Source organism: Myotis myotis, unplaced genomic scaffold (assembly GCF_014108235.1).
Source record: "Myotis myotis isolate mMyoMyo1 unplaced genomic scaffold, mMyoMyo1.p scaffold_m19_p_4, whole genome shotgun sequence".
NCBI lineage: Eukaryota > Metazoa > Chordata > Mammalia > Chiroptera > Vespertilionidae > Myotis > Myotis myotis.
This window is the reverse complement of record NW_023416346.1, coordinates 48269544-48341632: the sequence shown is the minus strand read 5'-3', so window position 1 is coordinate 48341632 and position 72089 is coordinate 48269544. Positions and strand designations below refer to the sequence as shown.

Below are 72089 nucleotides of genomic sequence, written 5' to 3'. Positions count from 1 at the left end.
TATCATGAAACATTACTAAATTATTTGATTAGATCTGACAGTTTTTAGGTGGAGTCTTTAAAATTTTCTACATATAAAATCATGTAATCTGCAAACAGACAGTTTTACTTCTTCCTTTCTGATTCAGATAAGTTTTATGTATTTTTCTTGTTTAATTGTTCTGGGTAGGAATACCACCAGTACTATGCTGTATAGGTTTTGTGAGAGTGGCCACCTTTTTTAATTCCTGATCTTAGAGGAAAAGCTAAAAACACCATTAATTATGATGTTTGCTGTCATATATGGCCTTTATGATGCTTAGATTTTTCATTCTATATCCAATTTATAGAGTGGTTTTATCATGAATAGATGCTAAATTTTGTCAAATGTTTTTTCTACATTTATTGAGATGATCATATGTTTTGGTTTTTTTTAATCCTTGCCTGAGGATATGTTTTTATTGATTTTTAGAGAGAGGGGAAAGTAGAGAGAGTGAAAGAGAGAAACATCGATGTGAGACACATCAATTGGTCCGCACCCCAACAGGGAATCAAACCTGCATCCTAGGTATGGACCCTGACCAGGAATAGAAACTGCCCTTTTTGGTGTATGGGACAATGCTCCAACAAACTGAGCCACCTGTTCAGAGTGATCATATGATTTTTGTCTTCCATTCTATTAATGTGTTGTGTTACATTTATTGATTTGCATATATTGTCTCATCTTTGCATCCCAGGGTGAATCCCACTTAATTATGATGTTTGAGCTTTGTAATGTGCTGTTGAATTCAGTTAGCTAGTGTTTTGTTGAGAAATGTTGCCTCTATATTCATCAGTGATATTAGCCTGCAGTTTTCTTTTCTTTTAGTATCTATATCTGGCTTTGGTATCAGATTAATGCTAGAGTTGGAGAGTGTTTTCTCCTCTTGAAATTTATGAAATAGTCTGAGTGAAATTTCCATGAACTCTTCTTTAAATGTTTGGTAAAATTCATCAGTAAAATTATCTTGTCCTGGACTTGAGAGATTTTTGATTATTGATCCAATCTTTTTACTCATTGTTGGTTTGTACATATTTACTATTTTTTACTGGTTCAGTTTTGGTAGGTGGTATGTTTCTAGGATTTCATACATCTTTCTAGATTGTCCAATTTGTTGATGTATTGTATTTCATAGTAGTCTCTTATGATCCTTTGTATTTCTGTGGTATGAGTTGTAATGTCTCATCTTTCATTTATAATGTTATTTATTTAGGTTTTCCCTTTTTTTCTTGGTTAGTCTAACTAAAAGGCTTTCATTTTTAAAATCCTTTCAAAGAACCAGTTTTTAGTTTTATTAATCTTTTTATTGTTTTTCTGCATTTCATTTATTTTTGTTCTAATCTTTATTATTTCATCCTTCTTCTAACTTTGGCCTTAGTTTCTTCTTTTTCTTCTAGTTCTCTAAGGTATAAAGTTAGGTTGATCATACGAAATCTTTCTTTGTTCTTAATGTATGCATTTATTGCTATAAAATTTCTTCTTAGAAGTGCTTTCCCATAAGTTTTGGTATACTATGTTCTCATTTCTATTTCTCTCAAAGTATTTTCTTAAATTTTCCTTTTGTTTTCTTTCTCTCTCTCTTTTTTTTTTTTTTTGATCAATTGGTTGTTAAAAAGTATGTCCTTAAACTTTAATGTATTTGTAAATTATCCTTCTATTATTGATTTCTAGTTTCATACTATTGTGGTCAGAAACAATAATCTATATGATTTCAGTATTCTCTAACGTGCTAAGACTGGTTTTGTGGGCTAACATATTCTATCATAGAAAATGTTCCATTTGTGTTTTAAAAGAATATGTATTCTGTTTCTGATGGAAAGAATATTTTATATATGTTTGTTAGGTTCATTTGATATATACTGTCATTCAAATCCACTGTTTCTTTGCTGATTCTCTGTCTGGACGATGTTTCCATTGTTGAGATTAGAGTATTAAAATTCCCAACTATAATTGTATTGCTATTTATTTCTCTTTTTAGTTCTGTTAGTATTTGCATTCCTTTTCTTCTTAGTTAGCCTTACTACAAGCTTATCAATTTTATTGATCTTATCAACAAAACAACTTTTGGTTGTGTTGCTTTTTAAATTGATTTTCTATTTTCAGTTTCATTGATTTCTGCTCTAGTTCTTATTATGTGTTCTCTTCTGCTTACTTCGATTTAATTTACTCCTCTATTTCTCTAAGATACAAACTTAGATAATTGATTTTAGATTTTACTATTCTCATGTATGCTTTGATGGTTTAAGTTTTTATGTAAGCACTGCTTTTGCTGCATCCTGCAAATTTTGATAAGTTGTGTTTTTATTTTCCTTCAGCTAAAATTATTTTAAAAGTTCTCTTAAGATTTCTTATTTAATCTGTGTCATTTGGTAGTGTTTTGTTTAATATCCAATAATTTTGGGAATATCTAGCTATCTTTTTGTTATTGACTTCTACTTTAATGTCATTGTAGTCTGAGAGTAGACATTGTTTGAGTCTTATTCTTTTAAATTTGTTAAAATGTGTTTTATGCCCTCAAATCTGCTCTATCTTGTGGAATGTTCATGTACTCTTAAGAATGTGTATTCTGCTATTGTTGGATGAAGTAACCTGAATATGTCCATTATATACACTTGATTAATGGTTTGGTTGAGTTCACCTATGTCCTTTTGATTTTCTGCCAGATCTGTCCATTTGTTATAGATGGGAATTGAAGTCTCCAACCATTCTAGTGGAGATGTCATCTATTTCTCCTTACAGTTCTATTCATTTTTGCCCTACATATTTTGATACTCTGTTTTTATGTCCATATACATCAAGGATTGTTATGTCTTCCTAGAGAATTGACCACTTTATCATTATACTAGAGGCCCAGTGCACAAAATCATGAGCGGTTAGGGTCCGTAGGCCTAGCCTGCAATCAGGGCCATTTTCCGCCTGCTTGCCAGTCCCTGGCTACCTCTGCCACTGCCAGCCAGCCAGTTCCCCTCCCAGGCCCTTGTCCTACCCTGCCACCACCTCCATTAGCAAGCCACCCAGTTCCCCTTGCAGGTCCTCATTCCACCCTGCCGCCATTGCCAGCCACCTGGTTCCCTTCACAGGGCCTCGTGCCACCCCGCCACTACCACCACAAGCCAGCTGGTTTCCCTCACCAGCCTTGGGTCTTGCCCTGCTGCCACCGCCAACCACCCGGTTCCCCTCACAGGCCTTCATCCCATCCCAATGCTGCCACTGCCTGCAACCCGGTTCCCCTCGCCAGCACCAACCTCATAGTGACTGATTGAGTGGCCATTCCAGTTATTACGCTTATGGTCTAGCCTTTTATTATATAGGATAATGCAACTCTTTATTTCCTTGCTTTAAATTCTGCTCTGTGAAATTAATATTGCTACAGCGGATTTCTTTTCATTAGTGTTAGCATGCATATCTTTCTTTAGCCATTTGCTTTTAATTTATATGAGTATATTAAATTTGGTTTCTTGTGTAGTTGGGTTTTGTTTTTTGATCCACTGTAATAATTTCTGCCTTTGATTGGTACATTTTAGTCCATTGAAGTTTAAAGTGATTATTGATATAGTTGGAATAATTGCTACCATATCTACTACTGTTTTCTATTTTTTCCATTGTTCTTCATTCCTACTTTCATTTTCCCCAATTTTGTTGCATTTTGTGGTTTAAATTGAGTATTATATATGATTCCATTTTCTCTTCTTTCTTAGTATATCAAGTATATAATTTCTTTAACTTTATTTAGTGGTTTCTCTAGAGTTAGCAATATACATTTACAATTAATCTAAGTCCACTTTCAAATAAGACTATAGTGTTTGATAGGTAATACAAGGACCTTATAATAACAAAATATTACAAATTCCTTCCTCCTGTCCCTTGCATCATTGCTATCATTCTTTTCACTTATACATGTGTCCACATAAACAAATATCTACATAATAAAGAGCCAGGGTCATAACGACCATTATGACTGAAGGCTCAACCAGACTGAAAGTCAGTGCTGGGTTGCCGTGGTGCCCCGACCCAGCATTGACTGCCTAGGGAGCTGCAGATCAGGCCCAGAGAGAGGCCTGCAGAGAGAGAGGCAGGGTCTGATCCGTAGCCTCTATGGCAGCTGTTGATTAGAACTTGCCTCTCTTTCTCTCCCAGCCTGGCCAACAGCCGAGCCTCCATTTCTCTCCAGGCCTCCTCCAGGGCTGCTGATCAGCCCTGCCTTTCTGATCAGGCCCCGTTGATAGGCCCAGAGATGCTGACTGGTAGAGAAACTGACCAATCAGAACCAAATTGGATGGCAGAGGGCAGTTGGGGGTGAGATCAGGCCAACAGGGGAGGGCAGTTAGGGGTGATCAGGCAGGCAGAGTCAGTTAGGGATAATCAGGCCAGCAGGGGAAAGCAGTTAGGGGTGAGATCAGGCCAGCAGAGGAGGGTCATTGGGGGCAAGATCAGGCTGGCAGGGGAGGGCAGTTGGGGGCAAGATAAGGCTGGAAAGGGAGAGCAGTTAGGGGCAATCAGGCAGGCAGAGGCAGTTACGGGCAATCAGGCACGCAGTCAGAGAGGTTAGGGGCAATTAGGCAGGCAGGCAGGTGAGTGGTTAGAAGCCAGCAGTCCCAGATTGTGAGAGGGGTGTCCGACCGCCGGTTTAGGCCCTGTGGGATTGGGCCTAAACTGGTGGTCGGACATCCCCCGAGGGGTCCCTGATTGGAGTGGGTGCAGGCTGGGCTGAGGGAACCCACCTATGTGCACAAATTTTGTGCACCGGGCCTCTAGTATGTACATCAGCATGCATAATTGAATACATGGTGCCTATTATTATGTTGAGCAAATTATTATTTGTTAGAATAATTAATAATAAGAAAATTTAAAATTATTTTTACCCTTGCTTATTACTTCACTTATATTCTCTCTCTTTTTCTAGGTAGATCTGAGTTTCTGAACTATATCATTTTCTTTTTCTCTAAAGAAATTTTTCAAAACATATCTTGCAAGTCAGATCTACTGTCAATAAATTCCCTCCATTTTTGTTTGTCTGAAAAAGTCCATATTTCTTTTTCACTTTTGAAAGATAATTTCACAGGGTATAGAACTCCAGGTTAGTGGGGGTTTTCTCTTAGCATTTTAAATATTTCATTCTATTATTTCTGTTTGCATTGTTTTTATGGAAATGTAATTCTCATCATTGTTCCTCAATAAATAAGGATTTTTCTTTTCTTCTGGTTTCTTTGAACATTTTTTATTTTATTTTCTGAACTTTGAAAATAGTATGTCTAGGTACAAGGGTTATTTTTCTTCTTTCATTTGTCCTGCATAGTGATATCTGAGCTTTCTGGACCTTTAGTGTCTGACACTAATTTGAGGGAAATTCTGTTATTATTGCTGAAAAAGTGTCTTTATTTTACATTCTCTTTTTTCCTCATATTCCCATTATACCCACTATATATATATATATATATATATATATATATATATATATATATATATGTGTGTGTGTGTGTGTGTGTGTGTGTGTGTGTGTGTGTTTTACACATTTTTTAGTTTTTTCACAGTGTTTGGCCATTCTTTTCTATTTTGTTAAATTCAGTTTTTTCTCTTCACTTGTCATTTTTGGAAGTTTGGATCTTTCTACTGTCAATTATCAACCTCAGAGAGTCTTTTCTCAGCCATGCTCAGTCTACTAATGAATCCATCAAAGACATTCTTCATTTCTGTTAGAGTGCTTTTGATCTTTAACATTTCTATTTGCTTCTTTCCTAGAATTTCAATCTCTGTGCTTATATTACCCACCTCTTCTTGGTTCTTATCTACATTTTTATTAAAACTTTTAACATATTAATCATAGTTTTAAATATTCTTCTTCTGATAATTCCAACATTCCTGCCATCTTTGATTGTGTTCTGATGCTTGCTCATTATCTTCAAACTATGTTTGTTTGTTTTTTGCCTTTTAGTATGCTTTATAATTTTTTGTTGAAAGGTACACATGATGTATTGGGTAAAAGGAACTGTAGTGAATAGGCTTTCAGTAACGCAATAGTAAACTCTGTGAAGAGGAACAGCATTCTATACTTCCATGATTAGGCTTCAGTATTTTGAAAATTGTGCCTTTGGACTGTGAAATTCGCCAGTGCTTCTCATTTTTGTTTTTCTCCCCTTATTGAGACAGGATGCCTATATGGGTATAGAGTTGTGCATTTTCCATCCCCCATGTGAAGACTAGATGGGGACAACATTGGTTATTGTATTTATTTATTTATTTATTTATTTATTTATTTATTTATTTAATAGTTATTTTGTTTTACTTTTTCCCTTTTATTGATTAAGATATTACAAATGTGTCCTTATCCCCCCAATGTCCTCTCATCCCACCAGTCCTGCCCTCACCCTCACCCCCTGTTGTCCACATCCATCACTTATGCTTATATTCATGCATACAAGTCCTTTGGTTGATCTCTCCCCCTCACCTCCACCCTCCCCTACCTTCCCTCTGAGTTTTGAGCATCTGATAGATGCTTCTCTGTCTCTACATCTGTTTTTGGTCATTGGTTTATGTTGTTCATTATAATCCACAAATGAGTGAGAGCATGTGATATTTAGTTTTCTCTGACTGACTTATTTCACTTAGCATAATGCTCTCCAGCTCCATCCATGCTGTTGCAAATGGTAGGAGTTCCTTCCTTTTTACAGCAGCATAGTATTCCATTGTATAGATGTGCCACAGTTTTTTAATCCATTAATCTGCTGATGGGCTCTTAGGCTGATTCCAAATCTTAGCTATTGTAAATTATACTGCTATGAACATAAGGATGCATATTTCCTTTCTGATTGGTGTTTCTGGTTTCTTGGGATATATTCCTAGAAGTGGGATCACTGGGTCAAATGGAAGTTCCACTTTTAGGCTTTTGAGGAAACTCCATACTGTTCTCCACAGATGCTGCACCAGTCTGTATTCCCACCAGCAGTGCACAAGGGTTCTTTTTTCTCCACATCCTCGCCAGCATTTGTCATTTGTAGATTTGTTAATGATAGCCATTCTGACAGGTGTGAGATGGTACCTCATTGTCGTTTTGATTTGCATCTCTCAGATGATTAGTGACTTTGAGCATGGTATTGAGATCCCACCTACTTTGTTTTTCTTTCTCAGGATTGCTGGAGCTATTCGGGGTCTTTATTTATTCCAGATGAATGTATGGAAAGTTCGTTCTAGATCTGTGAAATATGCCGTTGGTATTTTAATGGGGAGTGCATTGAATCTATAGATTGCTTTGGGTAGTATGGACATTTTGATGATGTTGATTCTACGAATCCATGAACATGGTATGTTCTTCCATCTGTTTATGTCTTCCTCTCTCTCTTTTTTCAATATCCTGTAGTTTTCTGGGTAGAGGTCTTTTACCTCCTTAGTTAAGTTTATTCCTAGGTATTTTAATTTTTCTTTTGGTGGAATGGTAAATGGAGTTGTTGTTTTTTTTTAATTTCTCTTTCTATAAGTTCACTATTGGCATATAAAAATGCCATAGATTTCTTGGTGTTAATTTTGTATCCTGCTACATTGCCAAATTCATTTATTAGGTCTAATAATTTTTGATGGAGTCTTTAGTGTTTTCTAAGTACAGTATCATGTTATCTGCGAATAATGCCATTTTTACTTCTTCTTTTCCAATTTGGATGCCTTGTATTTCTTCTTCTTGTCTGATCTCTTTGACTAGCACTTCCAGTACTATGTCGAACAGGAGTGGTGAAAGCAGGCTTCTCTGTCTTGTTCCTGTTCTTAAGGGAAATGGTGTTAGTTTTTGTCCATTGAGTATGATGTTGGCTGTGGGCCTGTCATATATGGCTTTTATTATGTTGAAGTATGATCCCTCTATTCCCACTTTGCTGAGAGTTTTTATCAAGAAAAGGTGTTGGACTTTGTCCAATGCCTTTTCTGCATCAATTGATATGATTATGTGATTTTTGTTTCTCAACTTGTTTTTGTGATGTATCATGTTTATTGATTTGTGGATATTGTACAAGCCTTGCATTCCTGGAATAAATCCCACTTGGTCATGGTGTATGATCTTTCTAATATAATGCTGGATCCGGTTTGCTAGAATTTTGTTGAGGATTTTAGCATCTATATTCATCAGGGATATTGGCCTGTAATTCTCTTTATTTGTGGTGTCTTTATCTGGTTTTGGGATTAGGGTAATGCTGGCTTCATAGAAAGAGCTTAGGAGTGTACCTTCCTCTTGAATTTTTTGGAATATTCTGAGAAGGATTGGCTTTAGTTCTTCTTTGAATGTTCGGTAAAACTCCCCTGTGAAGCCATCTGGTCCAAGGCTTTTATTTGCTGGAAGCTTTTTGATTACTGTTTCAATTTCATCAGTAGTTATTGGCCTATTCAGGTTTTTTTATTCTTTCTGATTGAGTTTTGGAAGCTTGTATTTTTCTAGGAATGTGTGCATTTCATCGAGGTTGTCCAGTTTGTTGGAGTAGAGTTGTTCGTAGTATTTTTTGACAATCCTGTGTATATCAGTAGGGTCTGTTGTTACTTTACCTCTTTCATTTCTGATTTTGTTTATTTGGGTCCTTTCTCTTTGTTTCTTGGTGAGCCTGGCGTGAGGTTCATCAATCTTGTTAATCCATTCAAAGAACCAGCTCTTGGTGTCATTGATCTTTTGTATTGTTTTTTTGGTCTCTATGTCATTTATTTCTGCTCTTATTTTTATTATTTCCTTCCTTCTGGATACTGTGGGCTTTTCTTGTTGCTTCCTTTATAACTCTTTGAGTTGTAGGGTTAGATCATTTATTACAAGTTTTTCTTGTTTTTTGAGGTAGGCCTGTAGAGCTATGAACTTCCCTCTCAGGACTGCTTTCATTGTGTCCCATAGATTTTGAATTGTTGTGTTTTCATTGTCATTTGTTTCCAGGATGCTTTTTATTTCTTCTTTGATCTCTCTGGTAACCTAGTCATTGCTTAATAGCATGTTATTTAGCCTCCAAGTGTTTGATATTTTTTCAATGTTTTTATTGTAGTTGTTTTCTAGTTTTATGCCATTGTGATCTGAGAAGATGCTTGTTATGATTTCTTTTCTCTTGAATTTGAAGAGACTTACCCTGTGTCCTAATATGTAGTCTATCTTTGAAAATGTCCAATGTGCACTGGGGAAGAATGTATATTCTGTAGCTTTGGGGTGAAATATTCTGAAGATGTAAATTAAGTCCATCTGATCTAGTGAGTCATTTAGGATTGCTGTTTCTTTGCTGATTTTTTGTTTATAGGATTTATCCAGTGGTGTCAGCGCGGTATTGAAGTCCCCTACTCTGACTGTATTGCTATCAATCTCTCCCTTGATAGCTTTCAGAAGTTGTTTTATGTATTTGGGTGCTCCTGTATTGGGTGCATATATGTTTGCCAGAGTGATATCTTCTTGTTGAATTGCTCCCTTTAGTATTATGTAGTGGCCTTCCATATCTCTTGTTATGGCCTTTACTTTGAGGTCTATTTTGTCAGATATAAGTATCACAATCCCAGCTTTTTTCTCATTTCCATTTGCCTGAAAATTTTTTTTCCATCCCTTCACTCTCAGTCTGTGAGAATCCTTTGTTCTGAGGTGGGTCTCTTGCAGACAGAAAATATATGAGTCATATTTTCTTATCCATTCAGCTACCCTGTGTCTTTTGATTGGAGCATTTACTCCACTTACATTTAATGTTATTATTGAAAGTAATTGTTTGTGGTCATTTTTATTCTTAATGTTTGTGTTTCTTCTTATCTTTCTGTTTCTTCTTTTTACAGCAGTCCCTTTAGCATTCTTTGCATTACTGGCTTGGTGGTAATAAACTCTCTTAGCCCTTTTTTCTCTGTGAAGCTCCTGATTCCACCTTCAATTTTGAATGATAGCCTTGCTGGGTATAGTATTCTTGGATTTATTCCCTTGCTTTGCATCACTTTGTATATTTCATTACATTCCCTTCTTGCCTGGTGTGTTTCTGTTGAGAAGTCAGCTGATATTCTAATAGGAGATCCCTTGTAGGTAACCTTGTAGGTAACTTTCTGTCTCTCTCTGGCAGCCTTTAAGATTCTTACTTTGTCGTTGGTGTTTGCCAATTTAATTATGATGTGTCTTGGTGTTGGTCTTTTGGGGTTCATCTTGTTTGGTACTCTATGTACTTCTTGGACTTGTGTAGTTTTTTCTTGCCAGTCTCAGGGAAGTTTTCTGTCATTATTTCTTCAAGCAGGTTTTCCATTCCTTGCTTCTCCTCCTCTCCTTCTGGCACCCCTATTAAGCGAATGTTGTTTCGTTTTGCATTGTTCCAAAGCTCCCTTAGGCTCTCCTCTGGCTTTTTTAAGTTTTTTTTTTTTCCAGTTGCTCCTGTGTTTATGTGTTTTTTCCTACCTTGTCTTCTAATTCGCTGATGCGGTCCTCAGCCTCTTCTAGTCTGCTGTTCAAGCCTTCCATTGTGTTCTTTATTGCATCAATGTCGTTCTTCATTTCCTCTTGGTTCCTTTTCATGTTGGTGACATTCTCATTCAGCTCCTTATAATTCTCATTGAGTTGTATGTATTTGTCATCCAGCCGTTTGAGCATCCTTATAACCATTACTCTGAATTCTTTCTCTAATAAGTTAGTAGCCTCAATTTCATTTAACTCCTTTTCTGGCGATCCTATTTTTATTTCCTTTGTAGATTGCTTTTTTGTCTTCCCATGTTTTGCTGTAATGTTTTAATTGTAGCTCTGATCGCTTTGCTGCCTAGTATGTTTTGGGTATGGTGCTACTGGTGTGACCTCTCATGTCTCCTGGGCTTGGTAGTCTAGTGTAGCTCCCTACTTGACCTATTTGGGTTCTCTTGATGCACGCCTGTGAGCTGGAAAGGCGCAACTGAAGTGTCTAGAAGTCAGCAGCCTTGGTGGGGGTGTCCCAATTTTTGCTGTCTTGTGCCCTTGGTTGAAATTACACGTGCCCAGCGGGGACTCACAGTGGCACCCAGGAACCATCTGTTGGGGTGGTGGGGCTCAGGAGTCCTGCGTTTTGGAAAGGCGTGACTGTGGTGTCCAGAGTTCTGTAGTTGTGGGGTGGGCAGACTCAGCTTTTGCTGCTGCCTCCGTGGTTGGATACACGCGATCCCAGCGGCAGTTCACAGGGGCACCTGTGGTGTGTTTGCCAGCAGGGTGTACTGACACACTCTGAAGGGCCCTGGCACTGAAGCCACTGGATTTCAGTGTCTGTGGGCAGGTATCCCAGAAGAGGGAATTCAGCATTTCTACAGCCCAGCAGTGCACCCCTGTTTAAGTGTGTGTCTAACGGGGCTCACAGTGGGGCCCCATGGCTGTGGAGTTGTGGCCTTGGGAGACCTGCATGCTGGAAAAGCATGCAACTGTAGTGTCCAGAGTTCTGCAGCTGTGGGGTGGGGAACCTCAGATTTTGCTGATGTACCTGTGGTGGATAGGCACACGTTCCTGGTGGTGGCACACAGGAGCATCTGCAGTGAGTTTGCTAGCACAGGAGCACTGAAGCACTCTGAAGGGCCCTGGCATGCTTAATCAAGGTGTCTTTGGGCAGGTATCCAGGGTGGGTGAATTCATAATTTCTACTGCCCAGGGGAGTGGGCCCCTATTAGTACAAGATCGGACCCAGCAGAAGCTCACTGAGGCTTCCCAAAGTGCCCTATGCATAGATGGGCTCAGGGGGAGTGAGCAACTGTGGCAGTGCCTTTGCGGGGCACTGAGCTCTGCCACACTCTGAGGGACCCTGGCACTTAAGTTGCGCAGCTGGGTGTGTGTGGGCAGTAATTCAGGCAGAGGGAATTCAGAATTTCTACTGGGGGGCAGTGCGTCTGTGTCTGTACAAAATCACACCCAGTTGGGGCTCACAGTGACTCCTAAGAGAAGTCTATTGAGTGGTGTGCCTTGGAGCCCTGCGCATTGGAGACAGGCGAATGCGATGTCGGAGGTCTGCCACTGGGAACGGAGAGGCTGCACTTACTGCTGCGGGCGCGGTGCTCCTTTGGAGGTGGAGATCCCAGGGTCTGTGAGTCTGTGCATGTGGCAGCAGGATTTTGGCTGGAGTGGCTGCTGGGTCGCGGGCAGTATCCCAGGCCTGTCTGGGTGGTGGTGCTGATGAGTTTCTAGAAGAGGCCACTCTCCCCTTCAAGATGGCGCGGGCTCTGTGCCCAAGTCCCGCAGTCAGGGGAGTGCCTGCAGTGGTGGTAGTCTCTCCCTGTCCCAGAGAGCCTGGTCTGCCAGCCTCTGCTGCTCCTGCTGGATTTAACTGTCCTTCACTCACTCACACACCACACATCCACACACTCTCTTTTCATTCCCTCACTCACTCACTTTCTATCCCTCACCTCCGTCCTGCCAGCCGCCATCTTTTCTCCTAGTTATTTCCACATTGGTTATTTTAATTCTTCCAGGTAGTTTAGGTTCTGATAAAACCCCAGCAGATTAGGTAGGCTCAGGTAAAATACTTTCTTCTGGGGTCAGTCCTTATTAAAAATGATAAAATGCTCTGACATATTTCATAATTGTTTCTTTTCCCCTCCTGCTAGAAACAGAAGGGGATTTTTCTTTAATATTGACTGTGAGGAGCAACTTTAAGCTCCCGGAGCTAAACTCACAAAAATGCGGGGCCCCTTCTGACTGGTCCCCACTGGAGTTGTAAACTCTTTGTTGTTCACACTTAGCCTCTGTTAAAATGTGACTCTATGCAACCCTCATGTATCTCTATAATTTGGGAGGCAGTGGTTTTCCCTATGACCACACTTCTTTGCCAGACCTAAGAAGAATCATTGATTTTTTCAATTTGTTCAGCTTTTAAAAAACAAACAAACATATTTTTATTGATTTCAGAGAGGAAAGGAGAGGGAGAGAGAGATAGAAACATCAATGATGAGTGAAAATCATTGATTGGCTGCCTCCTGCATGCCCCACATTAGGGATCAAGCCCGGAACCCCAGCATATGACCTGTCCAGGAGTCAAACTGTGACCTCCTGGTTCATAGACCGACACTCGACCACTGAGCCAAGCTGGGTGGGCTGTTCAGCTTTTCAATATGTTATTAGGATGGAATGGCAACTTCTAAGCTCCTCATGTGCCAGACTGAAAACCAAAAATAAAGTTGGGAATTTTAGGTACAAAATTATTGTCTTCTGGGCCTTCCAGATACCCATGGATCTCCTGCACTAGCTTAGTGAGTCCCTAGGTAAAGCCACACCAATACTCACCCACCACCAACACTACTGAGAATCCTACAATACTCACAATCCATTGCACATGTTTGAATTCTTCCTCATAACATACTCAGATTGAATATCATTATATATCCATTCAGTTTTTTCTCAAGGATATAGTTTCAGGTGCTTGGAGCCTCACTATGGTTCTTTATAATTTATGGTACAACTTTTGTGTAGTTATTATTCTTATCTCCTTGAAAGTGCTATGAAATAACATTACTGTCTTTTGGGAGAATATTTTTTTCATTTTAGGAAAATGTATTTTGTAAAGGAAAGAATTTTCAAGGAAGTGATTGATGACAAACCTCCATGCCCTCATGACACATCTCCAGTAATTGGCTTCCCTTAGATTCAAGCTCATTTTCAGTAGTAGAGATAGAAGTGGAAGAGAAAATGAAGGTTCAAAAGGTTCCAGAGAGGAGGATGAAGGAAAACTCAGTGTGAGGAGAGGCTGGACAAAATCTAAAATGAGCCAAGTAATGTTATCTTGAGAATTATAGACAAAACATAAACAAAGGCTTTTAAAATTTATTTGAGGCTTTTTTCTTAAAGATATGATAATTCATTAGGTTATTAAATTCAAACATACATGCCTTACTCTTTTACCCTTTGAAGGAGGATATTTATCAGATGTCATGTTCAAACTTTTCATATTATTTTATTACAGATACCATAGCAGAGATTTCTTCTAAATTAACTTTGATTCATTTCCTCTTTAACAGAGCTGACTTGCTAGAGATGTTTAATGAGAAAGTATGGAGGTAGGATAGAATGGGAAAAGTCATACATATTTGAAAAGAAAAATGTAACCTCCACCTCACAATGGAAAAAAAGAATTTCTTGATAATTGAAAGTGCCAGGTCCTCATCTCCTCAACTGTGAGCATGAGAGTTCAAGACTAAATAGTTATTTTAGGAAAAATCAGTAGGTCTCAGAAAACTACCAGTTTTCTCATAAACACAGTATAGTGTTTCTGAAAGAAAATATTATTTGTTGTTCTGTTCTAAATGTATATTTGTAGAAATCAATGGAAGATGTGGAATAACCAAAGAATTCCTTGGCAGGCCCTGATAAATCACTTTTCTACTAATTGAAAGAAGAGGAAGAATTTTTTTTCATTATGAGACTTCCAGAATAAATTTCTACTGGCTTCTATAGCACCCCAAATGTGAGAAGTACAACTCAAGCTCTGTTTTTCAGCATAACATTCAGTCTGTCCCTTTGGGCTGCTAGAAACAACACAGGACCCAATCGTTATTTCTGCTGTGTGGGACATTTCCTCACCACTAAGACAAAGGCAGCAGTCAACCAGGAGCCCCAGTAGAAGTCACAGATAGCCTATTAAATAAGAAATATTGGAATAGTGTTGAGGATGTTTGATACCCATAATGGGTACTCCTATCCTTTTGATTTGCCATCTATAGTAGGAACAATCAATGTCTTTCACATTAATTATAATGCATAGAGATGATGAACAATTCCACAGAAAATCCTCCAAATTTATATTGTCCATTGGCTTCTATTAACTTTCCTATTTTATCCATCCCAGATTTCTATATCTATCCCCGGGGGTGACAGCCTGGAAACAACGGAATGGCAGAAAATGGATGGAGGGATACAGAGGGAACAAGTTAGAAACTCAAGGGTTTCCACCAATAAAACAATTTATGCTTCCCTCAACTCCAGCATATTTGTTACCAGATCATCTCTACCAAGCAGTTCAGCATAATTAGTTAATAATATAAGGCCTCTGTGTCAGATAGACTTGAGTTTGAATCTTGGCTCTGCTCTTACTATGGGGTCTTGGGTAAGCCACGTAATCTTTTAGGTTCAATTTCTTCATCATTAAAATGAGATTAAGAATGCCTTCATTGGCTTATTTTCACAATTAAAAAAATTACTGATGTAAAAGGAGTGCAGTGTTTGGCCCCAAATAAGTATTCTGTAAATGATGATTATGGTGGTGGTTTATCTGTTGCCTTTCTTTGGAAAGCATATCCATCAGATGTTTTGTTTCTTTTAACCTCGTGCCTATTGTTAAGCTGGCACAAAAAGTCATGGATTTTTGGCAGTTGAATACCTATTTTTATCATTTTTCAAATATAATTTTTGTCATTTTTAAGCTCCTACTCACTGTTAGGGTCATCAGCAAGAGATCAAAAGTGGTAAGAGATTATAAATTTATTAGGTTATCTGGATACCAGATAGGCTGAGCCCCCAAATGGCGCCAGCACCTAAGGACAGTGAGTCAGAGGTTTTAAAGGACTCTAGGTGGGCTTTTTCTGAGCGAAGAATTCTCTGGGCAGGTCCAGATCCTGGGAGGGTCCCCAGGGGAAGGAAAATGGTCTTAGCAAGTGTAATGTGGTCTAAATAAAGGGGATTGTTGTTTGTGAAGTGGTCTAAAGGTGAGTTCCCAGGGAAGGGGGTATAGATTCAATTATTTGATCAGACTGAACACCTTTATGAACACAAGTTGATTTGGGGTCATGACCCTGAACCCTATAGATTTTCCAGGGATTCAATAAATAGATTTATTTTAAGTCATAATTAGCTGGTTCTCATAGTAACTACCTCAAGTTTTGAGCAAAAGTTATTTTCTAAATAATCTTCTGATGGGACCTGTGGAGCCATTCAATTACACTGAACTGAGAGGTTGTGTTTCATGCCTGCTGGGGTCCAGCCCCAGCAGGTCCAGGGGTTCCCAAAGGTGGGGACGGAGTTGGCGAAGAAGGAATGACACGGAGGCAGCGTTCAGGTGATCACCATAGCCAGGTTCTCTTGCCAGAATCTCCAGCCAAGTTTTGTTTAGGATTTCCAGCCAAGTTCTGTGTCCATGTTCTCTTGCTAGGTTCTCCAACCAGGTTCTAGCCCGGATCTCCAGTCAGGTTCTGTCACCAGGTTCTAGTCAGGTTCTCTTGCCAGGTTCTATCCAGGATCTTTTGCCAGGTTCTGTTCTGGATCTTTTGCCATGTTCTCTCGCTAGGTTCTGTCTCTAAGTTCTGTTTCTAGGTTCTTCAGTCAGGTTCTCCAGGTTCTCCAGCCAAGTTCTGTTCAGGTTCTCTTGCTAGGTTCTGTCTCTAGGTTCTGTGTCTTATTGTCTTGTTACATCTGTATTTATACCAGTTGATTTTAATCCTGTCAATTTCTATTGCAAAGGTTAGGGTGTTTCTTATCTCCATTCCAGGGAATAAAGATTATGTAGCTTAAGCATGATTGTTTGTAGTTAAAGTGATTAACTACCCGCCTGGCACTTAGTTAAGGGGTTTTATTCCCTCCCTAACTCAGGGAAAAATCCCTACCTGGGGAAACAATCTCAGAGAGGTGACCTTGGTTAAAACACATAGCACCAAGAAGGGTAGCAAACACATCAAGAACAGTATGCCATATACGCCAGGTCCCCCGAGACATATGCTGTGCAGATGTTTCTTCCCTGCAGCAATCGTGTCAACCAGCAAGGATGGACCGGCTTCTGGCACATGCCCCTTGCTCTTTGCTCAGTGGTAAGTCTTGTGAAAGGGATTGTTAAACTATGGGTACTGAACCCCTGAACCCAGCAAAGTTCAGTCTCTTGAAAAATCATGGAAGCTAATAAACTTTAAAATAATGAACTCTTGCCGAAACCGGTTTGGCTCAGTTGATAGAGCGTCGGCCTGCGGACTGAGGGGTCCCAGGTTCGATTCCGGTCAAGGGCATGTACCTGGGTTGCGGGCACATCCCCAGTGGGAGATGTGCAGGAGGCGGCTGATCGATGTTTCTCTCCCATCGATGTTTCTAACTCTCTATCTCTCTCCCTTCCTCTCTGTAAAAAAATCAATAAAATATATAAAAAAAAATTTTTTTTTAAAAATAAAATAATAAAATAATGAACTCTGGGGAAGCCAATGTTAATATAGAGCACAGAACCAAGGAAATAAACTTATTAGCTTTCTATAATTCCTCATAGCTCCATCTCCTTATAGGCCTCACTAGTATGCCTCAACTAACACTAGTTCTTTTTTGTCTTTATTGTTTAAAGTATTACATATAGTATTACTCACACCACTTCTTGAGCCAATATTGGTAGGTAGGATTGTCAGGGCTTTCATCAGATTAACCTCTCATATACACCACTAAATCAAAGGTAGGGCATATGGGGAGCTGGGATTCAGTCTTGCTTCCCAATACTCTATGTCCATGGGGAGGTTAATGGCCAATTTTCAGTATTCCTTTATCCAGACAATGATGGCAAAACTTGACGGGTTAATCAAAATCATTGCTTCCACCATTTTTTTTATATATATTTGGGCTCTCAGTTCTCTCTCTGGAACTTGGGGTTGGACATAATAAAGCGATAAGAGGGCCAATGCTTTCTCCTAGAATCACTGAGAGTCAATCACTTATCCTCTCTGGGTCTCAATTAACCTCCTGGAATGACCTAGACAGGGGGACTTCATGTTTTGAGATAACACTACCCATATGCTAGATACTTCTCTGATGATTTTGAAAAAAAAAAATCTGCCAGTACATTTATAAATGATATTTGCAAATGAGAATGATTAAAAGCCATCTGGGCAGAATAAAGGAAGGAAGGAAGAGGAACACAAACAAGTATGCTCGATACAGCTGCCACTATCTATGACAAATACACTTGAAGCCACTTAGCCCAGTGCATAGCCTTCACTGCAGGTTAACTCAAAGTCATTTCATGGCTGGTGCTACAGCATTTCTGAGTACACTGATTTCATTTTTTACTCACTCATGTATACAAGTTCATTTCCAAATCTAAATGAACATTTCCTGGATGCAATTTCATCCTACTTCTTTTGTAGTTTACTTTTTATGAAGAAAGAGATCATGTGGGACATTTTACCCTGGCACAGCTCTTTGGTGTCTCCTTGCAGAATAAATCCCTGAGGCCTGGTGGCAGGTCACAAACAGTTTCCTTTGCAGTGATACATCTTTAACAAAGAAAGGAGGACTTGGCAGTGTCCTCAGCCTCTATGACAGGCACTTAAAGTGTAAAGATGAATAAAAGATACATTACTCCTGATGAATGTATATTTAAAAAGCTGTCAGTCAATGGAAGCAGTATTCTAAAAACATACAGTGCCATATCAGTGGTAAAGGGTATTGGATACAAAAAGGATTTGGCAGATGGACAATATTTGATAGTCAGGCCTATTTGGATGTGAAATCCAAGCTGAGGAGTTTGTTAGTCCTCATGCATTGCCCTGCTTTGAAAATTATATATGGAAGCTTTGCTTTCTTTCCCTTGGACTTCCCTCAAGTCCTCCATTATTAGCCAGTAGGTAGACTGGATGGTAATCTAGAGACTATGTGTAATGTGAGTGTTGATAGGCAAGAAATCCTAGCCAAAACATCTTACTCCCCAGCTGTTGCTTTGCCTGAGATTCTACTAATAAAGTTTCTTAGTTGGGGTGTGTATTACAACTCAGACACTCTAGGAAAGAGAAATCGTTATACTCTAGTAAGGATTGATTTACAGCTATTTGTGGTACCAGGGCATTAAGGGTAGGGGGTCAGCCAAATGTCAAGTGACAGGGCAGAAAACAGAAAGGGCCAGAGACTCAAAATTTCAATATTGTCTAGTTTATATTCTCATAGAAATATTTGAGCACATTTGTGCAATGTTTATCTGGTATATAAACCTGCTTCAGAACATTTCCACAAAGTGTTCATCCAATTACTACTTGATAGGGAGCTCTTTCCCCCCCATTAAGTTTACTCTATTGTTAGGTAATTCTAAACTTTAGAAAGTTCTATGCTGTAGGAATCCCAAATCTGCATCCTTGAAGCTCCCATACTATTTATGTTTCTTCTTCATAGAATTAGATGATCTCTTTGTCCCCATGAAGGCTCTCTGGATATGTAAAGGCAGCTTTCCTAATACTCTACCACCAATGAAGCTTCTCCCCTTTTTTTCAGCCTTGTCAAAACAAGGCCACCCCTCCCCCAAAAAAAGTGGGAGAGAGAGAGAGAAAATCTCTCTCTCTGTCTCATTTTTTACAATATTTTTCAAAGGCTGTAGGAGTATGCATGATAGTGAGCAGCCAATAGAAGAAAAAGCAAATGACTCATGTCCCTTGAGGAGAGTCTCTAAACATTGATACAAATAAAATTTTAAAGATTGACAATGGCAAGTGTTGGCAAAGGGTATATAACTGGAACACTTATGCACTATTGTTATGAATGTAAAATGGTATAGTCACTTAGGGCAACTGTTTTCAGTCTAACCACATGACCTAATCCTAGGTATTTACATGAATATTCATAGCAGCTTTTTTATATAATGACTCCAAACTGGAAACAACCCAAATGTGCTTCAACAAGGTGAAAGAAGATATGGTGTATTCATACAATGGAATATTTTTGGCAATGAAAAGGAATGAAGTACTGATACATACCTCAACCTGGGTGAACCTAAAAAATATTATGCTAAGTAAAAGAGGCCAATCACAAAAGACCATATATTATGTGATTACATTTATATGAAATGTCCAGAAAATGCAAAAGAATATCAATAGAAAATAAATTAGTTGTTGCCTAGGGCCAAGGATAGGGAACTGACTACAAAGGAACATGACAGAATTTTGGAGATGATGGAAATATTCTATATCTCGAATGTGCTGGTGGTTACATAGATGTATATATGTGTTAAAACTCATTAACTGTAAGGTAACACAATATCTGATATAAAACTATACTACAAAGCCATTGTAATCAAAACAGCCTGACAGGCATATAGATCAATGGAACAGAACAGAGAACCCAGAAATACATCCACGCCTTTATGGTCAATTAATACTTGACAAAGGAGGCAAGAGCATACAGTGAAGTAAAGACAGTTTCTTCAATGAATGGTCCTGGGAAAATTGGACAGATACCTGCAAAAAAAAAAATGAAACTAGGCCACCTACTTACACCATACACAAGAATAAACTCAAAATGGATAAAAGACTTAAATGTAAGTTATAAAACCATAAAAATCCTAGAAGAAAACATAGGCATTCAAATCTTAGACATATCTCATAGCAATATATTTGCCAATACATCTCCTTGCGCAAGGGAAACAAAGGAAATTTTTTTTAAAAAAAAGCTTTTGCAGAGCAAAAGAAACCATCAACAGAATGAAAAGGGAATCCACTGAATGGGAGAGCATATTCACCAATGATACATCTGGTAAGGGGTTAATTTCCAAAATCTATAAGCAACTTATACAACTCAACAAAAGGAAGACTAACAATCCAATTAGAAAATGGACCAAGGACCTAAATAGACACTTCTCCATAGAGGTCAATAGACATATGAAAAAGGTGCTCAGCCTCACTAATCATCAGAGAGATGCAAATTAAAACCATAATGAGATATCACCTCATACCTGCCAGAATGGATACTATTAAAAAAAATCAACAAATGACAATTGTGGGTGAGGATGTGGTGAAAAGGGAACCCTAGTACACTGCTGGTGGGAATGCAGACTGGTGCAGCCACTGTGGAAAAAAGTATGGAGTTTCCTAAAAAAAATTAAAAAATGGAACTGCATTTGACTCAATGATCCCACTTCTGGGAATATCTAAACGTTATTTATAATAGCCAATCTGAAAATAGTCCAAGTGCCCATCAATAGATGAGTGGATTTAAAAAGTTGTGGTATATTTACACAATGGAATACTACACAGCTGTTAAAACAAAGGAAATCTACTTTGCAAAAGCATAGACGCATCTGGAGAGCATTATGCTCAGTGAAATAAGCCAGCCAGAGCAAGACAAATACTATATGATCTCACTTATATGTGGAATTTAATGGACAAAATAAACTGACAAACAAAATACAACCAGAGTCATGGATACATGGAACAGACTGATAGAGGTCAGATGGGAGGGTATTGAGGGGACTGGATGAAAGAAGGTGAAAGGATTAGCCAAAAACATATATGTTACACATAGACATAGACAACAGAGTGGTGATAGCCAGAGAGGAAGGGGGTAGGGCCTAAGTGGAGGTGTGTGAAGGGTGGGGGGAGGCATAAATGGGGACAGAAAGAGACTTTGCTTGTGGCTATGGGTATAGGATGCAGTGTGCAGGTGATGTTTTATCAAGTTGTATACTTAAAACCTATATGGGTTTTTTTTTTGCCAATGTCACCCCAACAAATTCCATTTAAAAAACTCATTAACTGTATATTTTAAATTGATGAATTTTATTGAGTGTAAATATTTTTTTAGAAACCAGGCAGAGGCCAGCTTTCTGCAGAATCATTTTACTGCTGGCCCATTTGCATACTCAATTATTCTTTGGTTACCCCAAATGCCAATGGCAACAGCATCCTGAATAGAGAGGTTGTCAAGAACACAGAAACACAAATAGGTGAAAAGAGCTAATCCTTATAGGAAACATGATCTACTAGCAAGATGAGAGAAGTAAACATGGCCTTGATGAAATCTGGGGTTCAAAATAGAAGGGCTTTGCAAAGGGTTTATTTTGAGTCTTCTGTAAACAAAGGCCATAAATACAGTGACAGCATTTTCCCACCTGTGATGGATGTGAAGCAGGGAGCTATTTGCCTGTCACTTATCATTATTTCCCTGCCATATCTGTACTTCAAATATCATAGGAGTTACTGCTCCTCTAACTATAGTTCTTCCATTTACTTTTCTTTTTTCTCTAGACAGATTTCAAGCAGCTGAAGAGCCACTTATTTTTGAAAGGCCTTTTATTTTTGACCCAAAGAGATCAGTTTCAGTCCTGAGTCATTAGCCCTCAGCGGGGAGAAGACTAGCTAGAACCTTCACATTTGCTCTTACTTGATCTTCCAATTCTTATAAAATAGTTATGATTATTATTTGTTATTTTACAGATGAGGAAATTAAGGTGTGTGAAGTTAAAAACTTGCCCAAGTTTTTATGGCTAATATGTGGAGCTAATACTCTCAGCTAGTGCTACAACTCAGGTCTGATGCCAGTGCCTGGAGTCGTAATTACCATATCCTTATATCTCAGACTATTAAATGTATGCATAGCTCATGGACACCGATAATAGTGTGGTAAATGCCTGGGGGGGTGGGGCAAGGGCTAAGTGGATGGGGATAAAAGGGTAGAGGGGAAATGGGGGACATCTGTAATATTATCAGCAATAAAAATATATATTAGGAAAAAAAAACTAGGTCGGGACACTTTAGAAAGTATTTGATTATCTAACCACTATGCTGCACACATGAAACTAATACAGAATAATACAAATATAAACTGTAATTGAGAAATAGAATTTTAAAAATTCTATGAGGGAAATAAATTAATTAAAAAGAAAATAATAGCTATCAGCTGTGTAGTATTCCATTAAGTAAATGTACCACAGCTTTTTATCCACTCATCTACTGTTGGGCACTTGGGCTCTTTCTAAATTTTAGCTATTGTAAATTGTATGGCTATGAACATAGGGGTCCATACTTTCTTTCTGATTGGTGTTTCAGGTTTCTTAGGATATATTTCCAGAAGTGGGATCTCTGGGTCAAATGGCAGATCCATTTTTAATTTTTTGTGGCGACTCAATACTGGTTTCAATAGTGGCTGCACCAGTGCGCATTCCCACTAGCAGTGCACTAGGGTTCCCTTTTCTCCACAGCCTCGACACTTCGTTATTCATTGATTTATTGATGGTAGCCATTCTGGCAAGTGTGAGTTGATACCTCATTGTAGTTTTAGTTTGCAACTCTCTGATGAGTAGTGACATTGAGCATTTTTTCATATGTCTATTGGTCGCCTGTATGTCCTCTTCAGTGAAGTGTCTATTCAAGTCCTTTGCCCAATTTTAATTGGATTGTTTGTCTTCCTTTTGTTGAGTTTATGAGTTCATTATATATTTTAAAAATTAACCCCTTATCAGATAAATCATTTACACAATGGAATACCATGTGGCTCTAAAAAAAAGATCTCTTACCTTTTGCGACAGCATGGATGGACCTGGAGATCATTATGCTAAGTGAAATAAGCCAATCAGAAAAAGACAAATACCACATGATCTCACTTATATGTGGAATATAATTAACAAAATAAACTGATGAACAAAATAGGTACACTGTCATGGATGCATGGGATAGAATGACAGATCTCAAAGGGGAGAGGGAAGGCATGGGAAGAGATTAAGCAAGGAACTTATATGCATATATGTATAGCCCATGGACACAGACTACAGTGTGGTGAAGGCCTGAAATGGGTCAGGACTGGATGGAAGGGGAAAGTGGGAGGAGGGGAATAAGTGACATCTGTAATACTGTCAACAATATAAAATAAACTTAAAATTATATGAGCTAGGTACTGAGAGAAGTAGTTTGTATACATTATGTCAATAATTCTAGAATGCTCATGCTTCATAAGAGCTTAATATTGTTTTCTAGTTCCAAACATAATGCCTGACCTATGATGGCCTATCAAGATTTATTACATGAATAATTGAACAGTCTTCTGTAGTGAATATTATATGCCCTATTTTATGATAAAGAAAATTAAGGTCAAAAAGATTAATTTGCCTGAGGTTACACAGCTCTCAACTGGCAGAGGCTAAAGCTCTACCACCCCTATCTGTCTCAGCTTCAGGAGGTTGGGGAATATAACCAAATAAAATCGAGTACTCTAGCTGAAGGAGCTTAGAATTAAGGTTGCTGCTGCAGTTTGATATGCTAGAGAATCCCACCCCTTCCCACTTTGTCTTTTAACAGCTCCCAGAATCTGCCCTACTGTCCAAGCTTATGGCCTGATGATGCTTGGGGCACATCACATAACTAATTCTCCTGTTTTCACCTCAGGGTAGTTGAAAATAAATATCTTTAAACAACTCCTGTCTGGATTCTTTGTATTTGTTTTCATTACAAGCCTGCTAGATGATTGTCTTGATCTAGGGCCTGGGCTAATCTGAAACTCTTCTAAGAGTAGCCACAAACTAAATGACCCATTCATCTAAGCAAAACACATTGGCAAGTGTCTCCAAAGCTTCTCACTGCTCTGGTTAAGGTAAGTGAAGTCCAGGGCTGTGATATCTGCTTCCTGACCATTGGTCCCACTGCCACAGGTCTTTGTTTATATTTCTATCTGGTTAACTCAGGCATCTGTAATGCAAAAACATGATGAGACACACTGAAACGTGGCTGGGTTTTTCACTCACACCAGGGAAGAATAAAAGAAGAGATATATAGGAAGTGGGTAACAGTAAGAGCACCGTTGCTAATATCTAGTTCTAACAATGGCTGCCATGAGCAGATATTATAAGTTCAACAAAGAATTACTGAGCTCTTCTATGTGTAAGGAAGTTCTCTAGGCCCTGGGGATACAGAAATGAAAATGGAGGATTCCTATGTTAATTAGCTCATAGCCTAGTAGGGAGAACAGGGATATAATAATAAGTTACAAGTGATATGAATCTTACAAAGGAGAAATACTGACAGGTTATATACTAAGTCACTTAGTTTAAGCCACTTGCTCCACATCAAGAGACTTGGATAGAATCACTTTCCCCAGAATGCCTAGATGGAAACTGGAGCTTGGAACTAGGATATTTGGAGGTAACCTTCCAATGTCTGCAGAAAATATGATACTATCAGTGGCTTCTATTAATGATGTCGATTGGATGCCAGGGACTTTATATATAGTATCTCAATTCATCAGCATTACTTTGCAATACGTACTTTATAGATGTGGAATCTAAGGCTCAGAGAAGTAATTCACCCAAGGTCTCACAACTTTGGCTTTGAATTCAGATTGGGATTTTAATCTAAATTCTGTCTAACTCTAAAGCCACGGTTTTTCCATAGCTTCAAACTACTTTGAAGACATAGTGTTGTTAAGAGCAAGAGTTGAAGATTCTAGTACTTGATCTTAATAATACTAAATATTTGTATGTCCTTAGACAACAACTCTTACTTTACCTGGTGGAGGGAGTATTCAATACAAGTCTTGCCTACTTCATAGTTTATAAAAAATGATAAATGAGACAGTAGAAGAATACTTACATTACATAAAATGTTCTTTATATATGTAGGATGTTACCAATGATTTAATGACAAAAGTTTGATTCTGCACCATACTCTATAATCCCTGTATTGCTCATTCAAGCATAGTCAAGGCTTGGAGGGGAAAGAAAAGCAAACTGGAAAGGGCTTCAGACTAGAACTGAGCACAGAGAGTCATAAATATGACCCAAATAATTTTCCATTTCCTGAGCCTCAAATTCTTCATTTCTAAAGTTCGAACTTTTTTCTAATCTTTGGCTGTTAGAGAGGCTACTTGTAATTGAAAAACATGATATATACTTAGTTTCTTTTTTTTTCTTTTTTTTGTATTGCTTAAAGTGTTACAAAGAGTATTACATATGTCTCCTTTTTTTCGTCCCCACCCTTGACAATCCCCTGGCCTCCCCTACCCCCCAGTGTCTTGTGTCCATTGGTTATGCTTATATGCATGCATACAAGTCCTTCGGTTGATCTCTTACCCACCCCCCACCCCCCCACCCTCCCCAGCCTTCCTGCTGTAGTTTGACAGTCTGTTCGAGGCAGCTCTGCCTCTGTATCTATTTTTGTTCATAAGGTTATAATGGTCTTTATTATCCAGAAATGAGTGAGATCATGTGGTATTTTTTACTTAGTTTCTTATATTAAGTTTTCTCTACCTTAAGAAGGGCCACAGGTTGCCTGCTCACAGTAGGGACCTGGCAATGCAAAATAATAATAATAATAATCCTATCTAATAATAGACAAACCTGGTAATTGACCATACCTTCGCTACACCTCCCATTGGCTAATCAGCATGATATGCAAATTAACTGCCAACAAATATGGCAGCTAATTTGCATATACTGGCTGGGACTGAAGACTGAACACACCATAGAAGGAAGCCAAGCAACGGATCTGGGCCAAGGTAGTGGAGACGGGCGGGGTAGCAGCAGCAGAGAAGGGCGGTGTAGGAGTGGCAGAGAAGGGTGGGGTAGGAACCACAGAGACTGGAGCGAAGCCCTATTCTTGCAGGAATCTTTCTGCAACGGGCTTCAAAGAAGAAGAAGAAGAAGAAGAAGAGGGAGAAGAAGAAGAAGAAGAAGAAGAAGAAGAAGAAGAAGAAGGAGGAGGAGGAGGAGGAGGAGGAGGAGGAGGAGGAGGAGGAGGAGGAGGAGGAGAAGAAGGAGAAGAAGGAGAAGAAGAAGAAGGAAAAGAAGTTGTTTAAATCTAAGTGGGCTAAGCTCTGTCAGCTCATCAGTTGCAAGTGGTGTTCAGCACTAAGTGAATTTCACTTAATGAATTACAGATGAAAGAACAGCAGGGACTTAATCAATAAATTTTTTTTAAAAAATAAATAAAAATTAAAAAATGAATTAAAAAATTAGGAGTCAAGGGGGAAAAAAAAACAGCAAGGAGCAAGAATGGAAGAGAAGACCTTTCATTTTTAACTTAAAGGGCTCATTTTATAACTATTTGAAATGTGCAGATCAGAATTTTTCTACTCTTTGCCTAATTGTTTACTTGAAACACCATGAACTGTTTTAAATGATGGGGACATTGAGAATTGACAGAGAAACCAAGCTAAGCTCTCAAATTCATAAACAAGGCCTACTATATATTCACCACTGAACCTCCTCCAGAGATGGGAGCTTTGAGATAGATAGGCAAAGTGAGTAAGGTTAGCTGTGGATTTGAGGATTGGATTCTAGATTGCATATAACTACAGTGTCATCACCCATATTTTAGCTGCATGCTCAAGGAAGTTGTAGAATCTATAGCTTTGATCATCTTTCTGATAACTCCCCTTTATCTGATTCCTAGAGTCTGCTCTAACTCCTCAGTAGGTGGTAATCCTTATTCTGCTTATTCCACATCTTCCAATGATGTGGAACTCATAACTTACTTCATGGAGATACTTATTCCATCTCCACCCTCCCAAATGCATCTTTTGATAGCTCCTTCCTGTCTCTGAGAATAAGTGCTCCACGTGAGAGTTCTTCAGAGACTGTCATACATGTATTAAACTTCTCCCTTGTTCTTTAACTTGACTTAATATCTCAGTGCCTTAGTTCTCCAACCTGAAAAAAATTGCAAAATTCTAGTCAAGATCAAATGGAATCATAAATATTAAAGTGGATTTTAAGATATTTAAATCTCTGTACACATAGGGATGGACACCTAATAATTTTTCAGTTATTCTTTTAGTATCTTCACAAATGATAAGATGGTGATTATGTGCATATGATGACAGCTCAGCTTTATTGGGATGGTCCAAATTTAAAATATATCATCTCATTGTTCTTGTAAAACATGGCATGGTGCATATTCAGTTATTTAAAAACACTCTGCCAGACTGCTTTCTTGAACTTAGAAGTATACCGAAGTCTTGATCAGACCTCATAATTTGTTTTGGATTGAAAAAAATGAAATCACTGAATTTATGGAGTTTAAGGAAAGTGGGAAGATGGGGGAATAAAAAGCCAAGAATTGGCAATACCACTGCCTGCTCACCCTTCCCTCAAGCACAGATAACTTCTACTGAGACTCCATACCCCTGCTTGCTTACTCAGCTTCCTCTTATTTTGATAAGATTTTCATGGCTGGACTCCAGGTCTTATTTTTCTTATCACAATTTTAACCTCAGACTACTAATAAGCATTTTTTTACTTATCCTTCTCCTAGTCCTTGTCATCTTAGAGTTTCCATCAACACAGATTTATATAAGGCCCATGGGACCTGTCCTGTAGGAGGTATTAATGGGAGTTCGAAGGAAAGAGAATTCCTCCAAGAGGGAACATAGAGTCTTATGTCCTTCCACAGCTCAGGGAATGGAGAAGTCAACAAGGGTCTGAATAGTCAGAGAAGGCTGTATCAAGAAGACTGAACTTGAGCTGGACATAGGAAGAGAGAGAAATGGCTTTTAGGTGAAGGAAAAGAGAGACATTGAAAGCAGGAGTGGGAATGATTACATGTTTGGAAGTGAAGGTATGAGTTTGGTTTCCTTATGTGTAGAATGCAAATCATGATACCTACTTCAGAAGACTGCTGTGTAGATTATGTGGTCTAGCAGAGAGCTGGTAAATGCATGTTCAGTATGTTGCATTTATTTCTCTAGAGCCCATGGCTGACATTGACAATCCTTTACAACATTCCACCAGTAAGGCCAGCCACAGGCCCAGAATTCTTTTAAATATAGCTCTAGGCAGCCAGTACCAGAGTGCGTAAACTGGCATAAATTAGGTACCCAAGAAATCATAAGTATTATCACCCCAAAGACCCACAAAATGTCTGGTATAACTGAATGAAAACAGAAGTTGTCTTTTCCATTTTTAATTTTATTTGATTATTTATTACAGTGCCATTAAATATATTAATTTCAGGTGGTTAGACATAGTGGTTAGACATTTGCATAATGTATTAAGTGATCCCCCTGATAATTCTAGTAAACCCTTAACACCATACATAATTATTAAGTAACTAGAGGCCCGGTGGACAAAAATTTGTGTGCACTCGGGGGGGAGGGGGGTCCCTCAGCCCGGCCTGTGCCCTCTTTCAGTCTGGGACCCCTCTGGAGATAATGACCTGCTGGCTTAGGCCTGCTCCCGGGTGGCAGAGGGAAGGCCCAATCCCTAGGTGCAGCCCCTGGTCGGGCTCAGAGCAGGGCCGATTGGGGAGTTGGGGCGCCGCCCCCTGTCATGCACAGAGCAGGGAGATTGGGAGGTTGTGATGCTACCCTCAGTCACGATCAGGGTAGGGCCGATTGGGGGGTTGGGGCACCGTCCCCTGTCACACTCAAGGCAGGGTCGATGGGGAGGTTGCGGTGCCACCCTCGGTCACGCACAGAGCAGGGCCAATCAGGGGGGTTGGGGCTCTGTACCCTGTCATGCACAGAGCAGGGCCCATCAGGGGGTTGGGGCACCGCCCTCTATCACCCACAGAGCAGGGCCAATCAGGGGGTTGGGGCACCGCCACTCTCACACTCAGGGCAGGGCCGATGGGGAGGTTATGGCTCTACCCCGTCACACACAGAGCAGGGCCCGTGGGGGGGGGCGGTTGGGGAGCTCCCCCCTATCAGGCACAGAGCAGGGCTGATCAGGGGGTTGGGGAGCCTTCCCCTGTCACGAACAGAGCAGGGTGGATAGGGAGGTTGTGACCCCACCCCCTGTCACACACAGAACCGCAGGGCGATCGGGGGTTTGGGCGCTGCCCCCTGTCACGCTTATCCCGGTGCTGGGAAGCCTCATGGCTCCACTGATCCTGGTGCTGGGAGGCATATTACCCTTTTATTATATAGGGTAGAGGCCTGGTGCAAGGGTGGGGCCGGTTGGTTTTCCCTGAAGGGTGTCCTGGATCAGGGTGGGGGTCCCCACTGGGGTGCCTGGCCAGCCTGGGTGAGGGGATGATGGCTGTTTGCAGCTGGTCACACACCCTTCAGGGTGGGGGTCCCCACTGGGGTGCCTGGCCAGTCTGGGTGAGGGGCTGAGGGCTGTTTTCAGGCTGGGTGTGACTGAAGCTCCCAACTGCTCCTTTTTTTCTTTTCTTTTTTTTTTTATTCTGGGCCAGCTTTAGCTTTGAGGCTTGGCTCCAGCTCTTAGGCCTCGGCTGAAAGTAGGTTTCTGGCCTTCGCTTGCAATGTTGTGAATCTGCTGGCTGAAGTCCGGCGGTATTTGTTACAGAGTTTCTTAAACTGCCTGCTCAGAGGCCTGCAGCCGCAGGCGGGGAACGTTGGTTTCCTCCATCACTGAGGCAACCAAGCCTCATGTTAGTTTCAAGCTGCCTGGCTGCCGGCCGCCATCTTGGCTGGCAGTTTATTTGCATATCTCACTGATTAGCCAATGAAAAGGGTAGCAGTCGTACACCAATTACCATGTTTCTCTTTTATTAGTGTAGACATTGACTACATTTCCTATGCCAGTGGTTCTCAACCTTGGCTGCACATTAGAATCACCTGGGAATCTTTTTAAAATCCCGGTTTCTGGGCCTCATCCTCTGGAAATTCTGTTTCTTTGTTACTAATGTTGTGGCCTCACCCCATAACAAAGAAACAGAATTGCCAGAGGATGAGGCCCAGAAATCAGGATTTGAAAAAGATTCCCAGGTGATTCTAATGTGCAGCAGAGGTTGAGAACCACTGTCCTATGCTGTACTTTACATCGCTGTGACTATTTTATAACTGCCAATTTATATGTCTTAATCCTTTCACCTTTTTCTCCCATCCCCTAACTTCCCTTCCACCTGGCAACCCATCAGTTTGCCCTCTGTATCTGTATCTGAGTTTGTTTCTGCTTTATTTGTTTATTTTCTTATATAGATTCCACATTTAAGTGAAAAATGAAATCATATGGAATTTATCTTTCTCTGTTTACTTATTTCACTAAGCATAATACCCTTTAGATCCATGAAATAGAACTACCATATGATTCAGCAATCCCATTTCTAGATATTTCTCTGAAGAAATCCAAAACACTAATTTGAAAAGATGTGTGCATCCCTATGTTTATTGCAGCATTACTTACGATAGATAAGCTATGGGAGCAAACTTAGTGTCCATTGATAGACAACTATTGGATAGAGAAGATGTACTACATATATACAATGGAATATTATTCAGCTGTCAAGACGAAATCTTACCATTTCTTTTCTCCTTTTCTTTCTTCCTTTCTTTCTTTCTTTTCTTATTTTTTTTTTGTTTGTTTGTTTGTTAATCCTCACCCAAGGATATTTTTCTATTGATTTTTAGAGAAAGTGGAAGGGAGAGGGAGAGACAGAGAGAAACATTGATGTGAGATAGACACATCAATTTGTTGCCTCTGGCACATACCTCAACCAGGACCGGGGAACCTGCAACCAAGGTAGATGCCTTTGACCAGAATCAAACCTGGGACCCTTCAGTCTATGGGCCGACACTCTAACCACTGAGCAAAACCGGCTAGGGCCCATTTATCTTTCCTATTCTTTTTTTAAAAAATATATATATTTCTTTATTGATTTCAGAAAGGAAGGGAGAGAGAGAGAGAGATAGAAACATCAGTGATGAGAGGGAATCATTGATCCGCTTCCTCCTGCACACCCCCCACTGGGGATCAAGCCCACAACCCCGGCATGTGCCCTTGGCCGGAATCGAACCTGGGACCCTTCAGTCCGCAGGCCAACGCTCTATCCATTGAGCCAAACTGGCCAAGGCTATCTTTTCTATTCTATCGACTACAAATGAAAACCTCTGCATTTACAGTGGGTAAAAGGCCCACCATGTCTTCAGCACTTGCAGGTTTGAAATAAGACTTAGACCCAATCCAGCTACAAACATTATCTGCCACATATCATAACATCCCTTGTGAGCAGCACACTTGATCTGCAGAAGTTAACAAACCTCCAGAACATGGCTACTTTCACTGAAGTCTTAATTTTATAAGCCATATATAATGCTGATACCACTCAGGGCCTGAATCAAGTTGGCAAGTACAAAGAGGCAATGGAGTCTATCTTTGGGGTTCTCTCTTGACTGCATGTAATGCTCTATGTTCAACTCTAGTGATATGATGCCTACCTAGTGGCTAATCATCTTGTTCTCCATCCTGCATGCAGATCTTTTCCTGCCTATAAAAATTTAACCATTTACCTATCTGGGCCTTCTTCTTTGTTGGATTGAGAGAGAATGGTGCAAATGGGTCATGTACTGCAAGGACAATGTTATTGGTCATGATTCTGGCTGATGACTGAACAGAGTCATCCAAGCATGTGATATGGCTGCCAGCAGAAACCACAGACAAAAGAGACAAGGTGGGTGAAGGGGCAAATGGAGAAACAGGACCTTAGGAAGAATATTAAATGAGCCTATGGAACAAGAAAGCGGATGGAGCAAGTGTGGCTCCTTCAAAAAGTTACTCACATTATAAAGGAAAACTAGGAAACTGTGACAGGAAATACTTGTAAAGAGTGCTCATGACACATTTAACTGCATAATGGGTCCAGCTGAGCCAGAAGGAAGGTTGAAGCTTAAAGGAAGGTATGAATTCTGAGTCATAGAAATGGCCAAATTAACCCCACCTGGGCTTCTCTATCTCTAATAATGGAGATATGGGTATAGCTTTTCTCCCTGATTCACAAGCAGAGAAGAGAAAAGCAGTGCATAACTCACAGCAGGCACCACAGAGTCCTAAGAGAAGAGTCAGCTCAATTGCTACACTCTCGGTTGCCTCCAAGCCAGCTATACTGCAGATGCCTGAGTTAGGCCTACACTAGCCCAGTGTTTAGAGGTGACCATGCATCTTTAATGAGAACCTTGGAAGGAAGCAATCCACATATTACACACTTCAGGGGTCACTTTTGAAGCCAAATATTTTCTACTTTCAAAAATATAGATAGTGCTGAAGCAGAAAGGGATTTTTGAGAGTACAGTCTGCCCTCCATATCTGCAGGGTTTACTTCCACAGATTCAATAAAGTGTGGATAAAAAAATATTTTTTAATCCCAGAAAGTTCCAAACAGCAAAACTTGAATGTGTGATGTGCCAAGCACTATGCTGAATCCAGGAGTACCCTGCTGTAGCCTATATGGAAATATAGGTTATATGCAAATACTATACCTTTTTATATAAGAAACTAGAGCATCTGTGGATTTTGGTATCCTCAATGGGCCCTAGAACCCATCCCTACTGAGAGATGGCTACTCAACCTAGTGTTTCTCTAAAGTGTTGTCAGGGAAACTTCTGCATCAGCATTATCTGCAGAGTTTAGTTAAAATGGAGATTATTTTATCTCATTTCAAACCCATTGAATCACACTGTCAAGGGGTAAGGCCCAATAATCTGCATATTAAATTACGGGGGGGATTCTAACTGCCCTGAAATTTGAGAACCATTGACAAATGTTGGAGTTCTGTGTAGTAACTCACCCAATATACCCAGGGTAAAATCTGAAGACCTCTTACCACAGAATCATTTGGCGTGCCCATAAAAACTCAGGTCCCTGGATCTCCTTCTAACCCCCTTGACTCAGAATTTCTTACGTGTGATAAAATTTGAGAAACAAAGTGGCTTCATTGTACAGATCCAGATACTAACCCAGAGAGAGAGGGGATTTGCTCAAGGTTGTCAGTAGAGCTAAGGTCACACTCAAGTCTCCAGATAAGTCCAAATGGTATCTTGAGGGTTATGTCTTAGTTTAGCTTCTGTGACATTCATTAGAAGGCCTCGCTCTCTAGAGTAACAATGTAACTGCTCCAGGTAATTGCATGAGCCTAAATCAAAGCTTCTTCTGCAATGAGTTAGTCAGATCAGCTCAAGGTCACAAAGCTCTCTTAAAAGCAGCAGGGTCCTGCAGGCCCTTCATGAAATGGGGTCTCAGGGGACTCAAGAGTGAATTAGTTTTATATCTAGGGACACTCTTAACCCTGGCTTAGAGTCAAACTGAAACAAACCCCCAAATGTCCTGCAATAGTTTAATAAGCCTATTTTTGTGCTGTTGTTTTTGTAGTCGAAACCTTTACCAATTAAGTAAATGCTTAAACATAGCAGTTTTGTGTGAGACCTGGTCCAAGTTCACTAGTCTGATGGCCCAAACCTGTGCATTTGAGGTTCCATCTCTTTCTCTACTTTATCTCCCCAAGCCTGTAGTCTGGAATTCCTCAAGACTGGCATGCTCTGCCCCAGGATCTGCTGGGATAATTCAATAGAAGGCCATTGACCTCAAAAAGGAGAGCAATTCCCTATGATAAGACAAAGTAGATTTTCTTTGAAAGATTAAGCAATTGCCGTTGACAATGGTGGTGTTGTATGGTTTACATTTGGGATAAAGCTTATAATTTTAGTGAGTGTTTCACTAGTGCTACATAATTAGAAAAATTAAATGCTCTGCCACCTTGAATACATAATTCTGTAAAGAAACAAGATACCTCTGTAGAGATTCTAGAACTTGTGAGGGTGGAGATAAAGGGCCAAAGGCACGAACAGAGAGTGAAAAATTATAATCACACCCTTGCAACAACAACAAAAAAGAGTTTGGTACAGGTTCTCAATCCCTTATCTTCAATTCTGAAATAGAAAGTTCTGTAGGATGGAAGCTATTTTTTTTTTTTTCATTAATTCGGTGCAAGATTCATTTAGCAGCAAAACCTGAGCTGAACTGACATGAACTTAGTCTCTATCTCTTTTAGTATAAATATTCAGGATTTTTTTTCCATGCAAAAATGTTAATGACTTAATTATGGGATATTTTCCCAGACATCACTGGGAGTGTTGTGTAAGAAGCAGTACATACTCTCTGTTAACTTTCTAATTCCAAAACAAAAAAAAATTAATTCTAAATCTCAGTCAGATAACAGACTGTGGACCCAGAATAATGATAACTAACATTTATGGAGCACTTGGCATCTGCATGAAACTGTGCTAATCTCTTTTCATCTCATTTAATCCTTGGGTCACTATAGGACAGGTATTAAAATCATCACCATTTGAAAGTTAGGAAATTGATTCTCAGACAGGTTAAATAGCTTGTCCAGAGTCACACAACTTTTGGTCAGACCAGGATTTGGATGTAGGTCAGTCTGACTCTAGAACCTGTATGCTGAATTCTTGCACTCTACTGCCTGGGAGAGATTAACAGTTGTGAAGGGCAGCGTGGGCTCATTTGGGCTTCATGTGAAGGTAGAATATCATTTGAGGAACAACCTACTACCTTCAAATATGTACCCTCCCCATCTCTACTTATCTGCAATGCAACTATTATAGCTTTATTCCTTGAGGTTCATCTACATGGCTTTTCACACAGGGACCACCAGCATCAGAAATCTGCTGGGCATCTTATTAAATACAGATTCCTGATGTCCACCCCCGACCTACTGAGTCAGAATTGTTAGGGAACAAAATCAAATTTATTCCTATACACATTAGAGTTTGAAAAAAAAAGTGAATACCCTTAGAAAGGCCAATCATTAACCTTCATTAACTAATTTACATCTTAGTATCAGTTGACACATGGTTGGATGAGCAGGAATAAACTCAGCTCTTCTCAAACTTCAGTGCATATTTGAATCACCTGGGGAATCTTGTTATAGTGGAAAACTGATTCAATAAGTCAAGTGGGACCTGAGAGTCTGCTTATCTAACAATCTCCCTGGTGATGTCAATTCTGCTAGTTCCCATATCACATTTTGAGTAGCAAGGGGCATGAATCTTCACCATGCCTTGAGTAGTGTATGCAAATGAGTATATCTGTGGTACTGGAGGAATTGCTATTCTGGATAGTAGTCCTGATGAGCATGCTGGATCCAATATTAACAAGATTTGTTTCTTTGGGCAAACACTTTTACCTCTCTGGATCTCTGTTTTCTCATCTGTGAAAGTATGAATTTGACATGGATGATCTCTAAGGTCACTATGGATTATAAAATTCTTTGAGTCTCTGATTTTAAAAAAAGGTACTTTAGAACCAAAGGCTTAATCTAAGGGCAAATTCCTATAATATAAGGGAGTGGGGAGAGAAATCTACTGTGTCTTTTATATTTATCTTCTTAATTCAAAATCCTTTATTTGTCCTAAGGTAATTTATTTCTTCTGAATGTGCAGAACATTGGCATTCTCCCTGAAGACGAGGTGACATTCAGTAGTGGACAACAATTTTTGCCATCTCTCCAGCTCAGCTCTCAGCATCTCCTGTGACTTCATAGCTAACAGCTTTGGCTACTTGCTCATGATACTGTCTCTTTGATCACAGAGCAAACCCACTGTCTGACCACTGGTCTCCAGGACTTGTACTCAATTCTACTTATTTCCGGAAGATATAATGGAGAAGCATACAGAATCATCACCTACATTGCAGGTAGAACATTCCTCCCTTTGGGCAGAGAACCTCATTCTGCAGCCACAAGTGCAGCATCTGACTGAGGAGAACACGACTGTGAGGGATAAAGTCATGCCTGCTCTGGCCACCCCAATGATGCCTTTACTCTATTCACTGAAGAATCTTTCCCAGTTTCCTGATGACCCTGCCAATCTCTCAGGGTTTCTTGCTCAGGTGACTAACTATTTGACAACTCTCAAGATCACCAATCCCATACACGATGCCCAAGTCAAATTGTTTTTTGACTACCTATCTCAGCAGATGGAAAGTTGTGGGATGATATCTAAGTCTGAGCAGAGTGCTCTGTTGAAGCAATATGAGAACTTTGTTCTTGAGTTCCAGCGGTCATTTGGTGAGTCCAAAAGACAGGAAATGAGCCCTCTGGTGAATGCTAAGGTTGACGAAGGGGACAACTCCTCTCAGCAGGATGCTACTACTTTCCAGCCTCTTGCTCAAAATCTGAGCTGTAATGAAACCAATGAGAGTGATCACTTCCAAGAGGGCCTACCTGATCCCATTCAGGATGAAATGAGTGGCACAGATATGATGGACAACCTCCCAGACCTGATCACTCAGTGTATTCAGTTAGACAGGAAACACAGTGACAAGCCAGAGCTCTTACAGTCAGAGGCCCAGCTCCCAGTGTTGTCATCCCTGGTGCACTACCAAACCCTCTCCAGCCCCTCATGTCCATCATCCAAGGAGCTTATACAGCTGAGAGGAAGCCAGCCACCTCTCACCCCTGCCAAACGAGCCCGCCAGCAAGAAACTCACTTGTGCCTCTACTGCAGCCAAGCTGATCACTTCACAAGAGATTGCCTTGCAAAACGATCTCGAGCTCCAGCAAGGATAAACAACCCAGCTCACCAGTAAGAGGAGCCAAGGCATGTCCCTTTGTGAACTTACATTCCTCTCACCTCCAGCCTTACTGATTTATATCCTGCACTAAACATTTAAAATACAGATGGAGAACTGTGATAGCACTTTATACATTCATGAACACATGTCCTTCTGGAAATTTAAATAACCAGATCTTATTTATTTGGTGACCCATCACCAAACCTAACCCAACAATGATGAAAACAATTCACAGGTACTTTCTGTAGTTGGTACTAATTTCCCAAGAGTACTAAAACCCTGCAGGCAAAACTCTGCCCAGTCTTTGCCAATGAAAACAACCCTGGAAGTACATTAAGAACCTCTTCCCCACCAATGGGTGAGATCTAGTTTGAGTCTTCTGTGCCTAAGAGTGGACCCAATCTTTTTACCCTCACCCTCATTGTTCTCTGTTGGTTTAAGACTCTGGACTGAAGACTTAATTGCATTTTCATATTTCCTACCAATATTATCCTACTAGAGGCTGGCTTCTGCTCCACCTGTTGACTAGAGTTCAGCTTCAACACAAGCCAACCTTCATGGAAACAAAGCTCTGCCACCCTTCCATACAGCTATATTTTATTGTCATTTAAAGACTTAAGCTTTCTCAACATACTGGGTCTCTTGGCTATTGACAAACCAGGTGGTATGGCCTTTTGAACACAGCCTGGAATTGTCAGTCTACTTCTAGCCCTTCAGACAGGTACATATTTTTAGCTAAGCTCTACCAATTCCAGTTTACCTTCCTTTTTGCCAATCATCTACTTTAGGTTTCTGCATGTTGTATGGCCAAGTTAAAATTGTCTAGGATAATGACTTCTGACAAGTATTTAGTGAAAGTTGGGGGAAGGTATCCCATAGTAATTACTGTGTCTGCATTGAAGACTGAGAGTCAGGCCCTGCAAAAGTTTCTGACTCTAGAGGCTTCAGTGTGGTCACCACGTAGGATCACTGGCCATTTATGTTAAGCTCTACTCTTATGGATGACCTCTGGGAAGCTCTTGCCTGATTGAATGTCTTGAAGAGCAATTAATGGCAGGCGACTTTCTGAACCATCTCATCTGAAGAATCCTGGGGCATATAAACAAACACCATCTGTACATAAAACTCAAGAAGTGGGGTTGGATTGCTTGTGTTGTACTCTTGACATACATCAGCTCTGTATATCGATTCCTAATGCTTCTGAACAAACATCATGCTATGCTGGAAAGGCACAGCTTTCTAAAATCTTAAGGATATCTAATGATGATCAGTGATTCCTAGTAATTATCCAGTCCTCTGTTCCCTGCTTTGTAGTACTGATATATGTCCTCATAATGGATCCCCTGAAGAAAAATTGCTAATTCCATTTTTCCTAGTAGCCACCAAGACCTCTCAGAATATAAAGTGCAATTGTCCTTTGGCCTTATTTCTGGAGAATTATGCTAACATTGGCAATACTTAAACCTAGCTAGGAGCTTACTACTCTCATCTTGTAGCACTACCAGACAGATCTTTCTGCCCATCAGTGCCTCACTAACTACTGTACCAATCCTTATTTGCATTCACAAGAGGTCTCTTTTATCAACAGCTTGCTATGCATCCACTTTACTCCATGTGCTCTCACAACAAGGAGACCTGAATGCATATATTTCAGTTGTTCCAAGGAATTCTCATGAGAATACTAGGATTATATGAGATCCCCTAAAGTAGCGGTTCTCAACCTGTGGGTGGCGACCCCTTTGGCGGTCGAACGACCCTTTCACAGGGGTCGCCTAAGACCATCCTGCATGTCAGATATTTACATTACGATTCATAACAGTAGCAACATTACAGTTATGAAGTAGCAACGAAAATAATTTTATGGTTGGGTCACAACACGAGGAACTGTATTTAAAGGGCCAGAAGGTTGAGAACCATGGCAAAGGGTAGATTTATATGAACTTTAAGTGACTCTGGAATTACCAGGAGGAATCCTAATCTAGCACCACCAATTCTGTAATAAAGAACTCATTCAATGGCCTCAAGTCATTTCCTTACAAACCCTAGTATATTCCTGGAGTGCTAATGGTAGCATTCAATTGGCTTCATCACCAACATTTCCTTTCTTAGGAACATAATTTATCATTATGTGCCCTCTCACAAAAATATGTCACTCTGTTTCCTCTTTGGACCTTCCCTCTGCAGCAAAATTACCTTCTTCTCCAAGAAATCTTCATATTTCAGCCTCTCAGAATAGATAATCAACCCTGGGCTATTAACTTCAGTTCACCTCCCACTTCTAGAGGCCACCTCTTGTGCTCTGTGTGATGAAATCTAACAGTGAGACTGAGCATATGAATAGAATGCTGAGATAATACTTTTATGCCTACTAGCTAGCAAACATTTTATTTACCACTTTAAAATATTTTATAGTGACACCATCCACTTCAACTATAATTAATTCATTACTTAGCAGAAAGAGTTACATGGATGAGTTTTCAGAACGTATACCAGAGTGAACTTTTCTGAGAGTGAAGCAAATTAAAATCTACAGAAAACAGATGAGATGTAACCTACTGAAATATGTAGTCTGGAAATGTTAATGCTTGGGTAGCCCCCAGGTATAATCAAGGTTGTAGTGTGGGAGGCAGATCTGCTGTATAATTGATGCCACCCAGCAAGATAGAATCTAATCATTTTATGATGTCTTAAGAAGGAATTGTTTACAAGAAAATGTTCTGCATGGAATCCAAAAGAGAAAAAAAAGAGAAAAAGGAGGCAATTAAAAACCACAGGATACTGGTAATCTCTCTAGAGTCAGAGGGGGGATGTTGACCAGCAAATGATTTGGCAGGTCCACCTACAGTGAGTGAGGTGAAGGCACAAGGCCATCTCAATTTTTGTCATTAGCCATTACGATTGTCACCAAACTCCCCTTGCTTTGACTCTATGCTCTAAAAAGTAATATTTTCCTGTATAAAAATGTTGTTATGGCAGAAAATTTGCTAACCAGCTGGCACGAGTGTTCTAGACTAATTCTTATTATAAATGAATAAATTCATGTTTGGCTTATATATCAGTTTTTTGTAGTTTTAATAGCATCAATCTTCCAGATTCTAATCGCCTCTGAGCACACTGTAAAAAAAAATAAGATTTTCACCGTGCAAAGTCAGCACCACAGTGTGAACCATAGCAAATCCACTGAATATTAGCCTCCCTGAGACCATTGCCTCAACAGTCAATCAGCCTCCCTCTTTATTTCTCTCATTTGTCTACAACTGTAATAAAATTACAAAATACCTATGGGTTTCACTTTCTGCACTTTTCTCCGCACACATTCAGCACCATGGTACCTGCCTTAAGCAATTGCTTCTTACAATACTACATAGCTTAGTCAAACCATCAGGATACACTGTCATGGATGAAGATATGTAGACATAAGCCCATGTGAAGAACCTTTGGAGAGAGAGGGGTGTATACAACTGGCCTAACTCTCATCATCTCCATTCTGTCCAGATGGCAATACATAAGAAAAATACTGTCACTGCCCTAACCTCTACCCATGATGGTAAAACAAATATCACCCTTTTCTAGATTCTGGAAGATCTTCTCCACTCAGAACAATCTTGCCTATGACCACAATAGTCATCTCTGAAACAAAATAGAGAATTTAAGATATATCAGCATCTTGGCAAAAATCTAACATATCATGCCCTTGGGAAAGCTCTGGGAGCTTCTGCCACATCTGTATATCCTTCTACGTTGGTGACCATCTTTCACTGCCTCTCTTTGAAGCTTCAGGCCTCATTTAGCCAAGAGACTGGGAAAACCTCCAAGGGACTATAACAGGGGTGGGCAAACTTTTTGACTCGAGGGCCACAATGGGTTCTTAAACTGGACGGGAGGGCTGGAACAAAAGCATGGATGGAGTGTTTGTGTGAATTAATATAAATTCAAAGTAAACATCATTACATAAAAGGGTACCGTCTTTTTTTTTTTAGTTTTATTCATTTCAAACGGGCCAGATCTGGCCCGCGGGCAGTAGTTTGCCCACGGCTGGACTATAATGTCATAAGTCTTCAATGACACCTTCATACAAGGGTTACTGCTCACATTTTACAAACAAAAATGCCTGAAGGGTGGTACACCACTTAGTAGAGTCAGTAGAACTCTCCTGATACTCAGACAACATTTCCCCTTCATTGATAATGGCTATAACTTTGAATATTAATGCACTAAATTATTGATATTACTTCTTTATATAAGCTTAGACTCTTGAGTCTATTTGAAACTGTTTTCTGATCAGTGCCTTTCAGTGCACACATAACGTGGCTCTGGTCCTTTTATCTATCCAATTCAGCGATCAGCCAGTTGTGACTATATTTCACCAATTCCATTTGCTTCATAGTAACCCTTCATTGTGGAAGACCATAAGAATTTCAGTTTTGCCCTAACAGGTTTGGCTCAGTGGATAGAGCGTCGGCCTGCGGACTGAAGGGTCCCAGGTTCGATTCCGGTCAAGGGCATGTACCTTGGTTGCGGGCACATCCCCAGTAGGGGGTGTGCAGGAGGCAGCTGATTAATGTTTCTCTCTCATTGATGTTTCTAACTCTCTATCCCTCTCCCTTCCTCTCTGTAAAAAATCAATAAAATATATTAAAAAAAAAAAGAATTTCAGTTTTCCTATGCATAGAAAACGTCTCTTTGGGCATATAATTTGGCTTTGTGTGCATCTGGGGAAAGGGAATTTATAGTTGGTGGATGACTACATCAGGTTCTGTGCTCAGTGCTTTAACTTGTTAATGATATTTAATTTCACATTATGATATCCATTTCTGGCTCTTAGGCTCTTAATGCTCAGGTGGTGATTATATATATATATCATATAGAGAAATATGCTAATTAGGTTGGGACGCCATAACGGGTCACAACCGAACAGGAGGAGGTTGCACACACAGCATCGGGAGCAGGGAGGAACTGGGGACTGGCTTCCTTAGTAGTCCTGCAGGGTCAATCTGAAGAGGACAGGACAGGCACCAATGGACCAGTGCTGCCAGCAGGATCTCGACAGGGCTGCTGGCCTCCTGGAACTTGGCCTTGGGCACTGAGGCCGCTTCCCATTCCTTGGACTGGCTCCCTTAGTAGTCCTGCAGGTTGAATCTGAAGAGGACAGGCCAGGCACCAATGGACCAGCACTGCTGGCACTTGAATGTGAGCAGACAGAGGGAAAAAAGACCTTCAAGGTCTGTCCAAGGCAGGTTTGCGTTTAAAGCCAAGTGGGGTGGTCCGGAGCTGCGCAGCACTGACAACCATGGCAGTCTCCGCTTCGGTGGTGCAGCTGCAGCTCGAAGTGTGGGGAGTGAGGGCCATGCAAGCCGGGCACTTTGGCTGCCAATGGTCAGCTAATTTCAGCTCCTAGGCGGACACAATCAGGGAAGCCGGTGGGACCTCTGCAAAAAAAGAGAAGGCTGAAGAGGAACGATACTTCCAAGAGCGGACTAAAGAACAGCTGGCAGCCTTGAAGAAACAACATGTAGAAGAGATCACTCTTCATAAAAAGGAGATTGAACGTCTGCAGAAAGAAATTGATCGGCACAAGCAGAACATCAAGAAACTGAAAGATCATGATATTGCGGCGGTGTCAGGGTTAGGGACAGCCATATTTGCTGGTGCAGCCCAAGCTATCAACAACAAAATGTGCGCCGGAGCTCGGTGGGCGAGTGGGGGGGATGTCTTACAAACCGAACTTGACCTTGCACATGTCCACAGCCTCCCTCAACGCTGCTGAGAGCATCCACCCGCCTTCCACCAGCATGGCAACATCCTCCCAGTACCGCCAGCTGCTCAGTGACTACGGACCACCATCTCTAGGCTACACGCAGGGAACAGGGAACAGCCAGGTGCCCAAGAGCAAATATGCTGAGCTTCTGGCCATCATCAAAGAGCTGGGGAAGGAGATCCCACCCAGGTACTTTGAAGATCCCACCCAGCAAGAGCACGATGGAGAGACTGAAACGAGGCATCATCCACGTGAGAGGACTGGTTCGGGAGTGCTTGGCTGAGAGAGCGGAACCCTAGTTCCTAGCCTCTGAGTCAGCACCAAAGGCTTTCCATCTTCTTCTAAGAAGTGACAGCTCATGCCCCCTTCACCCCCCTTCCCTCCCCTCCCTTCAGATGAAACTTGGTTTCAAAATGGTAACAGCTTGGTTTCTCCTCCCTGTGCCCCTCCCGTGGTTCGTCAGGCTCCAAACCTCCCGTCGCTGAGATGGAGAAGAGAGTTTTGCAGTTATTAGGTTTACATATTAGTTAGGAACTATCCAGGGCATTTTGTGTGTGTTTTTTAAAAACATTGATTTACATGATGCACGTCAGTTACCTATCACAGTAAACCATAGTTGGCCTCCCAGATACCAGAGTTTCTCTTCTGGATACATTTCTGTTACTCACATGGTTCTTTATGTTTCTCTTCTGAGCTGATCCAACTCTGAGGGTTTATTTCAGCAAGTCCTGAGACAGCACTTTAGTAGCCAGTGGATGACTACATCAGGTTCTGTGCTCAGTGCTTTAATTTGCGACACAGTATAAATGCTGCTCAATGTAACTTTTTTTTTATTTGCTTAAGCATTTGCATGACTATTAGTACTTTGAAGTCAATCTTTAAAATGCACAAGTTATACTATAAATTCAACGCACTTCCCATTAAAATACCAATGGCATACTTCACAGATCTAGAACGAACTCTCCAAAAATTCATCTGGAATAAAAAGACTCCGAATAGCTGCAGCAATCCTGAGAAAGAACAAAGTAGGTGGGATCTCAATACCAGATATCAAGATGTATTACAAAGCCACTGTTCTCAAAACTGCCTGGTACTGGCACAAGAATAGGCATATAGATCAATGGAATAGAATAGAGAGCCCAGAAATCGGCCCGAACCAATATGCTCAATTAATATTTGACAATGGAGGCAAGAACATACAATGGAGCCAAGACAGTGTCTTCAATAAATGGTGTTGGGAAAATTGGACAGATATATGCAAGAAAATGAAACTAGATCACCAACTTACACCATACACAAAAATAAACTCAAAATGGATAAAGGACTTAAATGTACGACAGGAAACCATAAAAATTCTAGAAGAATCTGAAGGCAACAAAATCTCAGACATATGCCGAAACAATTTCTTCACTGATACAGCTCCTAGGGCACTTGAAACTAAAGAGAAAATGAACAAATGGGACTACATCAAAATAAAAAGCTTCTGCACAGCAAAAGAAACCATCAACAAAACAACAAGAAAACCCACTGCGTGGGAAAACATATTTGCCAATGTCATATCTGATAAGGGCCTAATCTCCAAAATTTATAGGGAACTCATACAACTTAACAAAAGGAAGATAAACAATCCAATCAAAAAATGGGCAAAGGACCTAAATAGACACCTTTCAAAAGAAGACATTCAGAAAGCCAAGAGACATATGAAAACATGCTCAAAGTCACTAATCATCTGAGAGATGCAAATCAAAACAACAATGAGGTACCATCTCACACCTGTCAGACTGGCTATCATCAACAAATCAACAAACAACAAGTGCTGGAGAGGATGTGGAGAAAAAGGAATACTTGTGCACTGCTGGTGGGAATGCAGACTGATGCAGCCACTATGGAAGACAGTGTGGAGTTTCCTCAAAAAACTAAAAATGGAACTCCCATTTGACCCTGTGATCCCACTTCTAGGAATATATCCCAAGAAACCAGAAACACCAATCAGAAAGGATATATGCACCCCTATGTTCATAGCAGCACAATTCACCATAGCTAAGATCTGGAAACAGCCTAAGTGCCCATCAGTAGATGAATGGATTAGAAAACTGTGGTACATCTACACGATGGAATACTATGCTGCTATAAAAAAGAAGGAACTCTTATCACTTGCAACGGCATGGATGGAGCTGGAGAGCATTATGCTAAGTGAAATAAGCCAGTCAATGAAGGAAAAATACCACATGATCTCACTCATTCATGGATAATAGAGACCATTATAAACTTTTGAACAATAGATACAGGGGCAGAGGTGCCTCAAAAAGATTGTCAAACTGCAGCAGGAAGGCTGGGGAGGGTTGGGGGGCAGGAGGGATGGGAGTAAGAGATCAACCGAAGGACTTATATGCATGCATATAAGCATAACCAATGGACATAAGACACTGGAGGGTAGGGGCGGCCAGGGGATTGTTAAGGGCGGGGGAATAAAAAGGGCACATATGTAATACCCTTTGTAATACTTTTAGCAAAAAAAAAAGTGAGGATAAAGAGTAGTGGTAAGGAAAGAATTAATATAATAGTAAGGTGCATTTTATAAACAACATTTGTAAGGCAAATTCTTCAGAATAAACCAACTCTAAACAATAAAAAAAAATGCACAAGTTATAAATACAGAAGAAAGAGCAACTTATGGGACCTCGCCCCACAAGGACCCCTGAAATTTCCCCTAAGTATGTATGTAGATTTCAGTTCTGCCTTTCCCATCAGTGGCAGAAAGTGACTGGAGGGAAACCAAGATGGCGGCATAGGTAAACACCTGAAATTGCTGCCTTGCACAACCACTTCAAAAATACAACTAAAAGACAAAACGGACATCATCCAGAACCACAGGAAGGCTGGCTGAGTGGAAATTCTACAACTAGAAGGAAAGAGAAAAGCACACTGAGACTCAGAAGAGGTACAGAAGTAAAGTGCAGAGGTACAGAGGCACACATGGAAAGGGCTGACAACTGAGGACGCCAGTGTCTTTTTCAATCTGGAGGGAGTCACAAGCTCCCAACTGCTCTGAACTCCAGTTCCAGGTGAGTCTCTGGGGACCCAGACTCATACAGGGAGAAACTGGACTGTCTGGAAGCAGGCGGAACTCGAGAGCGGCTTTCTCTCAGAGGTGCATGTGGTGATTACTGCAGGCCACTGAGACCCGGGACCTCGTAGGGCAGGGCTGAGGATCAGCCATAGCTGCTTGCTCCGCCCTGTTGATTCCCTGAGACCCCGTCCCACCCAAGGTGTGCACAGAGGATTTTGCATATGAATGACCTGGCCCTTTGCAATCTAAAATTACCTAGCAAACTGCAGCTGGGTCAGAGAGACTCAGATAATCCAAAAGAAGGCCCAAGGCCCCACAGCAGATTGCATTGCTTCACAGCTGGGCCTCATCTGGGCACCTCCAAACCCCAAACAAAGAAGAGGAATCTGCAGATCTCTCCGTAGCTCCTGCTGGGTAACCTCAGGAAGAGACTAAATTAGCACCTCCTTAGAGATCCAAGTGCCAGTGTATCCAGTGGTCAAAGTGGGACCATCCAGATTACAACTCCTAAGATCCATAAGGGACACACTCAGGGGGCAGACTCAGTGAGCACCAAAGTTTCACTGAAATAAGTCTTGCCCCATAAGGGTGTCTCCAGCACAGAAGTTCTCCCACTGCAGACACAGCTGAATCTCACAGCCAATTGGCCTGGAGGTCAATTCCTCCCAATGATACCAACTACAATCAAGGCCTAACTACAACAAGACTGTGCACACAGCCCACAAAGGGGTGCACCAAGACTGTCCACCTCAGGTAATTGGGGAGGCTGAGCCACTGGGCCCTATAGGACACCTAGCACAGAAAATCACTCTATCAACACAGGAAAGCAGCCAAAATGCAGAGACAAAGAAACAGGTTACAAATGACAGAAGTGGAGGAAAGCAAACTACTGGATATAGAATTTAAAACCATGCTTTTAAGGTTTTTCAAGAATTTTCTAGAAAACACAGATAAATTTAGTAAGACCCTCAATAAGTCTAGTGAGACCCTCAAGGATATGAAAAAGGACCAATTAGAAATTAAGCATACACTGACTGAAATGAAGAATATACAGAGATCCTACAGCAGACTAGAGGATCGCAAGAATCAAGTCAAAGATTTGAAGTATGAAGAAGTAAAAAACACCCAACCAGAAAAGCAAAAAGAAAAAAGAATCCAAAAATACGAAGATAGTGTAAGGAGCCTCTGGGACAGCTTCAAGTGTACCAACATCCGAATTATAGGGGTGCCAGAAGAAGAGAGAGAGCAAGATATTGAAAACCTATTTGGAGAAATAATGACTGAAAACTTCCCCTACCTGGTGAAAGAAATAGACTTACAAGTCCAAGAAGCAAAGAGAACCCCAAACAAAAGGAATCCAAAGAGGATCACACCAAGACACATCATAATTAAAATGCCAAGAGCAAAAGACAAGGAGAGAATCTTAAAAGCAGCAAGAGAAAAACAGCTAGTTACCTACAAGGGAGTACCCATATGATTGTCAGCTGATTTCTCAACAGAAACTATGCAGGCCAGAAGGGAGTGGCAAGAAATATTCAAAGTGATGAATAACAAGAACCTACAACCAAGATTAGTCTACCCAGCAAAGCTATCATTCAGAATTGAAGGTCAGATAAAGAGCTTCAAAGATAAGAAAAAGCTAAAGGAGTTCATCACCACCAAACCAGTATTACATGAAATGCTGAAAGGTATTCTTTAAGAAGAGGAAGAAGAAGAAAAAGGTAAACATAAAAATTATGAACAACAAATACATATCTATCAACAAGTGAATCTAAAAATCAAGTGAATAAAAAATCTGATGAACAGAATAAACTGGTGAATATAATAGAATCAGGGGCATAGACAGGGAGTGGACTGACAATTCTCGGTGGGGAAGGGGTGTGGGGGTGTGAGAAGAGACTGGACAAAAATTGTACACCTATGGATGAGGACAGTAGGGGGGGTAAGGGCAGAGGCTGGGGTGGGAACTGGGTGGAGGGGAGCTATGGGGGGAAAAATGAGGAACAACTGTAATAGTCTGAACAATAAAGATTTCAAAAAAGAAGAAAGTGACTAATATTGTTTGCATCTTTGTATGTATTTATTACTTGATGTAATAAAGCTTATTTTCATTAAAATAACAAAAAAACAACAAAAAAAACCTGGAAGATCTTGCTGATGATTAAGTGCACACAGTTCCCCTTAGAATGGCTACATACTGTCCACATCTAGGAAGACATAGTTCTGGTAACTAATATCTATCTGTGCTGCCAATAGATTATAATAAATTGTGATCAGTGGAAAAAAAACAACAAAAAAACCAAGTGGGTTTGGAATTACCCAAGCACGCCCCCAACCCCTTCACCTTCCCAGATGCCTAGGGTCCCTTTACAGCTGGATTGAGCTCAGTGCCTCCCAGTGGCCTGGACACCAGGCCTGACCACCTTTCTGGTTTGGCCCAAACATCTGAAGTTCACATTAATTGCTAACTTAAGAAATTGGAGCGTTCACGTAAAATCAGGATTCCCCACTTCTCTTTCCAAGGTGGCCGATTGGGCTACCAACCAAGGGTGGTCAGTGTCACTTCAACCCTAAAAGGAACCCTCAGCTTGGGGGTGTGGTGAGGAGGAAGCTATCCGTGCAGACAGTTCTGTTGTGTAAACTCCCGCTGACTGTGGCACAGCCCAACTGTGTGGTTGCTCAACTGCGAGGCAGCACAACCATGAAACAGTGTGGCTGTTAAATGAGGCCCCTCTCCAGCTTTCAGGGGGCTCTGCCTACTCCAACCCAGTGCACCCCATTCTGCCCTGAGTTTCCCAGTGCACCCCACTCTGCCCCAGTGAGACAGCTTCAGTGTTTCAGCTCCAGCAGACAGAACACATTCCAGCGGAAAGGGAAAGTGTAGCCCTGGCCGGTGTTGCCCAGTGGGTAGAGCCTCCACCTGAGAACTGAAGGGCCTGGAATTCAGTTCTTGGTTAGGGCACATGCCTGGGTTTTGGGCTTGATCCCCAGTGTGGGGCGTGCAGGAGGCAGCCAATAAATGATTCTCTCTCATCATTAATGTTTCTATCTGCCTCCCTCTCTGAAATCAATCTATACTAATAAAAGGGTAATATGCTAATGAGACCAAACAGCTTCCGGATGACTTTCCGGACGTCCTTTCGTACAAAGCCATGGTGGCAGGGCCAAGGCAGAGGCAGTTAGAGGCAATCAGGCCAGCAGGGGAGAGCAGTTAGGATGATCAGGCTGGCAGGAGAGAGCAGTTAGGGAGATCAGGCCGGCAGGCAGATGAGTGGTTAGGAGCCAGCAGTCCCAGATTGCAAGAGAGATGTCTGACTGCCAGTTTAGAAATTGGGCCTAATCCGGCAGTTGGACATCCCCCAAGGGGTCCCTGATTGGAGAGGGTGCAGGCTGGGTTGAGGAACTCCGCCCCCCCCCCCCCCCGCGCACGAATTTCATGCACCAGGCCACTAGTAAGTTCAATAAAAGATGATGAAATGAAGGTTAAGAGCAGTTAACTTACCAGCCCTAAAGTTATGCAGCTAGTAAGTGGCAGGACTAGGATTTGAAAGCAGTATCTTTCTAATGCCAGAGCCATTTGATCTCTGATAGCAGAGGGAAACACTAATTCCTCCTGCTCCTGAACCACCAAACTGACCCAATTGCATCTCCTATAGCCACTCAATACAAAGCGGCCACTCTAATAACTGGTATTCACATAGCCACTTGTTGAAATACTTGTTCTGGACAGCAGCCTATAAAAGAAGCACATAACAAATCAATGCCTTCTGGTACTTTGAAATTTTATTTGTGTTTGTAATGAGTTGGAGAAAATTCCTTGATACATCAAAAAAGACACTGTGTCTTCATTATCTTATTGGGCAGGCTGTTGCTTGTTGAGTCAGAATTCTAACAAAGGTTTCTGGCTATCACAAAGACTTCATATTTCTGTAGCTCTTCATTCAAAGCTATTGACTCTTTTTTTAACAATAGTTCAATGTTTACAGTGTTTGCTCAGTGCCAGGAGACAACAAGAACTTTGATGGTTTGTGATGATTCTTATCTATCATTGTCATGAGAAAATCAAGATTAAAATAAGATTTTGATTAATTCAGATAGCAATAAGCCAGTTAAGTTTGAGAACTACCCCCCACAGTATCGACCTCAGGGAATTTTCAGTCCAAAATCTGACTCCAAGGAACATTTGTGGGAAGAGAGCTGTGTTCTCTTTTACATTAACCACAAGAGAAACAACAACTATCAAATATCATGTTCACTTAATTAGGCATGATGAGTCTATCATGTATCCATCCTTTATTAAATCTGTTTTTAGTCTGTGACACCTCATGGGGACAATGAAGACTATAAATTTACTACCTGTCATTTAAATCAGATTTTCCCTTACTTAGCTTCACCTATCCATAATTTAAAGGTTATTGCCTTCCCCATTCAATTGTTCTAGGATATGAAAGAGTATGTGTTTATGCAGATAACTTCATATATGATTTTAAAGGTTCCAAGTCATAATAACAGTCACTGGGTACTTACTATATCCCAAGGACAAGGATCACATGCATAATCCTGACAATAGCTCCCTGAGGAAGAAACTATTAGTACAGTGGGGCCTTGACTTCTGAGTGTCCCGACTAACGAGTTTTTTGAGATACCAGCTGTCTCTCAGCCAATTTTTTGCATTGAGTTGATAGAGTAATTTGAGTTAATGAGCTCCTTAACGAGCTCGGTCTCGGAAGGAATTAAACTCGTAAGTCAAGGCCCCACTGTATTTCCATTTCCCAGGTGTAAACAAGTAAACTCTTAGAGTTCATTTGTCCAAAGTGGCAAGCTAATAAGTCAGGGAGCCAGGATTCATACCTAGGTCTATTTGATAGAAAATACCATGTTCTTGACCACTATACTACATGCCCTTCCAGATTGGTGTGCCAGGCTGAAAAGTCCTAATCTTTTTGTGATTCTTCATGTGTTCACCCATCTAGGCCAGTGGTCGGCAAACTCATTAGTCAACAGAGCCAAATATCAACAGTACTTCTTCAAAATAGACTCGCCCAGGCCGAAAACCGACTTCTGCGCATGGGCCACGAAGTTTCAATCGTACTGTATGTGCACCCGCACATGGTATTTTGTGGAAGATCCACACTCAAGAGGCCAAAGAGCCTCATGTGGCTCACGAGCTGCAGTTTGCCGACCGTGGATCTAGGCCATTAATCTCTCCAGCATGCCCTTTCTAAACCTTCTCTCGCTCTACTTTGTTTTTAGTGAAGGACAATCATGACAAAGTTACCCAGAATTCCAGGTATAGACACAAAATAAATTTGAATAAGATAATATTTTCTGTTTTATTGCCAAAACTGTTTTTTAATGGTATCCAGTATTTTGTGTGTGTGGCCTATTTGGTTTTCATCAGTACTTTGAGGGGGAAGAGTAATTGTAGACCCTTCCTTGAAGGCTGTTATGGTCTTTTTTAAGTTGTAGCTGGTGGCTCAATTCCACTACACTAAAAATGTAATTGGGGTATTTTTAAAAATAGGTAGCATTAAAACAACACTGAAGCGCATTCTTCTTCCTTCTCACAAGTTTTTCCTATTTTCCCCCATTGGCTTTGATGATGATGATGATGATGATGATGATGATGATGATAGCAGCAACTACCATTTATTGGACACTTACTCCATGCCAGGCATTATGCTCTTTGATTTATGTGCATTTTCTATTTTAATTGTCACAACAACTCCCTTAGGGATCTTTTATTATTATCCCTACTATGGAAAAGAGTATATTGAGGCTTAGAATAGTTAAGAAAATTATCCATGGACCCAGAACTAGTAAGTAAGAGGCAGGATTCTAATTCAGATACATCTAACAGCAGAGCTGACACTCCTGCATAGTATATTACTATCCATCTATAACAGCAGTCAACAAACTGTGTACCAAATCCAGCCTACTGTCTGTTTTTAAAAATAAGTTTATTGAAACTCAACTATACCCATTCATTTATATATTGTGTATGTGTGCTTTCATGCTAAGACATGTATGGCCCACAAAGCCAAAAATATTTACTATCTCTTCCTTTACAGAAAAAAGTTTCCTGATCTGCAATCCATGATATATTTTTCAGAGATATGCTTTTGTTTCATTTTAACAACCTAAGAAGAACTAGGCTAATGATTCTCAAATTTCTTCTGCTATCTCTCACAATCCCTATACTCCCTCTAGCCCATCACAAATCCCAATTCAAGTAATCATTGAAGACTTAATTAACTCTATGCCTATCATAGTTAAGGGCAGAAATAGAATATTGGGGAGCAATTATAATTATAAGAAATATTAATCATGCTCTGTTAACCATTGTGGATGAAAAAGAGGCCACATGCTAACCTGACAAGCTTAGGGAAGATTGCCTTGCATACTCAAAGACCTAAAGTAATCACAAAGAATGGTCTGAAATTAAAACCTTAACTAGAACTAGCAGGTTTGGCTCAGTGGATAGAGCATTGGCTTGTGGACTGAAGGGTCCTGGGTTCAATTCCGGTCAAGGGCATGTACCTCAGTTGCAGGCTCCTGGCCCTTGTCAGGGGCATCCAGGAGGCAACCAATCAATGTATCTCTCTCACATTGGTGTTTCTCTCTGTCTCTCCCTCTCCCACTCTCTAAAAATCAATGGAAAAAATATCCTCGAGTGAGGATTAAAAAATAAAAAAAATAAAAAATAAATAAAGAAAGAAAGAAAGAAAGAAAGAAAAAATAAAACTTTAGCTAACAGCAGTTATGGTGGGTAGTCATGTCCTATGCTGGTATCTTCCCTGACAAAGGTCAATCTTTACCTTAACTGAGTGTATTGTCTTTTACATCCACAATGACATATCATTGAAATGTCAGGGTAATTTTCAACTTCCCTTTTTCTGGACCACCTCAGGGCACAACCAAATGCCCTGAGTGCCAGGATGGATACCACAAATTCCTTCATTGTTATTTCTATTATGTTAATTGTTGACTGTTAACTATCCTGTACCCACCTAAGTAAAAGAAATATGTGTCTGTCATTTTACTTCATATCCAATCTCAGAGGTTTCCCTGCTTTGCTTTCTCATGTAACCTACTTATGTCTTCTCCTTTGATTATCTATAATAATAAAAGCATAATATGCTAATTAGACCAGACATCCTTCCTGATGAAGCCAGGTCTTGGGTGCCAGAGAGAAGCCAGTGCTAGCAGCCAGGGGAAGGAAGGCTTACTCTTGCATGAATTTCATGCATCGGGCCTCTAGTAATGTATAAAACAAGGTGAAAAACTGCCATTCTCCAGAGCATTATTCCAATACATTGAGATTCTGCTTCCTGGCAATTATCAACAGTTTGGTTCAAATAAACTCACAAAAATTCTTTACAGGTTTGTATGTTTTTTACGTTAACACCATGATTGCTTTGTTCTGATTAAAGAAAGCACATTCTAACCTGACTGGGAGTTACACAAGGGATGTGGGCACTCACCTGGAAATTTGGCCTATCCTCCACAGCCAGGAGCTGCCTATTATCATGGAAAGATTAACAACCTTGTTACAGAAACCAGAAGCATCAGCCCTTTGAACACCCCATCTCTTTGCATACCTGCAGGCCTTTGCAAACCCCCAGCTCACAATACCTGTAAACTGCCCATTTTGCCTACCCATTCTTATCCTTTTTGCCTACTTTTCTGTGTAATCTGTGTCCTTCTACTCAATATAAACTGCTGGCTTATGGTGGGGGGCAGAGCAGATTTTTGAGGATGACCTGCTACTCTCCCATACTGTTGGCATTATTGGAATAAATGTTCATATATAATTCAACCCTGTCTCTGCTTAATTGGCTCAAGTAGTGACAGGTAGCCCAGACCCAATGATTGCCCAGTTACAGGGTTGCAGCATGATGCCACAAAGTATAAGGGATTCAATGAAATGCAAGGCAAAGTCTTGGGACATTAAATTCTTAAAATATGATTGAGGAGACAAGCAGGAAACAAAGCAAACAACACAAGAGGTTATCTTATTTGCTTCTAAACTTTCAAGGCCATCAAGGTTCCTTATCAGGCCATGCCATGTTCCCATGCACCGCAGTCCTTGGCCCTTCACTTACTGGATTTCTTTGCCCTCACATATTTCGATTTGCACTAGCCAATACTGAGCACAGAAAGGAGAAGTAAGATCTATCCCAACACCACAGTGATACCGAATTTTTGGACTGGAACCCAGATTCCTTGTCTGCCAAAATTGAAAAATGAATCCATGGACAGAAAATGGTATAGCAAGGGTGGAAATTTATAGAAGAACAAGTACAGACTCCCACATGGGGAGAGGGAAAGAGTCCCACAGAACTGATTCCCATGTAGGGAGGGGGAAGAGTCCCACTGAATTCCTTTTCCCTATAGTTCATAAAGGCTGCAGTTCCTGTGTCCTGATATCCCCTATGATTGGTCAGTATTCCTTTTCAAGTTGGTTACTATAGTGATTTCTAAGGACCTCCTTCCTCAAAGTCCTTCCATTCCTCTGGGCTTTCTTCTTTTCCATCTGAATGAAGGGCTACCTTCTCTTTATCTTGTAAATACAGACTTTTCTTGGCTACTTCCAGTTCCCTTGTCTTATGTAAATGCAACTGTTGCTGCTCCCTTGTCTTATGGAGATGTAAGTGCACCTGGCTTCCTTGTGTTATGGAAATATACTTTCTCCCAGCCTGCAACCCTGCGTTTTCCCATGGACCCCAATTCTAAAAAATCCCTAAGCTTGCCTATGTTACCCCAAATTCCTGCTTCAACAGTTCATTCAACACTGGACTGGCTGTATAATTTTTGGTGGCCAGTGCAAAGCAAAGATATGGAGCTATGGTTTAAAACACAGAAAAGGAGAGCCATTGAAGGTACTAAAAAGAATACTGTTTTGTTCTTGTGCAGTCTCTCATGACCTGTCATAATGGTTTTTTTTTTCTCAATTCTTCTGAAAAAATTTAAACCTACAGAAAACCTAAAAAAAAACTGTGGTAGAAACTTGATATACCATTGTATTAGTTTCCTGCTGATACAGAATTTTTGGACTGGAACCTGGATTCTTTGTCCACTGGAGTCGAAGAATGAATCCACGGACAGAAGTTAATATAACAAAGGTGGAGATTCACTGAAGAACAAGTACAGACTTCCACCTGGGGAGAGGGAAAGAGTCCCACAGAATGGACTCCCATGTGAGGAGGGGGAAAGGGTCCCACTGACTTCCTGTTTTCATGGTTTATAAAGGCTGCAGTTCTTGTGTTCTGACATCCCCTCTGATTGGTCAATATTCCCTTTTGAATTGGTGACTACAGTGACTCCTGAGGCCCCCCTCGCTCATTGTCCTCCTATTCCTTCTGGGTTTTCTTCCTTCTTCTTTATTTTGTAAACATACACTTTTTTGGCTACTTCCATTTCCCTTGTCTTATGGAAATATACCTGTTGCTGCTTCCTTGTCTTATGTAAATACAACTGCACCTGGCTTCCTTGTGTTATGGAGATGTATCTTCTCCCCTATAGCCCTATGTTTTTTTCCCATAGACCCCAATTCTAAAAATTCCCTAAACCTGCCTATGTTCCCCTAAAATTCCTGTTTCACTGTGGTTACCACAAACTTGGTGACTTAAAACAACAGAAGCTTATCTTCTCACAATTCTGAAGGATATAAATCTGAAATCAAGGTGTTCACAGGGCCAAGCACTCTCTACAGAAGGATCTTTGTTTGTCACTTTCAGCTTTTGGTGGTTCCTGGTGATCCTTAGCTTGAGGTAACTCCAATCTCTTACCTCTTTCTTTACCATGATTCCTTGCACCCCTATGTGAAGTATGGTACCTATTTGCTTTGTTTAACAGTGGACAGGTTATTTTGATTTTCTGAATTGTATAAATCATCCCTTTCGATTGAATGCCTTATTGATTGAATGGCTATCCCATTGATTGTTATCTTAGTGGTTATCGAAGCACATTCTACTGTACCTGGGAAACAGGACAGCACAATTACCCTAAATTGTTTTAGTGGCCACAGGTGGTGCGTTCCAGCTGACTCAGTGGTCCCGAGACCAGGACAGCACAATTACTCTAAACTGTCCTGACAACTCAGTGGTCGGGAGACCCGAGGGCTCTAGATAATGTGTTTCTATCAACTCAGTGATCCGGAGACCCCAAACTGTAATTTAGATAACATGCCTAAGTTTAACCCAGGTTACCCAAGGACTCTAGATAATGTATTTCTGTCAATTCAGTGACCCTGAGACCCGAAACTGTAATTAACATGCTTAATTCTGCTTCTGTAATCTGCTTGTTTTGGGAGCCAGGTGCCACATTCCAAACCCTGGGATGTAATCAATACCTTTGTGATTTTTGCCTATATAAGTCTGATTTTGCCACCATCTTATGGCTATGAGATTTGGGAATGGCCCCTCATAGTCCCGGATTGCAATAAACGTGACTCTTTAATTCGACTTCTTGAGGCGTCCTTCTGTGATTAGCGGGGTACATTACAACAATATTCTTCTATTTTAAAAAAAGCTTCCATCCCTCCTCTTCTCTCCATCCCCTTTCACTATGGACTCAATAATTCTTTCCTTTCTTTTTCTTTTGCTATCCAATGTGATATGAGCTTTGTTCCTTCTTTACATTCCAAGATTCTTTCCTTTATCATTTCCTGTCTCTTTCAAAATTTTCTTTAGCCACATTGAAAGGTAGGTCTTCTGACAACACTTTTTCTTAGTTTGCCTTAATCTAAGAATATCTTGATTGCCCCTTAATTCCTAAAATATATTTTTGCAAGCTGTAGGATTTATGGTTGACAGTTCTTTTCTTTTAGCATTTTAACAATCTTATGCCACTTCTTTCTGGCTTCAGTGGTTTCTGATAAAAAAAAATCACTGTAATTTGATTTTTTTTTCACTCTCAGCAAGGTGTAATTTCTCTCTTACTGCTTTCAATACTTTTATTTTATTTTATTTTTTTTGTCTTTAGTGTTCAGAAGTTTGACTAAGATTGTAACCGGACAATCAATGGGTCCAGGCTGCCTGTCACTACTTGAGCCAATTCAGCAGAGACAGGGTTAAATCATATATTCCAATAATGCCAGTAGTATGAGAGAACAGAAGGTCACCCACAAAAATCTGCTCTGCACCCCTACCGTAAACCAGCTGCTTATATTGAGTAGAAGGACGAATATTACTTGGGGAAGTAGGCAAAGGGGTATACCAAATAGGCAATTTACAGGTAATGTGGGCTGGGGATTTGCAAAGGCTTGCGGGTATGCAAAAGGCTGGGGGTCTTCAAAGGGCTGGCAATATGTAAAGGGTTGGAGGCTCTAGTTTCTGCAACAAGTTGCTAATCTTTCCATGATAATAGGCAACTCCCAGATATAGAGGATGGGCGGAATTTCCAGGTGAGCTCCCAGGTCCCTTGTGCAACTCCAAGCCAGGTTAGAATGTGCTTTCTTTAATCAGAATATAACAATCACGGTTAACAGAGCATGACTAATATTTCTTACAATTATAGCTGGTCCCCAATATTCTATTTCTGCCCCTATCAAGATGTGTCTTGGCATAAATCTCTTTAGGTTTATTTACTGCTAGCATGCCTTTCCTTTATTTTGAATCCACTGACCACTATATAAATGCAAATTCCCTTGGGAAGGGCCCACATTAAATAGATTTGTCATTAATTGCCCTAACCTGTTTGGCTCAGTGGCTAGAGCATCGGCCTGCAGACTGAAAAGTCCCAGGTTTGATTCCGGTCAAGGGCATGTACCTTGGTTGCGGGCACATCACCAGTAGGAGGTGTGCAGGAGGCAGCTGATTGATGTTTCTCTCTCATTGATGTTTCTAACTCTATCCCTTTCCCTTCCTCTCTGCAAAAAAATCAATTAAAAATATACAAAAGATTTGTCATTAATGTAAGTTGAATCAAAGAAATGTGTCATCCACTGTGGGACCTGGGGAGAGCCAGGCAAAGGGCATAGAAAGAGGAGGTGGGAGCTAGAGAAATAAAACTTTCCCCTATGTGGGTTTTGCTGTTAGCCTTGAGTACCCAGAGGCCTGACCTTTAATCAGAACCTCAGATCTTATGCTGATTGCTGTTGAACTGACAAGTGTTTTGACACAGCCCCACAAAGATTTCTCACTGAGGTGTCTATCCTGTTTGTCCTCCTGAGGACAGTGTTAAATAAATCAATGGAAGTAGTCAAGTCCCGACATGCTGGCTGGGAGCCTCTGTTTTGTGGCATTTTAGTAATACAAACAATCAGATTTCCAAAATATAGTGCATTATTCCCAGGCTAACATAGCAGTCCCTGAGACCAGTTTGGTGTTAAAGCAGAAAAAAAAAATGGTTGCCAGCTATAGAGTGATATATATATATATATATATATATATATATATATATATATATATATATATATATTATAATTGTAAGAAATATATATATATAACATTTTTTTTTCCTGTCAAAGATTGGGAGTCTGGCCTTTCACAAATCCTCAAGATTTGAATCTAAGTTCTATTTTACCAATTTAGGCTTGTTGAGACAGGTGTTTTGTAAATATTACCCCAATTGCACTTCTTTCTCCAGGAATAATTAATGTACTATGTATTTTCACAGGTGAGAATTTTAATAAAGTTACTGTTCATTTGGAGAACACAGACAAATTAATTTTTGATGGCCCCAAGACTGGTAAAATTACCACATGTGTCAGTGCTTATTTTTGATATATGGCCTTGATTAAGTCCCAGATGCCTAGGGATACAGGCAGTGGAAAATGTGAGATAAGGTAGAGCTTGACATCTGCATCTCTACCATGAGCTTCATTTGAGGTGTCAGTTAGGATGCAAGTCATTAATGCACACTGAGAGCCCACTATGTGTCAGGTATGGCAGGGATGCAGAATGGTTAAGATAGAGACTCTGCCTTGTAACATGTCAAGGTGATGCAAAAATGCTCTACCAATCCTACCTGGCTACACAGTCACCCCAAGAGTAGAATTATCAGGGGCTCATCTAAGCTTCATTTTCTTGGGAGGCCCTTATGCCTTGAGGAATTGGCGTTTTAACTCTTGGATGCTACTGGCACAGGGCAAGGAGCAGGAGAAGGAGTGGGTCTCTCAGGCTTGTCAGGTTGCAATGTATTTCTTCTTTGCTGCCAACATCATCAAGAAGAGGTCAGGATGAGTGGTTAACAACATGGCTTCCCGTGTACCTCAGCTCACCTTCCATCTCCTCTTCTTTGTGCTCTTACTTTGTCCTAAATATATATAGTTAAGATTCCCTTGGAGAAACAAGGGAGACATTGAGATGGAAAGAATTTGACTCAGAACCCCTTCTGTACCTGTTAACTACCTTCATAGTTTCCTTCTTTCCTTCATTATAATCCTGAGAGTAGAGCCAACATCTAGGGCCCTTGAAGCAAAAACTGTAAAGGAGTACCCTAAGCTGGTTTGGTTCGGTGCATGGAGCATTGGACTGCGGACCGAAGGGTCCCAGGTTCGATTCCAGTCAAGGGCACATGCCTGGGTTGTGGGCTCAATCCCCAGTTGGGGGTGTGCAAGAGGCAGCCAATCAATGATTCTCTCTCATCATTGATGTTTCTATCTCTCTCTCCCTCTCCCTTCCTCTCTGAAATCAATAAAATATATTTTTTTAAAAAAACTGTAAAGGAGCAGTGGCCAGGGATAGTTATCTTTCTTATTTCCCAATTTGATACAGTACCCATCATATACATAAAGTGAGATAAAGCTGCAATAAACTTGTGGTGTGACCTTAAAATATATGAGAACACTCTGGAAATGGTCCCAGGTGAGTCAGCTTAGCCTTAAAGAAGGCTCACAATGCAGTGGTCGGCAAACTCATTAGTCAACAGAGCCAAATATCAACAGTACAACGATTGAAATTTCTTTTGAGAGCCAAATTTTTTAAACTTAAACTATATAGGTAGGTACATTGTTATTAACTTAATTAGGGTACTCCTAAGGCTTAGGAAGAGCCACACTCAAGGGGCCAAAGAGCCGCATGTGGCTCGCGAGCCGCAGTTTGCCCACCACGGGTAGTGGGCTTACCCTAAGGCTTGCTACAGCAGGGTTGGCCTTTCTTTTTTGGCACCATCTGGCCTTGACTGAGCTGTTTGAGGCAAGAGCCCTGCCTCCATGTCCCCTCCACTCCAGTGACTTCTGGGTTGTCACTTTCTTATTCTTTGACTGTTACTTCTCAGTCTAGTTTTCCTTCTCACGTCTCTATTTATGTTTCCCCTTCTTTTTGCGTTCTGAAGCTTTTTCCCCCCTGTTTTGTCTTCCTTTCCTTTCCTTTTTTTTCTGTTCTCATTCAAACTCCTGTCTATCCTGGGTTTCCTATTCTCTGGCATCTCTCTGTCTCTTCACTTCCTTCCCCCTTCTGTTCCCATTTCTTCCTTTCCCTTCTCTCTCTCTCTAACATTATTTTTTGCAACAGAGTATCTCCATTCCTCTTCCCAGTTCCCAGTTTGTCTTATTTATTTATTTAAAATATATTTTTATTGATTTCAGAGAGGAAGGGAGAGGGAGAGAAAGATAGAAACATCAATGATGAGAGAGAATCATTGATTGGTTGCCTCCTGAACGCCCCCTACTGGTGATCAAGCCTGCAACCCAGGCATGTACCCTTGACTGGAATCGAACCTGGGACCATTCAGTGCACAGGCCAATGCTCTATCCACTGCGTCAAACTGACTAGGGCCCCGGTTTGTCTTATTTAAAATTAAAATGGGTGGGAGCCCAATTCCTTAGACTACTAATATAAGATGGAGAGTTGGAACAGTCTCCCTAGGAATTACTTCTACCAGAATCCTCACGGAGTTACATATTAGCTACAAGCACACAAAGCATGTATGTAGGTGTGAGTGTCAGAACCATGTTATGAGTGGAGAGTGAAGGATTGGTAGAGCTTCATCGCCAGCCCCCAAATGTGGATCTGGAGCCCATTCCAAGGCCAAACTTGCCACTGAAATAGAGGAGCCAGTGAGCCAAAGCAAAGTGCAAGCTAATTCCCCAAAGGAATCATGGCAGAACAGGCCATTTTTATGGAGAGGTCCTGGCAGGTCAGCTAGCACAGCAATGAGAAGTAGCTGATGGAGAGAGGGTCCATGCAGGCTCCCTTTGTCTGCTTAGCAAATAAGGGCCAGGCCTGAAAATGGCTTGGATTTCTAAATGAATTTCCTTGGGCTTATAGTTATAGCTCTCCCATTTAAGGGCTCGATGGGCCTATGTATCCTAGCACACACAGATTCCAAGGGGTGACCAGAAGAGCATGAGTAAAGCAGTCACAGGAGCAGAGAATCATTGAATATATGAACAAAGGAGTTCACTCATTATGCTCAGAAATTTTGAAAATAATAATAGCATCAAAGTACTGCTTATTGTTCACTATGAACCAGCTTTATGTGTTGTTGTGTTTGTTTTTTTTTTTCAGAGGAAATGAAGCTCAGAGAAGTTCATTAGCTTGCTTCAGGAGACAGCAATGTGTGTCTAAAATGGCTTTTAAACAGTTGCCTGGCTTACAATCAGTGTTAGGAAATGGGACAGAATATAGAATAACATCACTACTAGGGGCACTGGGATGTAAAATTGGGATTAGGGTGAGGCAAGTGAGGCACCTGGGGTGCCAACTATAAGGAAGCATTTTTCTTAGGTGCTCAACCTGCACTTGCACAATGCTGAGAGTGCCTCCTTAAAATATGAGCCCTAGGCACCTCACCACCTCATCATCACCCCAGGCCTGCTTGGATGGATCACTTTGTATAGAACTGGAGAAAAGACTCAAGGTAGGAAATGAGTTTACATCTGAATAATGCATTTTAGTTGAAGTTGCTACAATTTATTCTAATTGAGCATCAAGGATGTAAATTAGAGGATTATTATATTAGCCTTGAAGGTTAATTGCTGTAACATACAACTTCCATGTCTTGTCTTAGGAATTTAACATAGTAAAAGGTTTATTTCTCACTCCATTATCCAGTAAGATGTTTGGTTGGTAGCCTTCCACATGGTAATTCTGGGACCCAGTTTCTTCCCATTGTCTTCTAGAGCCTTGGTGTCCTCTACTAGAGCTTCTGTATCCAACCAGAAAATGAGGGGAGAGGAATGTGTTGAGGATCTCAGAAGAGATTTTATGGGCCTGACTTAGAAGTAATGCACATCCCTTCCATCCACATTCTATTTGCCAGAATGCAGACTTATGGCCCTACGTACCTGTAATGTAGACTTAAAGGAAGTCAAAGGATACAGGTAACAGTGGCGGTGAAAAATTAGATTGTCTCTGTCACAGAGATGCAACACAGGAGGCTGCATCTATATGTTCATATGTGCAGTGAGCTCACAATGACACAGCATGAAAATTGGAGTCACAGGTAGAGTTAATCATTGACAAAGCTGGGATTTGAATTCAGTTACACCTGACCCTAAATAGTACTACTACGATTGTACTAATAATTAGAGCTAATAATTTCTGAGCATTTACCATGTCTCAGGCATTATTTTAAGTGTCTTGCATAGGCATCAAGCGATTAATCCTTACAAAACCCCAAGTAGATAGATGCTATTAGTATCTTTGTTTTTTGTATGAAGAAACCAAAACCCAGATGGGTTAAACAAAAATTTGTTCAAGGTCACACAACTGGTGAGTAATGAATCCAGGACTGGAACTCACATTCTTACCCAATATTTTATGCATCTGAGGACGTACGTGAAATAAGAGATTTAGTTCTGCCCCTGGAAACAATTGATTGCTTTCTAGTTTGAGAAGTGAGGCATCCACACCCTATATAATAAAAGTCTAATATGCTAAGTGTCCAGTCGACTGGTCAGCCCTTCAACCAATCAAAGTGTAATATGCTAATGATATTTATGCTAAGGCTGCTTAACTGCTCACTATGATGTGCACTGACCACCAGGGGGCAGACAGTTGACCAGTAGGTTGGCTTGCTGCTGGGGTCTGGCCTATCGGGACTGAGAGAGATGGGTCAGACACACCCTGGAGCCTTCCTGTGGTCCCTCCCTGGCTAGCCAACCTCCTGCATCTCTCCCCAGCCCCGATCAGTTGGACATTCCCTGAGGGCTCCCAGACTGCGAGAGGGCATAGATCGGGCTGAGGGAACCCTCCTGAGTGCATGAATTTTGTGCACCAGGCCTCTAGTTTTATATATTTAGATAAAAATATGATATACTATGATTAAGGATAAGAATGTGACCCTGACTGGTTTGGCTCAGTGGATAGAACGTTGGCCTGTGGACTGAGGGGTCTCAGGTTTGATTCCAGTCAAGTGCATGTACCTTGGTTGCAGGCACATCCCCAGTGGGGGGTGTGAAGGAGGCAGCTGATCGATGTTTCTCATCAATGTTTCTAACTCTCTATTCCTCTCCCTTCCTCTCTGTAAAAAAATCAATAAAATATATATTTTTAAAAAGGATAAGAATGTGTGGTGTTTGTTCTATGAGCGGAGATTCATGAAATTGGTAAGACTGTAATAGAATTTTGAAGTTAGTGGGTATTTTTTTTGGTAGTGAGTATTTTTAATCATAGTTTTAATATTGCTCTAAATTGTGGCTTATATAATTACCTTCTTTAAAAAGATGTGCTGAAATGTCCCATTGAGGAAATAGTAGCAACTGCCCTGATAGTGCAAGGATGCAGAAAGTTCTACCTCTTTTTGGCAAGACAGACAGAAAAAATATCCCTTAAGAAAATGCCGTAACACTTAGGTTTACACTCCTAAGAATTGAAACAAGGTCTTCAAACAAAACTGTATACTGATGTTCATAGTATTACTATTCTCAATGGCCAAAAGGGAGAAACAGCCCAAATGTCAATCAACTGATGAACGGGTACGCAAACTGTGATATACCCATACAATGGAATATTAATCAACCATAAAAGGAAGGAAATTCTGATATATGCTAGAACATGGATGAACCTTAAAAACATTGTGCTAAATGAAAGAAGCTAGACCCCAAAGGCCACATATTATATAATTCCATTTATCTGAAATAGCCTGAATAAGTAAATCCACGGAGACAGAAAGCTGATTAGTGGCTGTCAGGTGCTAAGGTGAGGAAGGAACAAAGATTGGCTGCTTAATGGATATGAAATATTCCTTTGGGATGATGAAAATGTTCTGGAAGTAGATAATGGTGATGGTTGCACAACACTATAAATATACTAAGTGTCACTAATGGTAAATTTTGTTATATGTATTTCCCTACAAGAAAAATCATAACTCTCACATACTTGAAAGGAAGGACTTCAAGAGCTTATAAAATAGAATCTGAATTAGCCTTGAGAATATTATGCTAAGTGAAATAAACCTGTCACAGAAGACAAAACTTATATGACTCCACTTATATGAAGTATCTTTTATTCCATTTTATTATACAGGTTATTTTTATATTTTTTATTTTTATTATTTATTTTTAATTTTATTTTTCAGTTACTGTTTACATTCAATATTGTATTACACTCAATTTGTATTAGTTTCAGGTGTACAGCATAGTAGTTAGACAATTCTATACTTTATAAAATGTTCCCCCTAATAGTTCCAGTACCCAACTGGCACCACACAAACTTATTACAATACTATTGACTATATTTCCTATGCTGTATTTTACATCTCCATGACTATTTTGTAACTACCAATCTGTACTTCTCACTCCCTTCACCATTTTTACCTAGTCCACCAAACTCCACTCCTCTAGCAAACATCAGTCTGCTTTCTATATATATGAGTCTGTTTATGTTTGTTTATATTTCTCTTTAAACATATAAGGGAAATCATATGGTATTTGTCTTTCTCTGATTGACTTATTTCATTTAGCAGAATACTTCTAGGTCCATTCATACTATTGCAAATGGTGAGATTTCATTATTTTTATGGCCGAGTACTATTTCATTGTATATATGTACCACATCCTCTTTATCCAATCATCCATTAATGGGCACTTGGTTTGCTTCCGTAGCTTAGCTATTGTAAATAATGCTGCAATGAACATATAGGGGGCATATATTCTTTTGAATTAGTGTTTTGAGTTTCTTTGACTACAAACCCATTAGTGGAATCGCTAGGTCATAAGGCAGTTCCATTTTTAATTTTTTTAGGTACCTCCATACTGTTTCCCATACTGTCTGCACCATCTTCATTCCCAACAAAAGTGCACAAGGGTACCCTTTTTTCCATATCTTTGCCAACATTTTTTGTTTGTTGATTTTTTTTATTATAGCCATTTGATAGGTATGAGGTGATATTTCATTGTTTTAATTTGCATTTCTCTGATGATTAGTGACATTGAGCATCTTTTCATATGTCTATTGGCCATTTGTATGTCCTCTTTGGAGAATTGTCTATAGAGGTCCTTTGTCCATATTTTATTTGGATGTGTGTGTGTGTGTGTGTGTGTGTTGAGTTGTATGAGTTCTTTATAAATTTTTGGTATTAACCCCTTATCAGATGTATCATTGGTGAATATGTTTTCCCCTTCAGTGGGTTGTCTGTCCATTTTGTTGATGGTTTCCTTTGCTGTGCAAAAACTAATTACATATTGTTTTTGTGATTAATCACTATGCTTTAATTATGTTCAATTTGTAACAATGAAAATACATCCTGCATATCAGATATTTACATTATGATTCATAACAGTAGCAAAATTACAGTTATGAAGTAGCAACAAAAATAATTTTATGGTTGGGGGTCACAACATGAGGAACTGTATTAAAGGGTCATGGCATTAGGAAGATTGAGAACCACTGTTCTAGGCTAAGAAAGGCCCGCTGACCTCTGTGTTTCTCTTCCCATCTGGAACCATTGGGGATGAATGATCCCAGCGATGGCCCCAACATATGCTTCGTGTCACTGTCACAGACATTCCCAGTCCTTACAGCCTGTTCCTCAGCCTGCAGTGCCCTGCTCCACCCACTGCCACTCCTAACCTGTCACACCCTGAGGACCACCTTATGTTATCCTATTTGAAATGTGAGCAAGATCTCAAATGCCCCCTGTCCTTTTTTCCCCCAATAGCTCCCTTGCCCTACATTTGTTCATCTAAAAACCTTGCATTTTAAAAATATATATTTGATTGATTTTGGAGAGGGAAATAGAGATAGAAACATCAACGATGATAGAGAATCATTGATCGGCTGCCTCCTGCATGTTCCAAACTGGGGAGCGATACCTCCCGTGGCCCCTCCCTCTGGCCAGCAGGTCCCAATTGGTGGCAATGGAAAGAGTTCGGGGGAGGCAAGGAGGCAAGGAACCTGATCACCCTGATCGCCAGCCAGGCCTAGGGACCTTACCCATGCACAAATTTTATGCACCAGGCCTCTAGTTTTAAATATTAGAAGATATCTACCATACATTTAGTGCTCAATAAACACTAGACAATATTAGTAGTAGCAATAATCTCTTTCTTATGATTTTCATAGCACCTTTTATACTGGTACCAGATTACATGTAATTTTTTACAAAATGCAGTGTTTTGTACTGATCTATTAGGTGTGTATCATGCCTTCTCAACTAGATTGAAAGCTCTTAGGGATAGGAACCATTTATATGGGGTTTGAATTTCTCATAAGATCTAGCACATTGCTGGGCATAGGGTACTTGCTAAACAACTTTGTATATACTGAAATTTCATGCTAGCCTCAGTGCAAAGGATAGTCCAATGGCTCTTAGCTAGATGTACCTGAAACTGCTTCCCTGCCATGTAATTTCAGGAGAGGTCTAAAATAATGATGAAAACACCCCAGGATTTGGGTATAGGTGATGGGGAAGAATGGGATTTTTGGGGTGTGGGTAATAGAGGATAGTCTATTTTGAGAAAATAACCTGCCGGCTTTTTACTAAACTTGGGTGGAAGTTTGCAAAAGGGAGGAGTCTGCCAGTCCATACATACAGTGTCACCAATCCCAGCAAGCAGAGATAGTGCCATCATCGAAATTCAGGCTCTGGAACTAGGCAGCTTGCATGAGAATCCTGACTCTGCTACTTGGTAATTATGTGACCTTTCTTTTGGAGAAAAGGAGCAAAGAATAAAAAAGTAGGAGCTGAATTTAGAAATATAGAGGACTTTGGCTCAATAGCCCCCATTGCTTTGGCTTATGGTTATCTTACATGTGTGACAATGTCACCTAGTGCTTTCACTGTAAGTTTCTTTGTGGTTGTATAGAATACAGCATTACATAAAGAATGATTACCTATACATAGGTAACAGCTATATATAGGTAATCATTAGGAAGGAATATTACCTATAAGTAACAGCATAACAGTAAACCTTGCAGTCTTAGCCAAAGGTAATTTTGTCCCTTACCCCCATCCATAGCCTAGACACTTCTTATCAAGCAGTGTCTGATCACACATTTCTGATCACTCTCCGTTCTTTTCTAGGATCATTCATTTTTATTGTTCCCTGCAGCCTTCTGCTTTCTCATCGACCTATAAATATTATACTACAATGGTACAGCAGTGTGGGTTTTAATTTGGTGGGGGATGCACACAGAGTTTGGATTACTTACACAGACACAACCCCAACATGAACTATTTTTGTGGGTTATTTAGATTAATCATCCACATGAGTCCATGGAAGCAGACTCATCACTTACTCATCTCATGCTTCACTCATATCCTAAGATTTGAGGTAGAGAAGACAACAGGGTTGTTTCAGAACAGAACCTTTTTTTAAAAAAAATAATATTTTGGCTCCAGTGGCAATAAAAACCCTCTGTGGCTTTCTCATTTTCTGCTTGCATACATATTTGTTGCTCCATTTACTGAAGTACATTCATAAGTCACAGCCAAAAATGGACTTCAAGCCTTCTTTCAGATAGAGTCTTACAGATTATGGTTCTCTAACATCGCCACAGGCGTCTGGCTCTAAAGTTGAGCGCTAAAGGAATTAGAAATTATGGATCTGTACATCAGCCTGGCCCTTGTCCTACGGGAGTCACAACATCTGGACTGGTCTGTTTTCTTTCCTCTACAAGTTAAACAGTTCATAGAAGTCCATCTTATAAGACAAGAATTCATTTTATATTTGTATGGCATGTCATAGTTTATTAAATGCTTCCAAATGCATCATCTTATTTTAGACCTTAAAAGTCCATGAGGTTGGCAAAGAAACTATTATTAACCCTATTTTATAGACAAGGAATGTAAAACCAAGAAAGGAAAAGCATGTTTCCCATGGTCATATAGCTCATAAATGACAGAGTTGGGAGCCAAATTCAGGGTTTTCAGATTCTAAGTTCTAAGCTCTACCTCTTTGTGAATGAACCTCCTCTCAAAGATTTCTTCTCTTCAGAGGCCCAAACTCACCAGTCAGATGCCAAACCCTAGTCACCATGCAAATACTTCCTGACTTTGCTATTCTTAAGGGGCTGAGTATAGATATCTAAATTAATTTGGAGGCTGTCTTTTATTTACTGTTTCATTTTGCACTACCTGACTCCCAACATCATCTCAGCTTTACAAGACTAGTATTTGTACCAGTTCATGAGAATATTTGTGTACCAAAAGGCCACCACTCTAAAGAAATCTCTCTATAATCAAGTGAACAAAATATCCCAATTATGGATGCCAGTCAGACTTATTTCCCAGACCCCCAGTGGTTACTCAATGAACTCACACATAAAGTGTCCATGAGAACAGAGATGGGGTTAGCATGGCATGAAATATATGGACTTCCCCTCACCAAAGCTACTGTTTCTGCGAATGCCCAAACCACCAATAGCAGAGGCCCATGCTAAGCCCCAATTGGTTCCCATTTCCCATAGAGACCTGATAGCATGCTAAATAGTTTGGATGCCCTCCATTGTGGAGGAGGAAACCATTTGTCCTCACTGGAAATGGTACCTACTCTTATATGGATTTGCCGCTCTGGTCTGCAATGCTTCTGCCAGCACCACCACCCACTGACATAATGAATGTCTTTCTCACTGCCATCGTATACTTCACAAGCAACTCATTTTACATAGACAGAAGGAAGGCAATGGATTAATACTCACAGGATTTACTGATCTTACCACAAACGACATAAAACCGGAGCAGTGATCCTGGCAGAGCAGTGCAGTGGTCTATTAAAAACTCAACTACAGATTCAACACATCTGAAAATTTGAGGTGCCATCCTATAGAATGTGGCATATGCTCTGAACTAGTAGTAAATAGGCAATTCTATTTCTGTTATAGCCAGTATTTTAAGAACCATGGGGTGAAAGTGGAAGTGGTTATTCTCAATATTATAGCTCACAGCCCACTCGCAAACTTTGTATACTTTTTGCTCATTTAGAGGTTTCAGTACTAGAGGGAGAGATGCCTCTTCTGCCCAAACACAACAATGTGTCTTACATAGAAGAGGAGATAGGTATCTGGCTATTTGGGGCTGCTCATGTCACTAGAACAACTGCCAAGATGGGGATTTCAGAGCGGGATGGTGTGATGTAGGGTTGCCACTGTAGAGTGAAAGTGGGGAGTAATATATCTGGAACCCAGAGGATCCTTCAAGACACCTCCTTCTGCTGCCATTCTAGTGGTAAAGTTAAAGGGAAGACTTGGCCAACCACATAACGAATCCTGATTAGCTTAGATGCTGGTGAAAAGCAAAGGAAATGTGGACTGAGTAGTAGAGGGAAAATTGCAGAAAGAAGACTATAATATTTTCCTATAGATTCTTTCTTGATGTGTCATATACCAATTCCCCCACCCATTCTACTTATCTACATTATAAAAGGCCAGGGGCCATCATGACCTAAATTACCAGACTGACGACTAGTCACCAGGAAGTTCATGGAGCACCTCTAGGTCCCTCCCCTGCAGCCCACAGGCTCCTATCACAACATGGTTGGTGGCCGGCGGGCAGGCAGGCAGCAAGGGGTGGGCAGGGCGATGCAGACAGCGGCTGCGGATTAGGTCCAGAGAGATGCCCAGAGAGAGAGGCAGGGCCTGATTCACAGCTGCTCTGGCTGCTGGTGAGGCCTGGAGTGAGAGAGAGGCAAGACCTGATCATCAGCTGCTGTGGAGGCTGCGGATCAGGCCTGGAGAGAGAAGCAGGGCCTGATCTGCAGCTGCCTTGGTGGCTGCGGATCAAACCCAGAGATAGGCCCAGAGATGCTGACTGGCATGGAAACTGACCAATCAGAACCAAATTTGGGTGAACTGAGAGGAATCAATAGCTGCCTAGGAGGTGGAGCTTTTGATGCTAACTGGCATAGAAACCAACCAATCAGAACTTAATCTGGGTGAACTGGGAAGGCAGAACCTAAGGTGGGGGCTGAGGAGGGGTTTTAAGGGCAACTGTTGTTTGGTGTAAGGTGTAAGAAAGCAGTTCAATTTTTTAATAACTGGTTTGGCAGTATAGTGTATATTGCTGGCTATCAGTCCAGATATAGGGATTATGTATTTTTTGTCTGCCAAGAGCATTTCCTCCTGCTGAAAGGCTTGTCCCCACATTTAAGCAATCCTATCCTATATAATCTAACTATACTAATAAAAAAGGTAATATGCTAATTAGACCGGGTCAACCAGCCATCTTCCAGACATCCGACTTCCTTCCGGACAAAGCCATGGTGGTGGGGGCCAAGGTAGAGGCAGTTAGGAGTGATCAGGCCAGCAGAAGAGGGCATTTAGGGGTGAGATCAGGCTGGCATGGGGTTGGGGGCAATAAGGGCAGCAGGGGAGAGCAGTTATGGGCGACCAGACCAGCAGGGAGCAGTTAGGGGTGATTAGGCAAGCAGGCAGAGGTGGTTAGGGGCAATCAGGCAGGCAGGCAGGTGAGTGGTTAGGAGCCAGCTGTCCCAGATTGAGAGAGGGATGTCTAACTGCCAGTTTAGGCCTGATCCCTGTACCGGCAGTCGGACACCCCTCAAAGGGGTCCCCGATTGGAGAGGGTGCAGGCTGGACTGAGGGAAAACCCCATTCCTGAATTTTGTGCACTGGGCCTTTAGTATTATACATGTTGGTTAAATTTACAACATCTTCTCCAGTTTACAAAATACCAAGATGGGATTTTGATAGAACCAGAGGATGAATGCATGACATCCAAAGATCCTAGACTGAGAGCTAGATATGGTCATTGATCAGAATTTGAGGTACAACCTTTGCATGTTTTCATTTTTATCGGGAAAAATTGGAATTATGTTATATGGAAACTTTTGATATTGTGATGTTTAAGTATGAAAAAGGATATATGTTGAAATTTGTCAGCCAAAGTTGTGGACATTAGATATTGTCTTAGGATTGTCCCTAGAATGGATTCTTGTACAAAATGGAGAATGTTGCCAGGAGAAATCTGTGAGGCAATGAGGGAAACAGGATAGGAAAGGTCAAGAAACTAAGCAAGGATGTGATTGTAGATTAAATCTAGCCTTAACCTGATCCCACTAGTGGTTCTTGGTGTGTATAGTAGTAAATGGCTCTGAAGGGTGTGTTCTATCTTGAGACAAATGGATGGGGATGTTGTATCAGTGCTCCATTCATTGGCTGTTGACAGCCTAGGGGGCAGACATAACTCCCAAGCACCTTTAGGTGAGGTGGTGAAGAAATAAATGAGTCACTTCCAACACTCTCCTTGTCAAACTCCCCCTCCTTCAAACAAAAATAAAAACAAATCCTGCCTAGCTTCACCAACTTATTTTTTTCTGTTGCTCTCTTTTTAAAAAGAATTCTACTGCTCTTCTGCCCTTATTTTTTCATTAATAGCTCCATTTCTTAGGCTCTCAGGTTGCTGTTAGCAGGTCCTTCTGCAGCCTCTGCTGAACTCTTATTGTGCAACCAGACCAGGAGTCACTAAATGCAGCTCTACATTCTAGGGCAATTACACTCAGAGGAACTGAGGTATTAATTAGTTCACAGACAGAAAGTGTTCCATTCAGAGATCTGCAGCTAAAGGGTCAGGTTTCCTGTAAGTCAGGGACTCTTTTTAGGGACCAAAGAGAATATACATATAGTTTAGTATAATAACTTCAAGCTTGATTCTATAGTCAATAGGCAGTTTTACCTTTAATTTTTTGGTGAGTCAAGCCTCCTGTTTACTCCACTTACAAGAATATGACTCACTCTGACAGTAATACTTGATTGTCAGTTTTCCTTGGAACTACTTACATTTACCTAGAAAATACTATCTCTTATTCAGCCCTGAGCATAAACATAGTCTTCTCTCTAGTAGGGCTCTTTATGCCCTGAGATTTTTAGTGATGCTTGGCAAAACCAGAGAGCTGAGTTAGGTTGCTGCATATGAGGAGGAAATTAGAGGATATAGAAAAAAATGCTTTGGGGCTGGAAATAAGATGGCCAGAGAGAAATAGGAAATAAGGAAAAGAAACTTCCCATTTCATAATGTTTTA

The 72089-nt window shown here is 40.6% G+C and overlaps 1 protein-coding gene and 2 pseudogenes across 1 annotated transcript; all 3 read left to right on the top strand.

The window, feature by feature from the left end:
* The first annotated feature begins 35819 nt into the window (after positions 1-35819).
* Positions 35820-36911, top strand: RTL4 (retrotransposon Gag like 4). The gene has a single exon (XM_036304477.1). The coding sequence runs from the start codon at positions 35982-35984 to the stop codon at positions 36909-36911; it is 930 nt and encodes a 309-aa protein (XP_036160370.1). The 5' UTR covers positions 35820-35981.
* A 5275-nt stretch (positions 36912-42186) lies between these two features.
* Positions 42187-42516, top strand: LOC118653396 (annotated as a pseudogene).
* An 88-nt stretch (positions 42517-42604) lies between these two features.
* LOC118653395 lies at positions 42605-42953 on the top strand (annotated as a pseudogene).
* Positions 42954-72089: the final 29136 nt, after the last annotated feature.

What these genes read in the sequence shown, in the direction of transcription:
- RTL4 (XM_036304477.1), top strand. Translation starts at nt 35,982, where the DNA reads ATGGAGAAGCATACAGAATCATCACCTACATTGCAGGTAGAACATTCC.